General features: G+C 43.3%; 1 protein-coding gene across 1 annotated transcript; it reads left to right on the top strand.

The window, feature by feature from the left end:
- The first annotated feature begins 12,527 nt into the window (after nucleotides 1-12,527).
- On the top strand, nucleotides 12,528-45,070 carry Ercc4 (ERCC excision repair 4, endonuclease catalytic subunit). The gene is made up of 11 exons (XM_021654058.2): nucleotides 12,528-12,786; nucleotides 14,148-14,328; nucleotides 24,707-24,902; nucleotides 25,708-25,915; nucleotides 27,743-27,923; nucleotides 28,862-28,990; nucleotides 29,955-30,065; nucleotides 32,376-32,973; nucleotides 35,156-35,248; nucleotides 36,779-36,891; nucleotides 39,704-45,070. Exons 1-11 carry the CDS (start codon nucleotides 12,580-12,582, stop codon nucleotides 40,435-40,437), a joined length of 2,751 nt encoding a protein of 916 aa, XP_021509733.1. The 5' UTR covers nucleotides 12,528-12,579; the 3' UTR covers nucleotides 40,438-45,070.
- Nucleotides 45,071-62,886: the final 17,816 nt, after the last annotated feature.

Here is a 62,886-nt window from a genome sequence, read left to right on the forward strand (position 1 = left end):
ACTGCTCTAGTGAGTTCATCGATGCTAACGCTGGCAAGGAGTAGGGCCAGCTCTCCAACTCTCATGACCTCTGGGTCAGCTCACCTCTACTACCAGGGTCAGCTGTACTGTGTTGCCCAGGTGAAGCACAGGGCCCAATCTCCCGAGTGCTACAGCTGGTGAGAGGCAGGGATAGCTCTCCCACAATGCTTAGGTGAGGGGTGAGGCCAGCTCTGCACAGCCCTTAGACATCAACATTGCCTAGGCAGCAGCTCAGACCAGACATCCACCTAGCCAAACTTTAATGGTGACCTACCTGCTGCTGCAGGGCCAAGGACCCAGACACAGCCGTTGGCAGTACATGCCAGGACCTCACCATGGCCTTAGGTATCGTCACTGGCTACTCACAACAGGCTGTTCCTCACTACCCTCAAGTCTCCAGCTCTCCCTCTCTTCCTTGAGCACACTTCCTTCTGCTTCTCTTTCTCTTCCATCTTTCCACACCTAGTGGCACCTGGGACCACTGGATGTCTGGGGTCATCTCAGGAGTGTTATGCCCTGCCTGTGCCATGTGATCCCAGGCAGGGGTTGTCTCAGGGGTGCTCTGCCTGCCCAGGTAGATTAATTCCCAATTTTCTGAGAAATCACCATATTGATTTCCAAAGTTACAGTACAAGTTTACACTCCCACCAACAATAGGAGTGATTGATTCCCTTGGTCCACATTCTCGCCAGCATGTGCTGTCACTTGTGATTTTGATCTTAAGTCATTTTAACAGGTATATGATGGAATCTCAAAGGCCTTTTGATTTACAGTTGTTTCCCTGATGGCTAAGGATGTTGAACATTTCTTTAAGTGTTTCTTGATCATTGGAGATTCCTCTGCTAAGATGTATACTCCATGTTTAATTAGATTATTTGGTTTCTTTATTGAAGTGGAAGTTTCTGGACTCAGTTTGGTCATGTGATGTTTTGCTGCATGCTGCCTTACAAAAGCTTTTCAGTTTAATGAGATCCCATTTGCTAATTAAGTTCAGTGCTGAGGGGGGGACAAGATGGCTGTGCCAGGAGAACACTGCGTCTGAGGAGCAGGACAACATTTTCCATACAGCGACCAAGAGACTGAATTCTGGGCCCTAAAACAACAGCAATAGTGTTTCCTAGGTGAGAGGAAACCTCCACAGCGTGGGAACCAGTTGGGTCCACTCTTAGGTCACCTAGCCAGAACACCGGAGAGATCCCGGGTCCCTCAGGCACTAAGTCGCCAGACCAGAGCCACACGCCTGCGTGTCCTAATCACCTTCCCAAGCTGAACAGTGGGCACAAAAACACCAGAGACTGGGAGTCCCAGTCGAGAGAAAAACCCACAGGGAAGGAAGGAAATGCAACATGGGTGACCCAGTCTTTCCCTGGAAAAGGTTTTGCAGAATGGTGGGTGCGCACCTCCAGCACTGAACTGGGCTCCAGCTTCGAGCACAGAGACTTGCTGCAAGCCCACCCAACTCTCATCTGCGTTACAGAGCTGTGTGCCCCAGGGCATCAGAGACTGAGAGTCCCTGTTGGGAGAAATCCCCATGGGGAACAAAGCAAACGGGGATGGACTTAGGCCACCCAGTATATCCCTGGAAAAGGTCCCGCAGACTGGCCCAACCCAGGGACCTGCTGTGCACCAACTAGCCTGCTGCTCCCAGGAGAGCGGTACTCACCTGCCACAGATTACTGCTTGGGTACTGGGTCACAGAGCCCCAGCCTCAGACCTACAGAAGCCTGGGATCCCTGAAATCAACCCCCAGATACTGCTCCAATGGGCAACCAGTTATCCCAAACAAAACTGACCAAACCACGGGACACACAGGTTACAGCAGCAGCTCACTAAATTTACAGCAAGAAACCCAGAAGCAGGGCAGCAGTCTCCAGGACTTCTCCAGGTGAGAGGAGAGCCCTCTTGACTAACAAGGACCACAGTTACCACTCAGGTCTGTATGCTTGAGGTGAGCTGTGGCAACTCCTGAAAAACACTGACCATACAGTGACCATACCCAAAGAGCTGAGGAGTCGTCCTTTATAAAAAACCATCTTCCTGCCAAGGGGATTCTCTCCACCACAGGATTCCAGGAACCACCAGAAACTAACACCTAATACCTAAGATAGCCCAGTGGGTAAAGGCCAGCCTAAAAGCTCAACCAACAAAAGACAGAGCAATATGGCATCTCCAGAATCCTGTTATCCAGGGGCAAGTAGCCCTGGACACCCCAGCATAACTGAAATTCAAGAAGATGACCTATCATCTATGCTCATGAAGAGGATAACAGAGGAAACAAATTAAATGCGTAAAGACCTAGAGGAAGATAAACTCAAACAGATTATGGCCATCCATAAGGAAATAGAGGAAGATAAAAAAAAACAGATTATGGCTATCCATAAAGAAATACAGGAAGTTGAGGAAGTTGCAGCCAAACAGTTTGTGGCCTTTAGAGAGGAAATACTTAACTCACTGAAAGAAATAAAAGAAATGGAGGATTGTTCAAACAGCTGAAGGAACTGAAGGAAAACCTGAAAAATACAGTCAGACAGGTGAAGGAAACCAACAAAAAGGCTCAAAATCTGAAGATAGAATTGGAAAAATTAAAGAAAACACAAATGGAGGAAATTATGGAGAGAAATAACTTAGGGAAGAAAACAGGAACTACAGAGGTAAGCATAACCAATAGACTATAAGAGATGGAAGAAAGAATCTCAGGTGTGGAAGATAAAATGGAAGAAATTGATGTATCCATCAAAGAAAATGATAAATCTAAAAAAATTCCTGACACAGACCATCCAAGAAATTCAAGACAACATAAAAAGACAAAACCTAAGAATAATAGGAATAGAGGAAAAAGAAGATTCCTTCCTCCAAGGCCCAGAAAATATTTTCAACAAAATCATTGAAGAAAATTTCCCCAACTTAAAGGAGAGGCCAATAAGATTAAAAGGGGCCTACAGAACACCCAATAAATTAGACCAGAAAAGAAAATCCTCCCGCCACATAATAATCAAAACAGTAAATATGCAGAACAAAGAAAAAATACTAAAAGCTGCAAGGGGAAAAGGCCAAGTAACATATAATGGCAAATCCATCAGAATCACACCTGACTTCTCAACAGAGATTATGAAAGCCAGAAGGTCCTGGACAGATATCATGCAGGTCCTAAGAGAACACAGATTTCAGCCCAGGCTACTATACCCAGCAAAACTCTCAGTCATCATAGACAGAAAAAACAAGATATTCAATGACAAAAACAAATTTCAACAATACCTACACACAAATTCAGTGTTACAGAAGACACTAGAAGGAAAAATACAAGCCAAGAAAACTAGCTACTTTCAAGAAAACACGGGAAATAATTAACCTCACTACAGCAAAACAAAAAGCAACCAAGCACACAAACTTATGACCACAGCCAACATCAAAATCAAGGATCTAATAGCCACTGGTCATTAATCTCTCTCAACATCAATGGACTCAATTCTCCAATAAAAAGACACAGACTAACAGAATGGATGCGTAAACAAGACCCAGCAATCTGTTGCATACAAGAAACACACCTAAGTCACAAAGATAGACATTACCTGAGGGTAAAGGGCTGGAAAACAGCTTTCCAAGCAATTCTACCCAAGAAGCAAGCAGGAGTAGCCATTCTAATACCTGATAAAATAGCCTTTCAACCAAAATTAATCAAAAGAGATGGGGAAGGACACTTCATACTCATCAAGGGAAAATTCCACCAGGAAGACATCACAATCCTGAACATCTATGCCCCAAATACAAGGGCATCCACATTTGTTAAAGAAACATTGATAAAACTTAAACCACACATAGATCCCCACACATTAATAGTGGGAGACTTCAACATCCCACTCTTAACAAAACAGGTCAACAAAACAGAAATTAAACAAAGAAACAATGTCTCTGACAGAGGTCATGGATCAAATGGACCTAACAGACATTTACAGAACCTTACACCCAAACACAAAAGAATTTACCTTCTTCTCAGCACCTCATGAAACCTTCTCCAAAATAGACAATATAGTTGGTCACAAAGTGAGCCTCAACAGATACAAGAAGATTGAAATAATCCCTTGTATTCTATCTGATCACCATGGAATAAAGCTGGACCTCAACAACAACAGAAACAGCAAAAAGCCTACACACACATGGAAACTGGATAACTTGCTAATAAATGACAGCTGGGTCAGGGAAGAACTAAAGAAAGAAATTAAAGTCTTCCTAGAATTCAATGAAAATGAAGGCACAACATACCCAAACTTGTGGGACACAATGAAAGCAGTGCTAAGTAGGAAGTTCATAGCACTAAGTGCCTTCAAGAAGAAATTTGAGACAGCTCATTCAAGCAACTTAATGGCTCACCTAAAAACCCTAGAAAAAGAAGCAGACACACCAAAAAGGAGTAGATGGCTGGAAATAATCAAACTCAGGGCTGAAATCAATCAATTAGAAACAAATAAAACAACTCAAAGAATCAATGAAACCAAGAGCTGGTTCTTTGAGAAAATCAACAAGATAGACAAACCCTTAGCCAAGCTAACTAAAAGGCAGAGAGACACCATCCAAATCAGCAAAGCCAGAAATGAAAAGGGGGACAGAACTAAGTTCAGTGCCCACACTATTGTTCTGTTCAAAAAGTTGTCCCCTTCTGCCCAGGTTGGCTTGTGAGAAGGCATGTGATATTTTGCTCTCTCATGCAAGGGGTGTGACTTTGGCCAGCTGAGAACATCCATGGATAGACTTTGAAGAGAGGACTTATATAGAGGCCCAGGCAGAGTGAGATGTTGCTACATTGCTACGGTGACTTGGCTTTGCAGAGAGAAATGTTCCAGAGAGCTTCTCCGGGCAATCCAACTCAGTCTTTTGACTTTTGCTGCTTGGTGTTGGCCATTGGATTAGACTGCTGGTATGCTGATGACTCATTCTGGTAATCCCTTAACAATCCACCAACCCTAACTAGCAGGAAGTAGTAAAAGAAATCTACAGCCCTTTTTCCTATTAATCTCCTACCTAATATTTCGGGGGATGGGAAGGAAGATAAAGGTGTTTAAGAACCCTAAATAAAGTAAGTTTGGTGAAAAATCTAAGCCTACCGTTTATGCTTAGTTCCTTGAGTTCTTTTCATGTTTTGGCTATCAGATGTGGAATAGGCTGTCTCTGTTTGGCTGACGGTGTCCTCTGCCTCATATGAGCTTTCCAGTTTCGTGAGCTCCATTTTTAATTGTTGGTTTCATGCCTACACTATTGTTTTGTTCAGAAAGTTGTTTCCTTTGCTGATGCATTCCAGGCTGTCCCCACTTTTTTCTTCTTTCAGTTTCAGTGTGTCTAGTTTAATGTTGCAGTCTTTGATCCACTTGGACTTGAGTTTTGTGAAGGGTGATAGATGTGAATCTACTTACATTCTTCTACATGCAGACATCCAGTTAGACCAGCACCATTTGCTGAAGATGCTGTCTTTTTCCCATTGTATATTTGTGTCTTCTTTATTAGAAATCAGGTGTCCATAAGTGTGTGAATTTACGTATTGGCCTTCAGTTCAAGTCTACTGACCAACATGTCTGTTTTTGTGCCAATGCTGTATGTTTTTATTGCCACAGTACTGTAGAACTTGAAACAGCGATGGTGATACCTCCAGCAGGTCTTTCATTGTTTGGGGTTGTTTTAGCTATCCTGAGTTTTTTGTTTTTCCATATGAAGATGAGTATTGTTCTTTCAAGGTCTATAAAGAATTGTTGGAATTTTGGTCGGGACTGCATTGATTCTGTAAATTGCTTTTGGTACAATGGCCATTTTTACTATGTTAATCCTACTGATTCATGAGCATGCAAGATCTTCTATCTTGATATCTTCTCCTGTTTCCTTCTTTAAAAACTTGAAGTTTTTTAAACTTGCCTGGCCATCTGCCATTTGGGATATTGGTTCTTCAGCCTAGGGCCTCTTCTCTCAGATCTTGAAATTCATCAGCCAATTCTCTACAATGAATCTCCATACTTATGTACAACTTATTACCAGAGAGACACCATCCAAATCAACAAAACCAGAAATGAAAAGGGGGACAGAACTAAGTTCAGTGCCCACACTATTGTTCTGTTCAAAAAGTTGTCCCCTTCTGCCCAGGTTGGCTTGTGGATATATTCTCTGGATAATGGGTATCCAGAGAATAATACACAACCATTTCTTCCTGTTTTATTTAGTTTTACATGTACATTCCACACTTTTTTATATTAATTACAGTTTATTCACTTTGTATCACAGCTGTAGCCTCCTCCTTTATTCCCTCCCAATTCAACCCTCCCTCCCTCCCTCCTCTTCTCCTCCCATGCCCTTCTCCAAGTTCATTGATAGGAGAGGTCCTCCTCCCTTCCATCTGACCCTAGCCTATCAGGTCTCATCAGGACTGGCTGCATTGTCTTCCTCTGTGGCCTGGCAATGCTGCTCCCCACTCAGATGGAAGTGGTCAAAGAGCCCAGCCACTGAGTTCATGTCAGAGATAGTCCCTGTTCCCGTTACCAGGGAACTAACTCAGATACTACATTCCATATTTTAATCATAGCTACCTCCCACATCATACTACAGTTGTCTCCCCACTTCCTGGTTCTCCTCTCAAATAGTCTGCCTTCTACTTTCATTTATTTTTCCTTCTTAACCTAGATTTTGCGTATGATAGAAATGTAATATTTATCTTTCTAGGTGTTTTATTTTGCATAGCATGATGTTAAGTTTTATCAATTTCTCTATAAATATCTAAATTACATTCTTGTTTCTAGTGAATAAAACTCTATTGTGTATATTTACCACATGCATTTAAGACTTTTAAATAAATTTAATGGTTAAGTTAAAAAGATTTTATAATTAAATTCCCTCCCCCTTTTAGTTACCAAATACAGTGTCTCCTCTCAGTGTATTTTAGTGTGCAGGTAACTTTCTCTACAGAAAAGTAATATCATACACATCACTGGGTCCCCCCATTTTGGACACACAACCATTTCTCTAGTCTCTATCTATGTTAACCATGTCTGAAAACATAATTCTTTAAAAACCTTAATCTGTCTAACAACAGGAACTGAATTATTTTAAACATTTGCAAATGTTGTTGGATTAATAATACATAATCTAAATGTGAGTGTCACCACCTCATATAAAAGTCCTATGACATGGTACTACAAACATTTCTCCGCAATTAATAGTATTTATTTGTTGCTCTTGCAAACTACGTTCAGTTCCCAGCACCCACATCCTTGGGCATTGCACACACATGGTACAGATGAAATACACTTGTAAAATAACTCTTTTTTAAGAGCCTTATAAACATCAGTGGATATAAAATCTAACTCTAGTCATGACGTGTTAATACCATTTATGCTAAAGGTATGCTTAAGCTAGGAAAAGCTGGAAACAACCTGACTCTCAAGTTCAAGTCTAAAAGACAATTGATTTAAGTCAGACAGCAAGTTGGAAAGGTGAATAACAGGTATAGAAGGGGTCCTGGACTCTGTGCTCCATGCTTACTTGGCCAGATGTAAGAAGGCTGTTTAATATCTCTGAGTCTTATTATCCTCACTTGAGTAGAGTAATACTGCCCACCTTTGCAGAGAAACAGGAGGATGTGCCTGGTCTCCTGTTTGACACATAGTAAGTACCTCACAGTGCTTTCTATTTGTGTAAAATATATATAATCATAGAATATTATATTTGTCATCATTATTTCTACTCATGTCCAACAGAACAGCCTGATAAAAACTTGTCTACCAAGTAATAAATAATGTCCCAGCTTTATCATCCAACATTCACTGGTACTAACCCTACTCCATACCCCAGCTGGGCACCACAGTAAACGCTATGAAGTCCCATGGTGACCTGGATCTAGAATTAGCCAAGGCCAGTGATCAATTGCCCCTAGTTGGTCTCCTTTATGCCTTAAAGAATTTCTACTTCTGGTTCCTCTACCCAAGACATTTTTTCTCTCCTTACCTTGTTTAGCCAAGCCTCAAAGTTGTGCTCACACAGTAACCCCTTGGACAAGCCAATTAGACCAAAAGAACCCTTATTGTGTGCTCTTGAAGCCTCTGTTCTTTCTTTCATTACACTCAATTGACTTATTTTTGTGCTATGTTTAACTTTAGTTGTCAACTTGGCACAAACTCCAACATGTGACATTAACTGTTGCCCACCATGAATGTCCTAAATCTAGAATCACCCCGGAAGAGAGTCTCAAAGACAGTCTACACTGGACTGACCTGTGGATATCTATGGAATATTGACCTTAATTAAGTTAATTGATGTGGAAAAAACAAGCCCACTGTGAGTGATATCATTCCTTAGGCAGAATTCTATGAGTAAAAAAATGACTGAGTACAACAAGCAAGCAAGCAAGCAAATGAGCATACACATATTAATTACTCTCTGTTCCTACTATGTGATGTAACTGGGTTCTTTCCTTGTCTCCCCTACAGTGGTGGACTATAATCTGAAATTGTAAACTATAATAAACTCTTTCTCCCCTAAGTTGTTTTGATAGGATGTTTTATCATAGCAACAGAAACAAAGTTAAAGCATTAGGTTAGCACCCTCTTTTTGAGTGAGAACTCCAGGAACGAATATCCCTGAATCCTCAGCATGAAGTTGAGGGTCTAGATATAATGAATTTTTACTATAACACCCCTCTGTATCTGTAAGCTGCATCCATGCATCCAACCAATCACAGACTGGAATGGAAAGAATTACAATTGTACTGGATATGAACAGACTTTTTCTTGACAGAATATTCCCCAAACAATGCAACATAGAAAATGTTTACATGGCATGTGCACTGTGTTAGTTTTCACACGTCTCCTGTGAGAGTTTGGAACTGTGGCAGGACTGCTTAGGTTTCAAGTTAACACTTTTGCTCCACAGCAGGTAACAGATCCCAGGCCTTCACACATGTTTGGCAAGCACATGATCTATGTTTCCAGCCCACTGGGCCACCTTATCTAACATATTTGAGCATCTGCACATTACGGCAGGGTGGGGAGTTAGGGCTGGCGCCAATCCTTCATGCATACCAAAGGATTACTGCACATAGTTTGAAAGACTGCACATAGTTGAAAACTTTTATGAAAGAACAAAGGTGAACTGTAGAGCCAATTGGTTAAAACGTACAAAGGTCCACCTCCTCAGATGCCAACAGGAAACATTAGCTGTTGCCCATTGCGCACATATTAAATCTAGACATCACACAGTAAGATTTTTGGTGCTGAAGAAGTTTTTGCACAGTAGCTGGGAAGTTTCTCCTTTCATTTTCATTATAAATGCAATTTAAGTACAGGGAACGAAAGTCAAACAGAACAAAGGGGAATAAAGAGAAAATGTAAAGTTTCAAAGGTAATGCCAGCCTCCCGCCTTAACTCCCAAAGGTGGCTGCTTGTGTTAAGAGATTTGATTTCTTTCCAGCACTTTCCATGTAGTCCTGTAAAAATACTACTAATATTTTTAAACATGTGGGACCATGCTATCCATTTTCACTTTACAATTTATTCTTTCTTCATTATATATTAGATTGGTTCCTTTCCAGATTCAGATTTTAATAGCTCTCTGATAGTCCACTTACTAGGGATGCATGAAAATTTTTCAAATCCTTTTTGTGATTGGACAATTAGGAATGTTCAAGAAATAACTACAGTTCACATCATGAGAGGATCAATAATACACTTCTTTATACACAGCTCCCTAGAAGAACATAAGGCATGCATTTTGCCTGCCTTGTTCCCTAACAGATCTTAGTACATGGTATAGGACCTGACACACTGTATGCCCAACTAACTGTCACTGGAAGAGAAACTACTCCATTAGTACATATGGCTAGAGTATGTGTACATGTGTGCACCCACACAGGTGTTCATATATATGTTCTGTGTCTACACACATGTGGAGACCAGAGGTCAACCTTGTGTGTCAATTCTCAGTCACTGTCCACCTTGGTTTTTTCCTAATGACATGCATTTATTTATGAAAGGCATGAGCCATAGCACACATGTGGAGGTCAGAGAACAATTTTTAGGAGTCAGTTCTCTCCTTCCAGCATGTTGATTCCTGAGATCAAACCCAGGTTGGCAGGCTTACATGACAAACATCCTTACCCCTGAGTCCTCGTGACAACTGCCCTGTGCTGGACAGAGGCCCTCTCACTGGCTGGATGAGCAGCCCCAGGGGTCTACCTGTCACTAACCCAGCAATAGAATTACAGCGTCCAGTGCAGTTCTTTCACATGGATTCTGGAGACCACACACAGGTCCCCACACTTTCACAGTCAGAACTTTCTCTACTGAGAAAGCACAGTCACAGTCTATATGCATGCTTGAATTTTCAGTAAATCTTGACCTTCTAAAACAACTGCTTCCTTGTATAGTCCTATTGATAGTTTTGCTTGTTAGTTTGTTTGTTTGTTTTCCTAAGTCATGAACTTCATCTTCAAAGTTCAGTGTAGTCAAAATAGCAAATGCTTGTGTATTCATTTCCCATTATTGCTGTGACAAACTACCCGAGCCCAGGGGTTTTAAAATAGCTCAAATAAAATTTCTTCCAGCTCTAGGCACCAGAAATGAAAAATGTGTTTTAGGGGGTGGCTGTAATATTTCTTGAAGTTCCAAGCTTCTAACGGCTGTGTTCCTGGCCCCTTTTTACCTCACTCTGATCTCAGTTTCCCCTTCACAGTCTCGTTTGAAGCTTATCTCCTGTCTCCCCTTTGCCCTTAAGCAGCTTTATGATTATATTTGGCATACCTGGATAATTCAGTATCATTTCTCCATCTCGAGAGGTTACTCTAAACACATTTACAAAGTTCCCTTGCCATGAAAAATAATACGTTCTGGGAATTCAATGTGGGCACCTTTGGGTTGCATTATTCTGTCTGCCACAGCATGGGAGGAACTGAGTGTAAATATCAGCATTGTCACCCGCATACCTACTTCTGAAAGTGTTTTGAGTCCCTGCTGACTGTATCCTGAAGTGAAGCTAAGAAACACATCGCCCTGCCCCGTGGCCTGGCCTGATTGTATAGCCTGCTTGCAGGACTACAGGCATTATGTCGTGGCTCACAGGGCACAATGCATGTACCCTGCCCCGTGGCCTTGCCTGATTGTATAGCCTGCTTGCAGAACTACAGGCATTATGTCGTGGCTCACAGGGCACAATGCATGGAAAGCATCTGCTGTTCTCTCTTTCTACTTCAGGAGAATTCAGGAATTATTATATGCTTTCATTGTGACTAAATGTAAGGAAACATAGGATGAAGCAGAGGAGGAAGGGAAACAGGACCTCTTACAGGCTGCTGAGGTGAAGGGAAATAAGTCGACTTTCTGGAAGACAATGTAATGAAGGTAATGAAAACTCATATAAAGGTTTCCTTTTTATCTCACTAATCATCCATTTCCAGAAGTGTACCTCAAGGGCTTGGTTGAATTTCTGTACAAAAGCAGCTAGTGAAATGCTTTGTAGGATACACCGAGGAGGAGTGGGAGCACCCACATTACAGAGAACTCAGCCACATAAAGGGCTTTAAAGGATTATTACATCAGATATTTTTAAAATATTAGTGACACACTCAGGGCCTACCACTGAGGTATATCCCAGCACTGTTCAGACTTTATGTGAGAGGTCTCCGTCTGTAGCTCAGGCTGGCCCTGAATTTACCACAGCATCTGGGATAGCTGGGATTTCAGCCTGCCCCACGAGGATAAACCAAAACTCAGGGTTCAAGTCTGGATTATTTATTATTTCAAAGAGGTGTGTGTGTGTGTGTGTGTGTGTAGTAGGGGCCACTAAAAAGTACAGCTTTCATCATGTTGACCGCGGTTATTCCTGTGTAATGGCACAGTCATTTTGGATTTACTTGTATTTTTTATGGGCTAACAATAAAGGGGAAATGAGGGATTCTGAGAGAACAGTTCTAGATTGCTTCCCTGGCATTTCTAGGCAGTTACAAACACGACTCAAGATGTCCCTCTAGTGGAAGGCGGAACGTAACTGCAGCTGCACATGATTGTGACTTTGTAACACAGCTTATTGTATTCTAGACCTTTGCAAACAAGGAACAGAAATTCATAAAGTATTGTGCTTATTCAAAATTTTCGAGGCGGGGGAGGAAATAATTGCAAAAGAAGAGACTACACCGCACGCTGGAAAAGCGGTGCTGATTCTGGGTGCACTTGAAATATTGACAGCTAAGATTCTGAACTGTCGGTATTAGAGAATTACGCTGAGGAGGCTCCTCTGAATTTTGTTAGTTTATGTTCTAGGCCTAAAGAACCAAAGGACGGGGAAAGCCAAAGCCTCCCGGTTGCCGTCCCGCGCGTTAACGCCTCCGATTGCTTTCGGCGCCTCTCGGATGAGTTCGACTGGATCCGGCACTCGGGCTCGGGGACATTCGGGCCACTTTTGTCCCGCCTTTGCTCTTCTTCGGCTACAATCGGCAGTTGCGCTCCTCCCGCCTTGGCGTCCTCCCTGCGATAGGCCGGCGCTCGGCTCGACTCGGTTCTTTCCGTCCCCGTCTTCCGCTGACCCGGAAGAGCGCCCATGGAGACAGGCCTGCCCGGTGTACGCCAAGCCATGGCGCCGCTGCTGGAGTACGAGAGGCAGCAGGTGCTGGAACTGCTCGACAGCGACGGACTGGCGGTGTGCGCCCGCGGGCTCGGCGCCGACCGTCTCCTCTACCATTTCCTGCGGTTGCACTGCCACCCGGCCTGCCTGGTGCTGGTCCTCAACACGCAGCCGGCCGAAGAGGTGCGGCCGGGAGATGAGTGGATCTGAGGGTGTGGGGACGTCCCAGCCGGTGCAGGTCTCAAAGAGGGCACGAAAGGGAATGAGTTGAGGTTCCGGGAGAGATGCGGGCCACCTACTTAGTTCCTAGCACGCTGCGAAGGAGGGAAGAAAATCCCGGGGAAGTCCAAGTGGCTGACACGACTTGGGAGGGCATTAGGTGAGGGTTCTTGAAAGGAGATTCTGGACTCTGACACTGCAGGAGGCCCTTTGAAGGAAAAAACGCATCCCAAGGAAGTCTATGGTTCCTCGCTTGACATGGGAGGACATTGAATAGAGGTCCTTGAGAGAGATACAGGGCCCAGACACAGCTCGAGGACACTGAGAATAAAGGTCCCACACACTTCCTGACACTGGAAAAGAGGGGCGACAATGAGGTAGGAGAGTGAATTGGATTGTACTGCAAAGGACAGAAGCTGTCAGAAACAATCTGGGTAGGAATAATGTGTGAGTCTGGAAGTTGGAAGTGTGTTTCTGGAGACAGAGTGGGGTCTCTAAAAGGACAGTGATGGAGATGGCAGGGTTTTTGAGTGCTAGAAAATAGAAGAGGAGGCTTTGAGGCTCACAAAAGAAGAGGAAATGGGGAAATAAGGTGAGGAAAAAAGGTACTAGAAGCTAAAGCTAGGGGAGAGATTAATCTGGGTTAAAGAAAATAGGTAATCCTGAGGAAAATCGAATGGGACACACACACACACACACTGCTGGGGGATGCTTAGAGGTGGGGCTATAGCCTAGCATGAGAAATCTGATGATCCCGTAGGTATAGTGACCAGAAAGAAAATGTCAGCTGAGAAGAGTCACCACCAAGGCCAAGGCCCTGTTGGATTCACTTAGGTATCTCCAGTGCTTGGCATGGGCCTTCTTGCTATGTAAGATGCCCAGAAAAGTGGCTGTGGACATTCTGAAGTCTCTCTAGGAAGCATTAGTATAGAGCAGTCCAAGTCATTGTCTGCAGAGAGGAAACCCTTATCCCACAGAGGATGTTGGCAAAAAAAACCTGACTGTGGTGGGAAATAGTTTCTAGGTAGTAGAAGACTTCTAACCTGAGATTTTAAAAGGTTATGTTTTGGGGGTTTGTGATGAATTGCAAATAATGACTGAAGCACAATTATTTCATAGAGTAAATTCCAAAGCCACAACAAGCAATCACCTTAATTAGAGTAATTTGATTGGCTGATGGGTACAAAGCAATAACTTAGTTTGTATATCTGCTGTGATGTTCATGAGCTCTTGAAATAAAGACATCATTTTAAATCCCTGCGACCTGTGTTAAAAGTGCCCTGCCCTGTATTAAACAGCTGACTAATGAGTTTAATTTGATTTAGGAATATTTTATCAATCAGTTGAAGATAGAAGGAGTTGAACACCTCCCTCGTCGTGTGACAAATGAGATTGCAAGTAACAGTCGCTATGAAGTTTACACACAGGGTGGTATTATATTTGCAACAAGTCGAATACTTGTGGTTGATTTCTTGACTGATAGGATACCTTCAGACTTAATAACTGGTAAGAATTTGAAATCTTATATGTGATGTGAACATCTCCTGCTGTGTTCTCCTCTGCTAAATTCTAAACTGGCTTTTATTACTAACCATTGTAGTTAAGCTGTTGGCGTAATACCTGATGCATTATAGATGCTCAGCAAAGATTTATGACATAAATAAGTAGGGTTACATGTCATGTAAAGGTGACAGGTTCTGAGGATGTATGATTTAGCTATTACATGAAGGCCTTAGAGCTTACATACAAAAACCTGCATGGATGGGCCGGAGAGGTGGGTCAGAGGTTAGGGGTGTTCACTGCTCTTGCTGAATACCAAAGCTCAGTTCCCAGCACCCATGTAAAGTGGCTCACAACTGCCTGCAACTCCAAATCCAAGGGACTGATTCCCACTTTGGCCCTCTGAGAGCACTGGACTCACCATGCACAAACCACCACTGCTGCCACCCCACCACCGCAGCACAAACATAGATACATAAAATTTAAAGTAAAAATAAATTTTTGAAAAATCCTAGATATTATAGCTCAACTAGACATTGACCTCTTAATGTAACCAAGAGACATAGTAAAGATGAGCTGTTTGGGCCTGATGCTACCACTGACACTGCACATTGTTTTACAGTTGATTTGTTTTTATAAGTAGAAGAGAGGCCTCGAAAATAAGAGTACAGTATACTAGATTAACCAGACAGTAATTTAATATATTACTGGGGTTGCACATTAATTCTACATTGCACATAATTGCATGTGTTGTGTGCTGTGTGACTAGTGGCACAGTGCTATATTTGTTTTAGAGATTTTTAGTTTTAATCTTTGTGTTCAAGGATGTTTTGCCTGCATGTATGTCTATGCACCACATACATGGTTGGTACCTGCAGAGGTCAGTAGATTTCCTGGACCTGGAGTTACAGGTGGTTGTGAGCCACCACGTAGGTACGGGGAATTGAACGTGGGTCCTCTGAAAGAATAAGTGATTTTAACTGCTGAGCCCTCTCTCGAGTCATATTATTTGTACTGGCATACAAAGTGTCGTGTCTGACAGAGGCACACCTACTGGAATGTGGGTGTTTTTCAGCTCTCTTCTAACCTTGCCAGCTGAAGCATCATTAATGGATTGTGTGGCTGTATGTAAGATGTGGCCCCCTGTTTTCCCATGTTATTATTTTTGTAGTTGACAGCCATTTGCCTTTTGCATATAGTCAGACTTGATGCCTTTATTAGTACTCTTCATAAATCTCTAAATAAATTTGCTTTCCTTCCTTTTCCCATGGTTCAAATTAAACTAAATAGTTGCTTAATACTTTAGAGAGGAAAGGTGGGAGATAATGTCAGCTAGGAGTAGTATAGAAACAATTGATTTTCATTATCGTTTGTCCCATCAGAAACCTCTGATTTCCTGAAGCTAATTTAGGAGCCCTGCCACTCTGTCATTAAACTACCCTATGCCCCTACCCAGAGCACTTGAAACACTACATTACACTTGCCTATGTCTGGCTCATTTGTAAGATAAGCTTTGTACCAGGAAGCACTTGTTTGTCACAGGCTGAATCCATGCCACTAACATACTTGGTGGTTCCTGTGGAGTTGCATGTATGGTGCTCACCAGTGTGTGAGCACACTTCCCATTGTGTCCACCAATTTTGCTGAACCTAGACGTGTCACGAGAGGCAGTTAAGACGGAGTGAGTGAACAGATGCTGAGGTTCCTGGGGCTAAGCATGGAGGTCTTATCATTCTTTTCTAGAAGTTTCATTGTCTTAGAGATTGTCTTAAGCCTCGAAGCCAGATGCACCTGACTTTGAATGCTAACAGCCCTCTCACAAAGATCCTTAATTTTCCTGAGCTTCGTTTTTCTATCTTTTTTTTTTTAATTTTTGTTGAGAATAGATTCTTCTCTCGTACAATATATCCAACCACAGTTTCCCCTCCTTCCACCCCTTCTAATTCTCCTCAGAGCCACTGCCCCTCTGTTTCCTTTTCAGAAAAGAAAGGACCTCCAAACAGTACAAAACCAGATACCATAAGACAAGGTGAAAACCTTTCTATCGAGACTGGGCAAGGCACCCCAATAGGACGAAAAGAGTCAGAGACACCCCCAACTCCCACTGTTAGGAGTCCCACAAAAACACCAAGCTAAGTGCCATACGTGTATGCAAAGACCTGCATATATGTTCAGACTCATGTAGACCCCATGCTTGCCATTTCAGTCTCTGGGAGCCCTGCCTGGCCGGTTCAGTAGGGTATATTCTTTTTGTGTCCTCTATTCCGTCTGACTCCTACAGTCTTTCCTCCCCCTCTTCCACAGGGCTCCTCAATCTCCAAGCAGGGGATCCAATGGAGATAATTTATACTCTTTCCTTGTAATCTCTGGCTATGGATTTTTATAATCGTTTGCATCTGCTGTTGGAGGAAGCCTCTGATGAATATAGCAGAATATCATTAGGAATCATTTCCTTGCTTTTACTTTTCAGACCAGTTGTGTTTAGTTCTACTCTAGGTCTCTGGTTAATCCAGTCTCTGGTTTCTGGCCATCCAAGTGGTATAGGACATGGGCTCTCTCTTTGGGTTGGCCACTTCCCCCAAGTTCTTCACCATTGTCCCCAAACATCTTACAGGCAGGACAGATTGTAGGTAGAGGGTTTTGTGGCTGGGTTAGTGTCCAGGATTCTCTTTTGGTAGCCTGCAGAGTACCATCTTGTGCAAAGAGACTAGAATATAGAAGCGAAGACAGCTGGCTGTGTGGAGTTGTCTTCAGAATTGGGCCCCACTGTCAGTTTTCAGAGAGTGACCTTCTGTCCTACCATCAGCCTGGGTTGTTTAGGGATCTCCACAGGACCTCCTCAGCAATTATTTAACCAATTGCAACCAAGTTCCACCACTGGAAGCCTTGCCTGGCTGCAAATGATGGACAATTCAGACTCTATTCTCCATTACTAGGAGTCCTCATTAGGTTCACCCTCATGGATTCCAGGAAGTTTCCATTGCTCTAGGTTTCCACACCATCCCCCAAATGCTGTCCAGTTCCAGCTGTCTCTCCCTGCATTCTCTCCCTCCATCAACCATCTCTCCTACCCCATCCCCTTCTGCCCCTAGTCTATCCAAAGAATCTGTTTTATTTCCCCTATCCAAGTTTCCCCCGACCCTCTGTAGCCTTCTTCCTTACCTCTCTGGGTCTGTGGATTTTTTACTTAACAGCTAATATCCAATTGTAAATGAATATATACCATGTTTCTCTTTCTGAGTGTGGGTTACCTCAGTCAGGATGATTTTTTTCTAGTTGGATTCATTTGCCTACAAATTTCGTGATGTCATTTTTTAAACCATTAAGTAATACTCCATTGTGTAAATGTACTACATTTTCTTTATCTATCTTTTAGTTGAGGGACATCTAGGGCATTTCCAGTTTCTGGTTATGAGTAGAGCCACAATGAACATGGTTGAGGAGGTGCCCTTGGGGTATATCGCCAAGAGCGGTTGGTATAGCTGGGTCTTGAGGTAGATTGATTCCCAACTTCCTGATTTCCATAATGGCTGTGAAAGTTTTCACTCCCATCAGCAATGAAGGAGTTTTCCTCTTGTTCCATATCTTCACCAGCATGAGCTTTCATTTGTTTTTTTTATCTTAGTCATTCTGACAGGTTTAAGATGGAATCTCAAATTTGCTTTGATTTGCATTTCCCCAATGGCTAAAAATGTTGAACATTTCTTTAAGTGTTTCTTGACCATTTGAGATTCCTCTGTTAAGAATTCTCAGTTTAGATCTGTACCCTATTTTTTATGGATTTTTTAATAGTTAGTTTCTTGAGTTCTTTATGTATTTTGGATATTAGCCCTCTTATCAGAGTTTGTAAAAATCTTTTCCCATTCCATAGGCTGTCTCTTTGTCCTATTGTTGGTGTCTTTTACCTTACAGAAGTTTTTCAGTTTCAGGAGGTTCCATTTATTATTTGTGATCTTAGTGCCTGCACTATTGGTGTTCTGTTCAGGAAGTTGTCCCCTGTGCTAGTGTGTTCCAGGCCGTTCCTCACTTCCTCTTCTATCAGGTTCAGTGTGTTTGGTTTTATATTGAGGTCTTTTATCCATTTGGACTTGAGTTTTGTACAAGTTGTTAAATATGGATCTATTTGCATTCTTCTACATGCAGACATCCAGTTAGATCAGCACCATTGAGATGCTCTCTTTTTTTCTGAATGTTTCAGGATATTTGGTCTCACTGTGTACCTCGAGACTGTATTATTTACTGGAAAAATCTGTTTTTAGTTGTAGTGTGGCTCAGCCCATCCTTTAAGCCAAGAGCTTTCTGCTTGAATTTTGTAAACAGGATTAAGTGAAGCCAACCATAGGTCAAAAGGCAGAGCAAGCAACCAGTTGACAGGAAATGAAAATATCATAGAGAGGAAGAGGAAGTCAGGATGGATAGAGAGGTGCACAGGAAATAGAAGGGAGGGACATTCAGTTTAAAAGAGGTTGTTTGAGTAGAAATGTCAGCTGGGTGCTTTCTCTGAGCTAAGAGGCTTTCACCCCAGCAACTGACTAAAATCAAATGATTGAGATTTGTTAAAAGCAACACCACTGTGTATTTCTGGCTTCTTTGTCAAAAATCAGTTGTCCTTAGATGTGTGGCTTTATGTCTTGGTCTTTAGTTCAATTCCACTGATCAACATGTCTGTTTTTATGCCAACACCATTTGGTTTTTATTACTATAGCTCTGTAGTTCAACTTGAAATTAGGGATAGCGATACTTCAGCAGTTCTTTTATTGTTCCAGGTTGTTTTAGGTATCCTAGGTGTTTTGTTTTTCCATATGAAGTTGAGAATTGTTCTTTCAAGGTCTGTAAGGAATTATGTTGGTATATTGATGGGAATTGCGTTGAATCTGTAGATTGCTTTTACTAAGATGTCCATTTTTACATGTTAATCCTACCAATTCATGAGCATGGGACATCTTTCTATCTTCTGATATCTTCTTCAGTTTCTTTTTTCAGAGACTTGAAGTTCTTGGCATACAAGTCTTTTACTTGTTTGGGAGGAGTTATATCAAGGTACTTTATATTATTTGTGGCTATTGTGAAGAGTGTTGTTTCCCTGATTTCTCTCTCAGTCCATTTGTTATTTGTATATAGGAGGACTACTGATTTTTTTTCTTTTTTAATCTTATGTCTAGACACTTCACTGAGGTGTAGCTGTAGCAGTTCCCTAATATAATTTTTAGCTTCACTTTTGTATACTATTTTATCATCTGCAAATAATGATACTTTGACTTCTTCCTTTGTGATTTGTATCCCTTTATCTTCTTCAGTTGTCTTATTGCTCTGGCTAGAACTTCAAGTACTATATTGAACAAGTATGGAGGAAGTGGACAACCTTGTCTTGTTCCTGGTTTTAGTAGAATTACTTTGAGTTTCTCTCTAATTTGATGTTAGCTATAGGCTTGCTGTAAATATCCTTTATTTATGTTTAGGTTTGTCCCTTGAATACCTTATCTCTCCAATACGTTTACCATGAAGGAGTGTTGGATTTTGTCAAAGGCTTTTTCAGCATCTAATGAGTTGGTCATGGTTTGTTTATTTTTGGGGGAGAGAGGGTATTTGTTTGTTTCTTTGTTTGTTTAGTTTATTTATATGGTAGATTATATTGACTGATTTTCATTGTTGAACCATTTCTGCATCTCTGGGATGAAGTCTACTGGATCAAGCTGACTGGTCTTATGTGTTCTTGGACACAGTTCACAAGTATTTTATTGAGTATTTTTACATCTATGTTTATAAGGGAGATTGGTCTGTAATTCTCTTTATTGAGTCTTTATGTGGTTTGGATATCAAGGTAACTGTGGCCTCATAAAATGAATTGGGCAGTGTTCCTTCTGTTTCTATTTTGTGGGTAATATTGACATTAGTTCTTTGAAAGTCTGATCAAATTCTGGGCTAAAACTGAAGAGTTTAAGTTAGCCTGGGTATAGTTAGCCTGAATATAATTCCATTTTGAAATAAAGAGCCATCTTGACTGGGAGCTGAATTCAGGTACCAGGAAATATCACAGAATGTACACCTGGCAGAGAACAAAGTTAACTCTCCTAGCAACAGCCTCTAGGAAATAATACAGAATAAATGCTTCATAGAAAATAGAAACAATCTCCCTGGCAATAATCAATGGGAACCAGTTGAGAATCGGGTGGGAAAATTTTCCCCAATGTTTCAGATATGGTTTAGAAAAATAGCCATTGTGATTATATGCCTTAGCCATTGTGATTGTGTATCTCAGAAAAGGTCACCCTGCCCTGCTAAACTTCACCCAGTTCTGTAACGCCAAGGCTTGTGCCCCCCTGCTTGCTGCCATGGAAACTCCCTGCTCACAGACTTTTCCTTTAAAAATTCTGTTCACTCAGAGCTCAGGGTCCCACTTCTCTACTGCTACGTCAGTGATACTTGGGTCCCAAGTTCGATCGCTCTTATAATAAAGCTCTCTTGCAATTGCATCGAGTCGTCTCCTGGTGGTGGTCTCTGTGGGTCCCGTGAACCTGGCATTACAAAACCATCTGGCCCCAGACTGGAAATAGACTGCTTCTATTTCCTTAAGGTTTTGGGTCTATTTATATTGTTCACCTGATCATGATTTCACTTTGGTAAGTGGTACCTATCCAGAAAGAAAATTATCTTTTTTTTTTTTTTTTTAGATTTTCCAATTTGGTGGAGTACAGGCTTTTAAAGTTATGTCCTTATGAGTCTCTGTATTTCTTCAGTGTCTGTTCCTTTTTTCATTTCTGATCTTGTTAATATGGATTTCTCTCCTTTAGTTAGTTTTGGATAAGGGTTTGTCAAGCTTGCTGATTTTCTCAAAGATTCAACTCTTTGTTTCTATTTTATTGATTTCAGCCCTCAATTTGACAATTTTTTGCTGCTTGTTCTTCTTGGGTGTGCTTGCTTGTGCTTGCTTCTTTTTGTTCTAGAGCTTTCAGGTGTGCTGTTAAGTTGCTAGTATAAGATCACTCCTTTTTTTTTATGTAGTCACTCAGTGCTATGGACTTTCCTCTTAATCATTGTGTTCTAAAAGTTTGGATATATTGGGTATTCATTTTCATTGAATTTTAGAAAGTCTTTAATTTTTTTTTTTTTTATTTCTGTCTTGATGCATCTTTCATTGAGCAGTTTCCATGAGTTTGTAAGCTTTTTCTTGTTTCTGTTGGTGTCTAGCTTTAGTCCATTTTTCTCATTTCTTAACTCAAGAAAATAGTGCCTCAGGGGCTGGAGTGATGGCTCAGTCATTAAGAGCCCTGGATGCTCTTGCAGAGGATCTGAGTTCGGTTCCCAGCACCCACATGATGGCTCACACCACCTTTACTCTAGTTCCAGTAGATCTGATGCCTTCTCCTGTCCTGCAGGGACACCAAATGCATGTGGTACACAGACGTGCAAGCAGGCAAGACACCATAAAAGCAACAGTATCTTAGAATGATAGTATGCTTGCGCTGCTTGAACACAGTAAGGCCATAATAAACAGTACCAAATGTTCCCCCTTTGTAGCTGAAGCTGTTGTTACATCTAAAGGCCTTAGTATGCTGCTCTATGTTATGCAAGTGGATTTTAAGTTGTTAACATGAGATCATTGTCTAGAAATTACCACTAGATGTCAGTATTGCACCGTCACCCAGACTAGGGCTGCAGGGTCTGAATCAACCTCTCCAAGTTCAACTTACAGGTGGGTTCTTGACTGAAACTGCCAAAATCAAGTTCATCCTAGGACACATGCTGTCCACACATGCTGTCCTGTCTCACAAGGGGCTCCCATAGCACTAAAACCACCCTCTCCACACCCTGTACTGACAATGTAGTCTTACAAGGACCCCAAGGGAGTTTCACTCAGCAGGAAGCATGTGGTTTAAAACCTCTGTCCACCCTCTTTCTGGTGACCTCTGTCAGGTTTCCCTGCCCACCCCACCTTTCTAATCTTAATACCTACATGAAATGAAAAAAGTCCTCTAAGCATGACCGCATGAGCAAGCCTTGATTGTGCAATGAGCCTCAGGGACATTTCATATCCAAGTCATAACGTCAGATGGCCTAGGGTGACCCAGCCTCAGCCTTATGCATATGCATGTGTGCGGGGGGGGGGGGGGTGCACCTGTGCACATAGGTAGGCCAGAGGAAGATATTGTGTATCCTGCTCTATCACCCTCTGCCTTAAGCTCCTGGGACAGGGTCTGTCTCACTTAACTTGGAGGTGGGCTGGCAGCCAGCAAGCCCCAGTGATCCTCCTGTCTCTCTCTCCTACAACTCTGGAGTTACCAATGTGCACAAGGTGGCCATGCTTGGCTTCTTAATGTGGGTGCTGAGGATTTGAACTCAGGTCCCTGTGCTTGCACATCAAATCTCTTGGACTACCTCCCAGCTCTCTGTGTAATGTTTCAACACAAGCTAAGCAAGGGTGGAGCATGGAGTCCTTGGGAAAGCCACCTTCTAGCTTTCAGATGTTTTCTGAGGAGCAAGTGAGTATGTCATGTATAGTGTTATGATTGGAAGGTCTTCGTCCATAAACTTATAAATGAATTTTTATATACTTGATAAGCTAGTTGATTAGTGAATAAATTTTAGCCAGCCACCATGGTCCAGAATTTCAAAATAAAGTAATGGAGTCTGCAATTAGTTGCTGAAAGACAAAAAGGACATATGGATCGCTATGTCATTTTCAGGACCCCATGAGTGAAGAGACCAGGCCCAAAACCAAAAGTAGGTGTGTACATGTGTGCCCTGATGTATATTCATTGTTTTAGGTCTAAAAGCCTGAGAACCTTATGGAATGATGAGTTTGACCCAGAAATGACATCTGACCTCTGTTAGATCTCCTGCTTCCCCAGTGTCACGAACCACATTCTATTAAAATGGGCCACGAGATGCCTCTAAGCCTGACCTGAGTCCCCTCAACAGAATCCATGTGATGATACAGAGAACCAACTAAGCTCCACCCTTGGCATGCCATATATACACCCACATATGCGCACACATAATAAGTGAAATAAGAATGGTAGTGCATTAAAGGTCTCCTGCTTCAGTATCTGATATTTAAAATTAGGAAACATTTATAATTATTATCTTGTGTGTGTGTGTGTGTGTGTGTGTGTGTTCAAATGTGTAAAGGTGTGTACATGTACACGTGTGTGGAGACCCAAAAGTTGACCTCAGATGTCTTCCTCAGATTCTCTCTGCTTTGTTTATTTATTGCTAAAGGTGGAGCCCACCAGTCCTGGCTCATTTAGCTAATAAATGCTCAGGAGCTCTCATGCCTCTGTCTCCCCAGTGCTGGGTACAGGTGGCCCCACCCCCACCTCGCTGTTCTATAGGTTCTGGGGTCCAAGCTCTAGTCTTCACACCTACATGGCAAGTGCTTTATCCATCTCTTCAGCCTTTGTTCTTGTTTTCAGGATTCATGGGCATTGTACATACAGTCACAAAAGCCATGTATTGCCAGGCATGGTGGTGCATTCCTAAAATCCCATTCCTCAGTAGGCTGAGGTAAGAGGAGCATGAGTTTAATTAAGGCCAAGCTATGTTAAAACAAGTGCCTGCCTCTACAAACAAAACAAAAGGTATTAAGTTTGCTCACTAAAGGTTTTTGTTTTAAATAGTGTAATTTAGCCCTTTATTGACTGTATCTTCAAGCTGCCTTCATCTAATGGGATGCACATGCTACCCAGACTTGCTAAAATGAAGCTGTTTATATAATCCATCTGTCTACATAGTGTGCCTTTCAAGCCCTGTGCTCTTTATCCTCCCTCAGCCTGGACCCCTTGTGGTCCAGATAGTCATGTTCCAAATGGTTCAGGAGACTCACTCCCTCAACTTCACTTTTCGTTTGCACACTCATCGCTGGAGCTAAAACAGGACCAGCACCTGAGTTGGCTAGTTTTATGTCCACTTGACACAGACTGGAGTCACTGGGGAGGAAGAGCCTCAATCGAGGAAGTGGCTCAGTAAGAGCAGGCAGGCCTAGAAGTTATTTTCTTAATTATTGATTGATGAAGAAGGGCCCACCCATTGTGGGTGGGGCCACCCCTGGGCTGGTGGCTCTATAAAAAAGCAGGTTGAGCAAGGCAGTAAGCAGAACCCTGCATCAGCTCTTGCCTCCAGGTTCCTTTCCTGTTTGAGTGGCTGCCCTGACTTCCTTCATTGACAGACAGTGATGTGGAAGTGTAAGCAAAATAAATCCTTTCCTCTCCAACTTGCTTTTGATTGTGGTGTTTCATCACAGCAATAGTGACCCTAATTAAGACACGACCCCGTCTTGGTTAAGGTTACCATTGCACTCTGGTTAAGCTCCTCTTTTTCTACGTAGAGAGATTCATCTTATAAGTTCTCTTACCTAGAGAGACCTGACTTATACAACCCCCAACAGGCATCCTTGTGTACCGAGCACACAGGATCATTGAGTCCTGCCAAGAAGCCTTCATCCTGCGTCTCTTCCGCCAGAAAAACAAGCGTGGCTTCATCAAAGCTTTCACAGACAACGCTGTTGCCTTTGACACTGGTTTTTGTCATGTGGAAAGAGTGATGAGGAATCTTTTTGTGAGGAAGCTCTACCTGTGGCCGAGGTAAAGATATCATAAGACATGTTTTGTAAGCAGAAAAGCCTTAACTTAGTTGCATTTTAATGCAGTTGATGGAATACAGTGTGAAATTTGCCATCCTGTCTATAAGAACTTTAAGTACATTTTTGTATGTTTGTTTTTGTCACATTTTGTATGTTTGTTTTGTGACAAGTACTAGTACAATTATTCTTTTGTTTAATTGCTCCGTATTTCAGAAATAAAACCCACCTGTAAATGACCAGATAGAAAGCACAGTTAGAGACACAAAAGCAGAGCCAACAAGATTGCTCAGGGTTAAAGGTGCTTGCCTGACTTCAATCCCTGGGAACCACATGGAAGGAGAGAACTGACTATGGGTTATCCCCTGAGCTCTAAGTGCACACACACACATACCATAAGTAAACGAATAAATACATCTCTCAGAAAGATTAGGGGTAAGGGTGGCAAGATGGCTCACTGGGTAAAAGTGCTAGCTACCAACCTTGATGATTCAGTTCAAACCCCAGGACCCACAAGATTATCCTAAGTCCACCACACATACATTATGGCACATACACACAAAATAAGTGTAATAGGGTTTTTTTGGTTGATTGTTTTTTAAGAACACTAAGCAGTCATAGATAGTAGGAACCCAGTGGCAGGGCTGTGTTCCTCACCCTAAGAGCAGACCCCCGGTTAGGCTGACAGTTTTCTGAGCCCACCTTGCTTGAGTATTGCTTCTGCAATGGGTGAGGCCCATTGATATTTTGCTTATGTTTTGTTTGTAGATGTTGAAGTTAGAAATGATTTGGAAACTCTGTCTCCTTAGGTTCCATGTAGCAGTCAACTCGTTCTTAGAACAACACAAGCCTGAAGTCGTAGAGATTCATGTGTCCATGACTCCTGCCATGCTTGCCATCCAGACGGCCATACTAGACATCCTAAACGCCTGTCTAAAGGAACTGAAATGCCACAACCCATCACTAGAAGTGGAAGATTTGTCATTAGAAAACGCTCTTGGGAAGCCATTTGACAAGGTCCACTTCTTTGCTTTCTTTTGACACATGGCTGGTTAGATTGTCATTTTAATTTTCACCATGTCCGTGTAGGCATTAAACTGCAGGTGATAAAGTGGGGCTGCTTGCCTCCTGAGAAATAATAATTTGTGGTGACATCTGTGTTTGACATGTGAGTAGAAGGCTGGCTTTGCAGTTAGTTACACAGTGAGTGAATGTCTTGCTGTAAGTCTAATCAATGTCTTTGTTCCAAACTCACAGAATCTGGGTATCTGCAGACACAAAAATGAAGTGTACATCCTGGAATATACCATCTTTTTAAAATAGAAAGTTGGATGCATTTTTTGTTGTTTTTGGGGTTGGGGGTTTGTTTTGAGACTGGGTCTCACTGTGTATCCTTGGCTGGCCTAGAACTCACTCTGTAGATTAGGCTGGTCCAGAATTCAGAGATCCCCCTGCCTCCACCTCCCAAGTGCTGGGATTAAAGGCAATTTTCATTACTGAGACCTATGTTCTATCTCAAAATTATGTTCTGGACTGAGGAAATGCTAAATCTTCATGGACTTTTTCTTGATTTTTTTTTCCACCATAGCATAATATTAAGTATGTAGATGTTCAGTCCTGTGGTAAATTATAGAGCTACAAAATGCTGCCTTAAAAATTTCCATGTTTTAAAACATGCTGCTGTCTTTTAAACTCTCAATCAGTCTCTGTGTCACTAGGAACAGTGCATGGGGAGTGTATGGAAGAGGTCAGTCTACTGTGAAATGCTCAGGTGTAGAATGGATCCCGTGTGTCCTGTCCTCCCTTTCTTCATCTTAAAGTGTGTATAGCTTAATGTGTGGTGTTAACAACCCTGTCCCAAAAAGCAGAGTGCTTTACTAACACTGATTTCTGTCTGATGTCACTGACTGCTGAGAGTCAAGTATTGTTTTAGATATTATTACATCGACCGCATCTAAGTATAGATAGAGCTTGTATCAGAGAAAACAAAAACTTGAGGTTCTATACATCTTTTGGCGAAGGTGGTCTGCTCTTGTAGAAGTGCTTTGGCTCTCCTGTTACCCTGTAGCATGTAGTTTCTTGTTTACAGTATCCCAGTCTGGAGCATGAATTATAAGATCAGCCAGATGCAACTTCTGCTCAGTGTGTCGGATGAGATGCCCCCAAGATGCTGCTGTTTTTGTTCACAAGAACAAGTTACTGGTTCTGATGCATAGCAGGCCATGTCTGTCTATGGCATATATTTGTGTGTGTATTTACTATGTGCATGCATGCATGTGTGTTTGTGTGTGTTGTGTGTTGCACATGCTCCTGAACGTACAGAGGTCAGAGGAGACACGAAGTTATCTAACACTTCTTTGCCTCACTTCCTTGAGAAAAGGGTCTTTTACTGAATCCAGAGCTAAGCTGGCAGCCCAGAGGTCTTCCTTCTTTGCCCCCAATAGCTGCAGGCTTACAGACACATGCTCATCTTTTTATGTGGGCACCAGGGATGTGAACTCCGGTCCTCTTTCTTGCATAATGGACACTCTTACCCACTGAGCCATCTCCCCAGCCCCGTGACAGTAATGTTAGTAAGGGAGATTAGCTCTATCTGATTATTAAAATTGTAGTAATAAGACATTATGCTTGAAAAATTTAAACATTATTAGGATTTGGTGACCTGAAACTTCCTAGCCATCTTCCTTGGAAAGAAATATTTAGGAAACATTATTGTAGTAAAATGTGAATAATAAGACAGTCAGCATTTTAATGTTTTTACATATCTAGTAAATAACCTTTGGCTTTGTTAAGAAAAGCTGTACTAAACATATTTTAGCAATAGTAAATTGTATTCTCTTTCAGACAATCCGCCATTACTTGGACCCTTTGTGGCACCAGCTTGGAGCCAAGACTAAATCCTTGGTGCAGGATTTGAAGATACTAAGAACTCTACTGCAGTACCTCTCTCAGTATGATTGTGTTACATTTCTTAATCTTCTGGAATCTCTGAGAGCAACAGAGAAGGCGTTTGGTCAGAATTCAGGTGTGAGATAAAAATGCTAATATTATTCTGGGAGCTAGTTTGAATGAAGTGTTAATGGAGAGAATGCTATATTCAGCTGCATGTTATAAATTGAATTTCGTGTTCACTGCACAAGGATGTAGTGCTTTATTGGTAGCTAATGTTCCCACCTACTTAACTTCTGTTCTGTATAATAAATATTCATATCAATTCCTGGCAGTTTTATTTCCAGAGAAGACTTTGTAATATAGACAGTCTCCAACTTGGAAATAGGTGTGTTCTTGGAGTTTAGTTGATAGGGACTTAAAGTTATTTTTATTCAAATCCCCCAAGGGTTGGGTTTCATCCACAAGAGTATCAAAGACTTAACAGATTTGTTTAGAAATATATATATGTACAATGATTATTATACTAAATACCCAAGACCTAGGGTCAACATATATGCAACTAATGTTTACTGCTTCTTCAGGACATTCTCAAGTAACAAAGTACAGACCTAGGGAGATAGCACTATGGTAGAGCACATGCTTAGCACATGTAAGGCCCTGAATACAGTCCCCAGCATCATGTACAAATGTACATCATGTACAGAAGTAATGAACTACAAAGGTGCATAGAAAAAGGATTTATTAGTTGGTAGTACTTGGGACCTACCCTGATTTGTGTGGTTACCTGTGGAGTTCGTCACTACACCATGGAAATGTCACCATATCTTAGAATTGCTCTAAGGAAAGTGTTGATATCTCATTCCCATGAAAACCTCTTGGGGAGTCCTGAAGGAGGCCCTGGAACAGACTTTGGAAACCACTGGTCTAGCCAAGCAGACTACACAACATTAAGAGAAATTAAGGCACAGTTGCTGTGGAAGCAAGTTGGTAGCCAGTGGTCTATGTGGGTCATGTAACCATTAGAGTATTTAAAATTGCCACTAATTCAAGCCCTTTTTTCAAAACCATTAGGTTGGCTTTTCCTGGATGCTAGCACATCCATGTTCGTGAATGCTCGTGCACGAGTGTATCATGTTCCAGATGCCAAACTGAGCAAAAAGGCCAAAACGTCCGAAAAGGTGAAGAGTGCAGAAGGACAAGGTAAGGCCTTCACCACATCTTATTCACATTGGCGTGGAAGCAGGTATCCGCTTAAAACAAATTTAAAATCCTGTTGCCCATAGATGTGCACAGTCTGTGGGAAAAGTATGCATTAAAACCAGGTGAGATCCATTGCCAGAGAACAGCAATGCTGAAGGCCAGACATCAGTCAGAAGGGTTCTTACTGCACCATAAGAAACACCTCAGCTATTACTATCTTGGGCACTTAGAGTCTTAGTGAGACATTTTAGCATTCTTAATATATGGAGGAAACTATAGGTTTGATTCCAGTTTCTATCTAATAAGCATCAAGTACCACTTTTTCTAAGTCTGGGATGGGAAAGTTATATACTTATTTCTGCCTAATTTAAAGATCTATTCAAAATGGTGTGTTCATAATCTGTTTCAATACTATAGAATTAAAAAAAAATAGTTGTTTTCTGCTTTTATTCATGTTGAGGATTGTAGAAAGCATGGGTCTATTGGAAATAATAAATTTGCCCAACAGTGGTGGTACACACCTTTAATCCTAGTGCTCAGGAGTTAGGGACAGGTAGATCTCTGAGTTTAAGGCCAACCTGATCTACCAACTGAGTTCTAGGACAGCCAAGGCTACACAGAGAAACACTGTCTCAAATAGCCAAAAATAATAATAACAATAATAGTAAATATTGATGGGAACTCCTCCTTGCTTTGTGTAGCTGCTTATGTACAACAGCATCACCAGTGACAGCACAGAATCATCTCTATTGAATGTGGTCATGGCCAATCCATCCCATCACCTCTACACATTTCCAGCTAGCATTGTCAGCAGGCTTTTCTAGGGAAGCAGCCCCCATGTAGCATGGTGGAAGGCCAAAGACGTGTCCATTTGCAGTGACACTAGTTTTCTCTGTGGGAAACCCTTTGGCATGGTTTTAGCTAAACATCATACAGAATGAGGTTATATTTTATTTCTATACAGAAACCAAAAAGGAACTGGTCCTAGAAAGCAACCCAAAGTGGGAGGCGCTATCTGAAGTCCTGAAAGAAATCGAAGCAGAAAATAAGGAGAGTGAAGCCCTTGGTGGCCCAGGTAGGAACAAAGAGGGAGAAGGTGACATTGACCTGGTGGTTGTTTTTGTTTCTGAGACAGGATCTCGTTGGCCAGATTGCCTTTGTTCTGCATCTGAGGCTGGCTTGAGATTCTGAGTTTCCTAACTTCTGCTTCCTCGTACTGGATCCCAGGCAGGTACCACCAAACCCCACTCAGCACACAGACAGTAGATGCTAATCGCCTGGAGCTAGGGCTACTTCAGTTTGTTTATTTGTTGCACTTTTCTCCAGGTTGAGTCATTATGTATTCACAAAGCACATTCTTCACTGCTTGGCTTCTCAGGGCCTTTATTTAAAGATTCAGCAAATTTCCATGTATATATTCACAAGGTTTTAAATCCAGACTTTCCAAAGAATCAGCTAATGTTTTTTCTGTTTTATGTGCCCAGCCAAGTGTCTTTCCAAAGAAGCTTGACCACCTCTATTGATTTAACCCTAGAAAAACAATTGCAGTTGTAGGCCCTCTACCTTCAAACCGGAACATGCTAACAGATGCGCACAGGAGACTAAGCCAGAATTGTAAGTTAAAAATAAGACTAGATAAAGAGTAAATCTACATTTTTTTAAAAAATACTCACTGAATCTTTGAACTGCAAAGTAATAAAAGCAAGCAGGGTGATGTGGAGGGTGCCAGGGAAAATGAGAACAAAGCAAAATGATGCTATGTAAATACCAGAGTGAAACCAATTACTTTGTGCAGAACCTAAGAGGTTAGTATTTTTTAAGTCACCCAAGGGGCTGGAGAGATGGCTCAGCAGAGGAGGACTGTTCAGTCCCATGTTAAGACAGCTCAAGACCACGTGTAACTCCAGCTCCATGTAGCTCTAGTGTGCTCTTCCAGCTTCCACAGGCATCTGCATGTTCGTGCTCGCGTTCAGGTACATGCACAGATAAAGAAATAATAGCCCCTTTTTAAAGACATTCAATCCTTATTTTAGGTCCTGGTGATAATTACCCAGAGCTTACAGTGTTTTGATCTAAGACCCAACATCACAGATGCTTACTTAGATACAGTGAAAAGAATAATAAAAGGGGAGCGGGAGAACAAAGATTTTCCTCCACCCGATGATGTTGATGTTGACATTAGTGGGCTCCTTCTAGATTTCTCTCACATGTTTTCTATTTCACATTATTAAAGTTATTTGGCTCTGCCCATCCCTTGCCTGCAGTCAAGGAGAGCGATGCATATGATCCAACACAAAAGCTTATTTGGAAAGCATTATAAGGGGCTGGTGAGATGGCCCAGGAGCTAACAGCCTTAGCTGCCACACCAGACAATCTGAGCTCATTCCCTGGAAACCACATGGGGGAGGAAGAGAACAGGGTACTCTGACCTGTGCACACACAATAAATAAAATAAATGTAATTAAACTCTTAATTTAAAAATGGGTGTTCTGTGACTTTTTTTAATAACTTGACTGTACAGTTCTCAAGCAGCTAACTAGAAACTTTGTAAACCAGACTGGCCTTGAACTTGGAGCAGTCCTCCTGCCTCTGCCTCCTAAATGCTGGGATTAGAGGCATGTAAAACATTGGTTGTTATAATGTTCATTTTCATTTACTTAGCTAACTGTAACTGGCAGTTCTCTGTGTACGTTTTGCCCATATATATATATATATATATATATATATATATGTAAAGTTGATATATCTATCAACTTTATGAATTTGAGAAGACAGCCTACATTTTTATTTTAGGAACCTCCTTGCTTTCAGCTGTATCTTTAGTACATACTGTCTTATTTTCCCAGCCGACTTAGACTACACCAGTTTCTTTGCTCTTTATTAGTAACAACAGTGACATTTATCACAGTTGATCTCTGTCTTCAGAGTTTTTAATGCTGTTCTTATTGTTCTAAAATCAACCATTAGATGCAATCTTCTTTGAGAATTACTCTTCTGCTTTTAAGACTAGAAAATCACCTCCATCTTGGGGGAGTGAAGACAAGCCATCCTTTCTTATGATTTAAGATTTGGCACTTGACCCCATAATCCATTTGGAATGTATTTTGGTGTCTAGGAGTCTCTAGAAAGTTATTCATTTGAAGCTTCATTAAAGCCACCTTTATACCTTGGCCCTGCTTTCACTAGACTTTTAGTCCTGGCTTCAGAAAGCAGAGAGAGGGTGTGATTGCTGCCAAAGGCCCTTTTTAAACAATTTGCAAATTGGGTTCTTTAATGAGGGTCAGATGATGCCTTCCCATAGAAGAAGGTGACAGGGGACCCAGGGTGGTCCAAAGGAGCGATGGAGGGGAGTGAGCGAGCAAGCATGTGTTCTCTCTGATTGCAGGCCAGGTGCTGATCTGCGCAAGTGATGACCGCACATGCTGCCAGCTGAGAGACTACCTGACGGCAGGGGCAGAAGCCTTCCTGCTGCGGCTCTACAGGAAAACCTTTGAGAAGGACAGCAAAGCCGAAGAAGTGTGGCTGAATTTTAGAAAGGGGGACAACCCAAAGAGAACTATGAGATCTGACAAAAGACCCAAAGACGCCCAAAGCAAAGAGCGTGCTTCTACCAAAAAGGGGCCTTTGAAAAGGAAGAAGCGAGAGCTGACTCTGACGCAAGTGATGAGGACTGCTGAGGAGCCGCCAGAGGAAGAGGCTGCCGAGGAAGGCTGGCACAGACAAGCTGGCAGTAGCCCAGGAGGCTGCGGGGGAGAGATACAGCAGGAATCATTTGATTTAAATTTGTCATCTGATGCAGCCTATGGCATCCTCAAAGAGCCCCTGACCATCATCCATCCGCTTCTGGGGTGCAGCGACCCCTATGCCCTGACGCGGGTACTGCATGAGGTGGAACCCAGATATGTGGTTCTGTATGACGCAGAGCTCACCTTTGTCCGGCAGCTGGAGATCTACAGGGCCAGCAGGCCTGGGAAACCGCTGAGGCAAGTCTGTGCCTGACAGTTCTGCGGGCTTTAGTACAAAAACTGTCTGGCCTGCATGGTGGTTTTCTTACGTTTAACCCACGGTGAGGCTGGTTTGATGCTGCTTTCTGGTGAATGGGAGAAAGCACTCCAGATGGATGTCAGCCATCCCGGCTGAACTGCCTCCAGCACCCCTGGCGCTTTCCCTGCCCCTGCTCATATTCTTTCTTTATGTCTGAGTGTGTCTCTTACAGGTACAGTATCCGGAAAGTCTAGAAAATTTATAATGTTCTGTGTATTATTAAAGGTAATATACTAATGACTTAGCCAAGTGTTATATTAATCTTCAAAAACACCCTGTAAAATCTGAAAGATTTTTCATTACATTTGTGGATGTGTGCACACCGTGAAGCTCGCGGGAGTTGGTTGATGCCTTCCACCTTTTTGTGGGGTCCAGGGGCTGCACTGATTAGACAGAAAGCACCTCTACCTGTTGAGCCACGCTTCAGTCTCACAGCGTACACATTTAAGAACTGACTAAATTTCATTCTCATAAAACTAACATGTTTTAAGAATTATTGTACCAAGTTTTCTTGGGTTTCTAGAAAGATCTTAAAAATCTATCGATCTGGGCTGGAGAGATGGCTCAGAGGTTAAGACCACTGGCTCTTCTTCCAAAGGTCCTGAGTTCTGTTCCCAGCAACCACACGGTGGCTCACAACCGTCTGTAGTGAGATCTAGTGCCTTCCTTGGTGTGCTGTATAAATAATAAATAAATATTTTTTTTTAAGTCAACGGATCTATCAGATGAGAAAGTTATGCCTCCTTCCCAGAGAACACAGTGTTCTCACTCTCCAGCAGCTAAAGGGAAATAAACATCAAAATTAATATCCTGAACTCAGTCTAAACCAGAAACAGAGCCAAGAGAAGCCTTTGTAGCAAGGTAACTAAGGCAGCCTTTCAGAGCGGTCGCCATAGAGGCGGGTCAGCAGGGGCCTGGGGTAAAGACCTGGAGAGAGCATTGTCCACAGGTCAGCTACTCAGCCTGCAGCCATCGGCTCCCCGGTAGCTTACATGCACCAAGCTTCTTACCAAAGAACAGGACACTGTCCTGTTTGAAATCAAAATGTCAAGGGTAGAAGAGTCCTGGGAATTCAACAGCTCACTCTGTCAATGGAAAACTCAGGCCAAGAAATGGAAATTGATTGGCTTTAGCCACATGGCATATCCATGGGGTAGCTGAAATCTCCTAACTCACCCAGAGCCCTTCTCTCTACACTTGAGAGTAACATAGTCTGGGAAGATTTGTGCTAAAAGAAAAGCATGCTCAAAAAGAATAGGGAGTGAGGTGGCATTGGCATAGGCACTTACTCAGCCTCAGCCACAGAGCAGAGAAAAAGGAAGTTCTGTGGGGTTTTCTTTAGACATTTATTTTTAATGGTGAGTGTGTGTGTGTGTGTGTGTGTGTGTGTGTGTGTTCCATTTGCCAAAGATGCCAGAGGAGGGTTAAAAGCTAGAGTTACAGGCAGCTATGAGCCACACACATGGCTGCTTGGAGTGGAAATCTGTTCCCCTGGAGAGCAGTAGGCACTCTTAAGCAGCAAGCCCCAAAGCAAAGCTCTTTAGAGACTGTGTGTGTGTGTGTGTGTGTGTGTGTGTATAAATATTTTTAAATGAGGTTCCTGATACTATCCATGTGTGTCTGGAAGACATTCCTGGCTCCGTTCTACTATGACATGGATAAAAAAGAACTGAAAAAGTACAGAGGGTAAAGGTCTTAGATGTTTAATTTGTTTGCTTGTCACTAACATTGAATTTTCCTAAGCTAGTTCTAATGATGAGTTCCAACTTCTAAGCTATCATTTGGCAGAAGTATAAAGAAAAAAAGTTGAAAAAAGAAGCATCTAAGAGTTTTTGTTGGTTTTGTTTTTTATTTGTTATAAAGAAAGAATTCTTATCCTCTAGTCATATTTCAGGAACTGTGTTCCAGCTTTTGCTGAAGAGAAAAAGAACTTTCACTGGGGAACTGCCCGACGACCCTAAGCGGGTGGTGCTGGGGCCTTCGTCACAAGGTGGCTGGCGCCTTGTGTGCTGAGCACAAGCCCGGCTCTTCTTGAGCATCCAGGGCTACTGCTGGTGGTTCTACTCCCAGGGGTTGAGAATACATTTTTGCAACCTAAAGGAACTCTGTCTTAACCCGCAGGGTGTACTTTCTCATATATGGAGGCTCCACAGAAGAGCAGCGCTACCTGACTGCCCTGCGGAAAGAAAAGGAAGCTTTTGAAAAGCTCATAAGGTGAGGTGGGTGGCCCACGGTACCCTGGCCTCCCGAGGGGACTCAGCTGGGGAAGAAGAGGGTAGGGTCATGAACTGGGCATGGCTGGTGTCCAGGGCCTGCCTCTCACACACTCCCCTTTTTCCTTCCCTCTCTCTTACCCATGCAGTTGCTGAGGGTGGATTTAATGAGTAGAATCTGAGTTGTATTTCTTATCTGAAATCCTGTAACTATAATTCAGTGTAATTTCATATATGTGTTAGTTACAGATGTGTTAGTTACAGGATCTAATCCTGAACATGAAGTTCATGTGGCTTTGAGACCTGTGGTGTGAAGGCACAGGATGGAGGCCACAGTCGGGCACTTCTGTAGATGCCACCAGCACAGAACTGGACATGAGATGTCCTCCTGTGCTGCTGTGTTGGCCAAACACTTTCCATTTCATAGCATTTTGAATTTCAGATTTTTCGTATCAGCAATATATAAGGGAAGCCACCTTTTGTCTGTTGTGTGCAGCACCAGACAAGTCACAAGACACAGTATTAGCCCTGCACCCTCTGCCCAGGGTCCTTCTCTTTGAAGGTTGTAAAGGTATGGGACCCCCAGCTCACCGTGGTGATTCAGGGACTTACCTGGTATAATAATGTCTGGCAACTCTTGCAGGTGGCACAGTCCTCCTAACCCACATGGATGAGATACTGGGTTACTCCGAAGACTAGAAGGATTGTGTGATCATGTTTTTGTTACATTTGTTTACTTATTTTGTGTGTGTGTGTGTCTGTGTCTGTATTCATGCATGTATGCGTGTGCACTGTGTGGAGGTCAGAGGACAGCTTGCAGGAGTCAGTTCTTCTTCCACCACATGGGTTCTGGAGTTTGAACTTGGGTAGTCAGGCTTAGTGGCAAGCACCTATACCCACTTAGCCATCTTACCAGCCCAGAACAGGGAATACTCCATAATGCTTTCAAGCAAATGTACAAGAAGTGGCTGCTGTTCCCAGTTCATTCCCCAGATGAGCAACATTCTGTAATCCCTGACAAATTTTATTCCTGTAGTGACCTTGATTCTCCTTTGAAACTAAAGGCATTTGATGAGGCTCCCACCTGCAGGGTTTTCAATCAGTTCCATCATGTCTGAGTTTTCATTGACTGAACCCTCCCTACTTACGCTAAAAAATATCTGACTTTAAATGATTTAACTTGTTTTTCGATGTTGACAATGCTTTCACCTCACAGCAGGTTCAGACAATCTCAGTCACATAATAGAAACTAAAAGTGCTTCTTATTTGAACTCTGAGGATGAGAAAGGAAGGCACATCTGAGCAATTCTTCCTGCTCCAATTTTTCCCGCTTGCTTATTTATTTCTAACATATTCCTTGCCTTCACTTTTACTAGTCCAGTCATGTGTCATAGACAATCCTCCTGCCTCAGCCTCCTGAGTGCACCCATACTGCCAGCGTGTAGATCATCTTCTAGATTAGACTTCTCAAAAAGATTAATTTAGAGTGTTGCGATTACTCAAGTGATGCCTGTGATATGTGTTCCTCCAGGGAGAAAGCTAGCATGGTTGTCCCCGAAGAACGGGAAGGCAGAGATGAAGCCAACCTGGACTTAGCAAGAGGCATGGTGTCCCCAGATGCTCCCACTGACACTCGGAAAGCAGGTGAGTCCTGCCCTGAGCTCACCACCACTTTTGCCTTCACAGGAGACTGTGAAGCCCCAGAGCCACATAGCTGAGCTTTTTAGATAAACTCTTAAGAGCACCTACCAAGCTGGGGAGGGTACTTGCTGGGGAAAACCACTTGTCTATTTAAGAGCTTCTTGAGTTCAGTTCCCAGCACCTGTATCAGGCAACGCACAACTGCCTGTTATCGCCATCTTGTGGCCTCTCCAGGGACATGCACTCATGGGCAACATATAAATACACAGGCATACACATACACATAAATAAAAAATAATAATAATTTTTTTGAAGAAAAGGAAATTACTTGGGGAGATTCTAGATGAACTCTACCAGTGAAGCCTTGATACCCAGGGAAGCCAGTTGGCTCACACAATAGCTGAAGAAAGCTTTCCCTTAGTTCCTATACCTGGACCCTCAGGTCCACAGATTGCTGGGACTTCCTTAGGGGTCGTATGAGTCCTCGATGCCCTGAAGTATGTTCTGCTTCTTGATATCTCTCCAATCCCAGTTGTTTGGCATGCCACCAAGGCCTGCTGGATTCCAAATGCACACTTATTCACCAGGACTTCCATTGCCTATGGCAGCTGCCATCGGCTAAGCAGCATGAGAGAAACAATAGGGTTAAAGCTGCTGTAACGTCTGGTGAGAGCCCTGGGCTGTCAGTGGACCTAAGGTGAGGCTTTCATGCCCTGCTGTCCCTGTGGCACTGTCTGCCACGAGCTCAGAAACAACAGAGCCCATGCACTGAAACCCTGAGTCAAAGTAAATCCTTCCTCCCTGATATTGTTTCATCGGATATTTGTCAGGGGCTAGAGAAATGGCTCAGAAGTTATAGTCACTTGCATGAAGACCTGACAATCTGAGTCCCGTGTCCCCTCCCACTAAGTGGCAGGAGAGAAGCCACAACTAAGAATTGTCCTCTGACCTCCACACATGTTCTGTGACATGTGGCCTGAGATACTTGTTAAAGTGTGGGCTTGTTGGCTTCAAACAGAAATTCTGCTTCTGTGGGTGAAAACCTGGATTGGCATCTCCCAGGCACCTGGTGGAAACGGGCCCCAGGCTATGTACCTGGACAGCAGGCTTCAGAACATCCTTGCCCCTTTTGAAGTCTCCTAACTCTGCCTAGCTTGGGGACCTTTTAGGTGAAGGAGGGAGGGTCAAGACATAGTTTCCATGCAAAAGCCCCTCCCAGAGGCCTGCCCTTGGGAAGCCTCTGTCTGAGTTTCCTGTTGCTACTGCAAGCACTACATAAACTTGGTGCCCTCTTCTCAGGTCTGCAGGGTGGGCAGAGTTCTAGTCGGATGCCACCCAGCTAACAGGGCTGTTTTCCTCCTAGCAGCTCTACAGAAGAGCCATCTCCTTGTGTTTCCAATACCTTAAAGACGACCTGCATTCTTGGCTGGTGGCTCTTTCCTCTGCCTTCAAAGCCATACTGATGTCTTCTCTGACCCTGCTGCCTCCCTTTCCTCCTAAGGGCTCTGGCTTTACCCAGTCTCTTAGTCAGGTCTCTGTTGCTATGACGAATACCTGATGAAACAGCGTAAAGGAGGGAGTAATTGGGCCCCCACCTCAGAGGTTTAGTCTACACATAGCCAGCTTCATAGTTGCCAGGCCTGCGATGAGTCAGAATATATGGTGGAAGGGTGTGGGACTGAAAGCTATTCATCTCTGGCAGCAAACAAAGAAATCAAACGGTAAGTACAGGACACACTTCAAGGGTATGCCCCAGTGGTCGGCCTCTGACGACCCTATCTTCCGGCAGTCTATTCAGCTGTGACGTCGCCCATGTTCTTAATCCTCATTGAGGTTAGAGTCCTCTGAGCACGACCGCAGGAGCAAGCCTTGATTGCGCAGTGAGCCTCAGGGACATTTCATATCCAAGTCATAACATCAGGTGGCCCAGGGTGACCCAGCCTCAGAGAGCCTGCCTGAGTCCTGCTCACAAATCCACTTCTGCCGTGCTACCGAGCAGTAATTGGGTACAGGCATTTGGGGTGGCATAATTTTGCCTTTTACACTCAACAGTGCTCTTGGGGCTGAGGAGATGAATCAGTGGGTAGACATATCAGTGGATAAAGTACTGTACAAGTATGAAGACCTGAGTTCAGATCCCCAGCCTGATGTTAAAAGCCACATGTGCCTGTATCACCACTGCTATGATGTAGGAGGATCACCGGGATCCTAGCTGCTAGCCTAGCTCCAGGCTCAGTGACAGTGACAAAGGAAAATGACGGAATGGACCACGTTCCTCTGGCCTCCACACGTGGGCTCAACATAGCTACACACACACATTCATGAACATGTAACACACACTTAAAGCAGCAACATTGTCACCATAGGGTTTGTTGAAAATGCTGAGTTCAGAATCTGCTTGCTAGCGTGGCCCCATGTACTCACAGTAGAGTGTAAGAAGCCCACCTCTTTCCTTCCCATCTCCAGACCCAAAGGTAGGGACAGCAGCTCAGAGGGTAATCTTCTTAGGAATGCCTGTAGGACCTGGAAATACAAAGACCAGCACAAATGTGGTCAGTGTCCCAGAGAGGAACCAGGGCAGGTGTTTGTGTGCCATTGTAAGTCATGAACTACCAGCCCAGGCTAGTTCTCCCATTGGTTCCATTTACTTTGGGGAAAACTACCTCTGCTTTCTCTCTAAATGCTATTTTTTTGGTCTGATAGGAAATGTTAAAGCTATTAATCCAAATTTAACAACAGAAACAGATTTAAACCTCTCAGAGTTCATCTCTGAGCACTCTTCCCTGTTTCATGACCTAAATGTCCGTTTTCATAGGTGGCCAGGAGCAGAACAGCACACAGCCCAGCATCGTGGTAGACATGCGTGAGTTTCGGAGCGAGCTCCCATCTCTGCTCCATCGGCGGGGCATTGACATCGAGCCAGTGACTCTAGAGGTGGGTGATTACATCCTGACACCTGAGCTGTGCGTGGAGCGCAAAAGTGTGAGTGACCTCATTGGCTCGCTGAACAGTGGCCGCCTGTATAGCCAGTGCCTCGCCATGTCACGCTACTACCGGCGGCCCGTGCTGCTCATAGAGTTTGACCCAGCCAAGCCCTTCTCTCTGGCACCACGAGGTGCCTTCTTCCAGGAGATGAGCAGCAGTGATGTGAGCTCCAAGCTCACGCTCCTCACCCTGCATTTCCCACGCCTGCGACTGCTCTGGTGCCCCTCACCCCATGCCACAGCCGAGCTGTTCGAGGAGCTGAAGCAGAACAAGCCACAGCCCGATGCAGCCACCGCCCTGGCCATCACCGCAGACTCAGAAACACTGCCTGAGTCAGACAAGTATAACCCTGGCCCCCAAGACTTCATGCTAAAGATGCCTGGGGTCAACGCAAAGAACTGTCGCTCCCTGATGAATCAAGTGAAGAACATCGCAGAGCTGGCCACCCTGTCCCTGGAGCAGCTCACAGGCATCCTCGGGCACTCAGGAAATGCCAAGCAGCTGCACGATTTCCTCCACACTGCCTATGCAGACGTGGTGTCCAAAGGCAGAGTAAGAAAGTGACTTCACTCAGATCGCTGTTAATCATTTGCACAGCAGCTCATTTCCCGGGCTTTTAGGGGCTTCCATTCTGTCCCCTAGGTCATTGGTGCAGAAGCCAGGGGTTGCCCCTGGCTGTGCTGAGGTGTGTTCCTGCCTCCCCTTGCTGTCTCTTGCCTCTCAGTGGTCTGTGCTAGGCTTACAGTGATCCGTTTTAAATAAGGTGTGGTGGGATCATACCACTTGAAACAAACAGAGTCAGTGTTTGCATTCAGGCTGATAAGAACACTCCATCGTGTTCTTAACATTGTCTGCACAGACCTGAAACAGGCCGCTGTCCAACCGTGCCCCTCAGCATCTTCATCTCCCACTCACGACACCAAACCAGCCCACTAGTCTGATCATCATATATATGTAACATGTGCTGTGACTTGTTTTTAACAGAATTAATTGTTTGTTGACAAGATTTGATGAGGTAATGGACGACTCCTCTGAATTCTTGGTTTTCTCAGTATTTGATCTCCAAATTCCTAGTCTAAGCCCAAATAACAAATCAAAGAGTCCCCATCCCACACTTCACTGGTGTAAGAGGCCAGTGCCATACCAGCAGCACAGCATCTGCCCTGCCCAGCTCCTGTCCTGACTGCTTCTCCTTGCCTGGGTAAGGAGTAGATGTGAGCAAAGGAGGTCTAGGTGCTTTCTAGATATGGGTCCCTCCTTCATATTAAAGGACAATAGGTAAGATCTATTCAGAGAAACTGTAAGAATTCAAAAGAAATGCAGAGATGTCTAAAGACCCACAGGCCAATCTCATGATTGATTTAGACTGGCTTTTCTGTGTTAATGGGGTTCACAGCATCTTCATGCCATTTGCAAACTATGATGCTTATGTATTCATTGTTCGTGTGTTCAGCAACAAGCAGTAAATTTTCTACCTCAAAAGTTGACGCCGAGATGAATTCTAGCCTTGCCACGTGGTTGAGTGTTTGATCAGAGTCGGCCATCTTTTGGTTTGTCAAGCTGAGCTGATCAAAAAGTAGACACTAACAAAAATACCGACTTCGACTTTAACAAAAGCACTTTGAACTGAACCTTTCATGTTGGCATCTTGATTTATTGGTACTTAACAGTACAGTTGTCCCTCAGTGTCCTTGGGAGATTGCTTCCAGGACCCTCTGAAGCTGCAGTGTTTGCATGCTGCAATCCTTCGATGGTGCTGATGTATAGCCTTTGCCTAGCATCCTGTGAACGTGACACCATTTCTTGGTGGCTTACAGCAGCTGCTTCAGGACAAGTCTGTGGAAGGGCTGGTTTTCTTGTGCTTGTCAAAGGGTAAAGAGTGCATGTTTAGTAAAGATGGCATCTGTTTCCTGTCTTTACAATCGTTGGTTGGTTAAATCCAAGGATGCAGCTCACTCAGATCAAGCATCCTTTCCAGAGCCTGTCAGGAATGAACATCAAGGGATGTCAATACAGGCAGTTATCAGTGACTGATAACAGGAAAAAAGATTTTTAAAAGTAAGCTAAAGGTTAAAAAAAAAAAAAAGATCTGAACTACTTGTTTCAACCCAGGGTTAAAAATATATTTGCCTTCTGGCTTAGGACAGAACCGCCTGGTGCTCAGCTCATTAACATGGGCGTGCCGTGTTCACTTATAGTGCATGTTCTCTCTGCAGAGTCTCACCTCCCTTTTCTGTTGTTCTGTTCCATAACAAAAATCTTAAATAACACAGGCTGTGATGGGTGTTTCATTCAAATTTAACATGTCAAAGCTCTTCTCGATGCCATTTTAAACAGTCCTTTTTACCTAGTGCAGCAGTCTTCAGCCCATGGACTTCCAGTGTCCCTCAGCTCCTCAAAGTGACACCTGTAGGAAGAAGAAGCCACACAGTCTCGTCTCTGGGGCTTGAGCGTGACTGGTGGCTTCTGTTGAGCTGGAAATGGTCTTCTCAGGTGAAGACTCACCTCTCCCTCCGCTGGCTGTCTGAAGTATTTCTGGGTGTGGAACACTGCCAGTACATCCATCACTTATTTGGCTTTCTCAGATATTTTTACACATTTTTAGAATCTTTGCTGAAGGAACAGGAAGCTGCAAAGTGGAAGCCTGACTTTGTTTCCCAGCAGTATTTTGCTACATTTGGTTTTGTTGTTGTTGTTGTTCAAAATCATAAATACCCAGTTTATTGATGAGCTCCTGGGTAGCTTTTACAAGACCTCCAAAAGCTGGGTCAGCATTGTGGTTATGAGAAATCACCGTTGGGTTTACTTTCTTAAATCCTAGCACCTTTCGGTGTTTTTAAACTGTATGAGGAGTAACCTACCCAGTAGCCATCAAGCCAAGCATGGTGGCCCACAGCCCTAATCCCAGCTCTGGAGAGGCAGAGGCAGGTGGATCTCTGGTCTATGTAGTGAGTTCCAAGCTAGCTGAATTATAGAATAAGACCCATCTCAAAATCAAGCAAAACTGTGGTGGCCATCAACACTGTCTTCAGGTAGACATGACTCCCTTTGGTGGACGCCCACTGAACTGTAGGCTATAGCTGTCCGAGAGCTTTGTAGTGCAATCCCACCTCACAGGGAACTGGAAATGATCTCATCCAGCCCCCGTCAGGTTTGGGTTGTTGAGATGCAGGTACTTAGTGAATAAGGAGGCTCAATTTTGACCTTCACTTTTGCTTTTCCAGCAGATTTGATTTCATGCTGCTTTGGAGAACTTCTTGAGGGAAAATTTTTTTTAATTTAACTTAGAAATGTCCCCTCAAAAGAATGTTAAGGAAAAGATGAAAATGTAGACAGGCTTTGGAAAAAGTGTCATTTTCTTAGTTATTTTGCTCTCATTTTTATGTTAACTATTTCATGTCCAATCCTGAGCTATGATATGTAATTGTCCACTGTTTTCAGGGGCACTTGGTAGCCAGTACTGCTGTGCTGTTGAGTGCTGTTCCTTTTTGTCTGTTGTTTTAATTTATGGTTGCATAAGCCGAGATTTGGCAAGAGAGATCCAAAACTGAAACATATTTACTTGTAGTGTGTAGGTGTGTCTGTCTGTCTCGGTTTATTCAGCTCTTCTTTAGCTTTGGGGGCAAAGTAAAAATGACAATGTACAGTAAGAGGGCATATTTTACTAGCAATGCATGATTACACAGTGAAGCTGTCATGCGGAGTGGATGCTTAAAGCAGGCTTGCTCTCAGTCAGTGCTCTGCCTGCCTCTTGTTAGCGTAACCCACATTCTGTGTCAGCAGTGCACTTTCCTTGGTTGGTCCCTTAACATGCTGTGACGTCTCTTTATGAAAGGAGCTGGAGAAGAAAAGCTGATATCCTTTGGACATTGGGGCATCCAAACAAAGGGTCAACTCCTGTGTTTTTATTCCTTTTAACTCACAAGTTGGTAGAGGTAAATTGTCCTTTATATAGCAGTAAAATTGAGTATGGTTTCTTAAGCAAGTTTAATTAACAGGTTGAATTGGGTCACCACAGTGGTGTCCTCATTCCTGCCTCTGCTTTGAATGTCTATGCACAGTCTTTTCTAATGTGTAGGAGACTGATTATTTTATTTAATTTTTTCATGTTTTAAAACCCTCTGAATAAAGATTGACAAACTATTGAACCTTTTCTTCACAGTAGTGCTGTGACCTCTGTTGAATGACCACTTGGCCTTATCTCATTTAATCCCCAGCACAAAGCCAAGAAGGTGCCACTGCCCCTTCTTCATGGTAATGAAGCTGAGACCAGAGAGCTTAAGCAGTTTGCCCAGTGTCATCCAGTAGTCATTCACAATACCGTGATTTGAAACCCACATGGTCTGACTGCAGAACTTATGATAAAGCATGGGTAGGGGAGGGTTCCTGGGGAAGGGGCTGTTTGGGGAGATGAGTGTGTGTGTCTACTTTCAAGTCTGTAGCTCTAGTCAAGATGAAGCATGCAGTTCTGAGCAGAGAGCAGAAAATGTTCAGAGCCCCTCAGCACAGCTGCCTGTCGCCTGTTATAGGGCTAGTTACCTCCTGCTGGCTGATTAGGAAGGCTGTTTTGCAGCTTTATTTAAAAAAAAAAAATAGATGTTTTTTTGATATTGTTGGATTTTTGTTGCTGGTTTGATTTTGGTTTTGGTTTTGGTTTGGTTTGTTTTCTAGATGTGGTGGGGCTTGCCTGTAATTTTAGCACGAGCTTGGGACTGAGGCAGGAGGATGGTGGAATTTAAGGCAAGCCTAGGCTACGTAGCCCATGAAGGTTCACTTGTAGCAAGTGAAAACAATACTGTTGGTTCTTGCCCAGGAACAGAAAGGATTGCTGGGCACCTCTGAACCGGCTCTGTACATTGGTGAATGTTACTTCTGTATAAGTCTCCGGGTTTTTTTTATTTCTAACTCAGTCTGCACACCTTCCTGGTTGCCTTAGTAATTCAGTTACATAAAAATGAGGGCTCAGTGGAGGCCGGAGAGGTGGCTCAACAGTTGAAAGGACTGGCTGCCCTGGCAGAACACCCAGGTTTGGCTCCCAGCACCCACTTCGTGGCTCACAGACGTCTGAAACTTCAGTCCAGAGGAGCCAAATACCCTCTTCAGCCTCTTCAAGTGCTAGACACAGAGTACACATATGTTCATTTAAGCAAAACAATCATGCATATAAAAGTAAATAAAATTTTTTATTGAAAATGGATTCTTCTCTTATGCAATACATCCCAGTTTCCTCTTTCCTGCTCCACCTCCCTGCACTCTTCCCAGCTCTTCCTTCCTCCCCATTCTCCAGATCCACTCTCCTCCATTTACTTTTCAGAAAAGAACAGGCCTCTAAGAGATGACAGCCAGACACTACAGAACAGGATACAGTAAAATAAGGCAAAAGCCCTCATATCGAGACTAGACAAGACAACCCAACTGGAGGTAAAGAGTCCCAAAAGCCAGTAAAGAAGTCAGAGACACACCCTCTCCCACTGTTAGGAGTCCCACAAAACACCAAACTCATGGCCATAACCTTTACACAGAGGACCTGGTGCAAACGTATGCAGGCCCTGTGCTTGCCATTTCAGTCTGTGTGGGCACACTTCATAGATTCCATGGGTCATGTTCTGGTGTCCTTCATCCTCTCTTGACTCAGTCCTCCCCTTCTTCAAAGGGGTTCCCTAAGCTCCGAGGGGAGGGACTGGTTAGAGACCTCCAATTTATACTCTTTGAATGTTTGACTTTGAACTCTGCGCCCACTCCCATCTTCTGCCAGATGAAGTCTCTCTGATGACAGCTGGACAAAGCACCAAGCATAGCAGAATATCAGGAGGAACCATTGCATTGACTTTGTTTATTCACTTTCCCAGCTGTGTTTGGTTCTGCCCTAGATCTCTGAGCTATCCAGCTTCAGTGAGTGAGAGCATTTGCTACCCCAGTAAGAAGAGAACCTAAGTTCAAATCCCCAGCACTGCAGCAGCAGCTGGGCATCACTGCACATGCTTATAACCCTAGCATTGGTGAGTGGAGACGTGAGGGTCCCGGAGCTCACTGATCAGCTAGCCTGTCTGCAAGGCTGAGCTGCACGTTCAGTGAGAGACCCTGTCTTAAGATGGAAAGAGACAGGGGAAGACCCAGTGTGTCCTCCTCGGCTTCTACATGCATGTATATGGACCTGTGTACACAAATCAGAAAAATTAACTTTCTACTGGTTCTTTGTGAATTTCATGTAATGCAGTCCAACTCCCTACAGTCCTACATTCCCCTCCCCTTGTACCCACTTGCCAGCCTTGTAACCTCCCCCTTAACAGAAAAAAAAAAATTGTGGAAGCTGTAGTGTCACAGTGTGTCCCACAATATATACTTTTGTCCACACTTCTTTGCTTGAAAATGCTCATTGCAATGAGGCTTCTGCTACTCTATCACTACCGGAACCTCTGGGACTGCTCTGGGATAGCCTGTCGCTGCCCTGTGTCACAGAGATCCCTTAGTTTTGAATCTGTAGGACCAGTCCCTTCTTGCACTCATAGATGCATAGATGTTGGGGTGGGCCAATTCAGCCCCTGCATCTGGGCCTGAGAAGTATCTGAGATGGATAACCTACTGGCTTTCCCACTCTCGTGCCCTTGCGGCTAGCTCACAGGCAAGCCACACCCCAGCCCAGCCCCCATTACCAGGGCCAGTTCTAACCCTGCTGCCCAGGCAAGGTGAGGGTCCGCTCTCCCGCCAACAATAGGTAGCACACAAACTTGTTATGAAAATGTCTTTAGCTTATTTTTTATTTTCTATGAATTATGGTTTTAACTTTTGAAAACTTTTTTATACCATTGCAGCACAAGTTCCAATGACTCCCAGAAATAAAGCCTGTTTCCAGCATCATACATTGAGAAGTTGCACCTCATTAAAAACAAGTATATGGGCGGCAAAGGTGGCTCAGCAGTTAAGAGCACTGGCTGCTCTTCCAGAGGACACAGGCTCAATTCCTAACACACACTGGCTCACAGTCATCTGCAACTTCAGGGAATCTGGAACTCTCTTCTACACCAGACACACTAGTACACAGACATACATGCAGGTGAATCACCCATACATATAAAATTTAACAGAAAAATACATTTTTAAAACATTAATAAACACGTTATATATGTTAATAGCATATGAAATATATACATACCTAATCATAATAAGATAGATAATTTTGTATTTATATATGAGTAAAATTTATATAAATATTTTTTATTATGTAAGTAAGTATATGTATACCAGATGGTAGCACATGCCTTTAATTCGAGCACTTGGGATGCAAAGGCAGGTAAATCTCTTGAGTTTGAGGACAGCTTGGTCTACAGAGTGAGTTCCAGGACAGCCAAGTTTATCAGAGAAACCCCGTCTCGAAAAAACCTAAATAAATAAATGTTTATATAAATTTATATATATATAAAACAAATAATATAAATTAAATAAAATATATTAAAAGTAAATGATATAAATACCTAATAAAAATAAATATATATGAACTAAAAATAAGCATTCTAATGTTTTATTTAGCATACAGACTATTTCATTACAACGTTGTTATACATTTTTAAACAATGACACATTGTTTGTATTTGTGCCTCACCCACCTTTTCTCCCTCTGGGTCCTCTTCTCTCAAATAACCCTCCTGTTTTCAGAGTATGATCATCAGTAACATTATATTTAAAACTACAGGGTAATGCTTATCCTTAAAGATTTATTTTTATGTATGCATGTTTTTATGTGTTTGTGTGTTTACCTATGTATATATATATGTACATACGTGAGCGCAGTATCCAAGGAGGTCAGAAACTGGTATCGTATCCCCCTGCAGCTGGAGTATCCGGCGGTTGTCAGCTCCCTGACCTGGGTGCTGGGAACCAGGCTCAGGGTGGAAGAGCAGCGCCTGTTGTTGATTGCTGACCCATTTCTACAGCCCCAGAGAGCCCAATTTAACACTATAATTCATTTTAAACTGCTTTGAAGTGCTTACAGAGCACAGCTTTAACACAGTTCCTTCTCTGTGAAGCCACTGGATGATCCATGTTAAAGAGACAGATTTGTGGGTGACAGGCGAGGGTTATAACTGGTTCCAGGTATCTAGTTCTACTAAAGAACTCAGCTCCCTGAGGACTGTGGGCTGGACGAAATCCTTGCTATTAGGCAAAAGGGGTTTCCTAGGATTCCAGACAGCAGTAAATAAGAGCCAGAGAGATGGCTCAGCAGGCAAAGGTGCTTTCCGCCAAGCCTGATGACCTGAGTCCCCAGGACCCGTGTGGCAGAAGGAAATAACCAATTCTTGGAAGCTGTCTTCTGAGTTCCAAACACAAAACAAATAAACGTAATTTTAAAAACAGGTTAAAATGGTAAACAAACCAGGGCTACTGAAATGCTGGCCCGGTCTATCTGAAGTCACACTTGAAATCCTTTTCCTGTCGTTTTGAGCTCCAGAATCTATGTTATGGAAAGAGTGCCTGTTGTTTAGTCAGGGGTTTGTCTTCCTGTACAGCTACACAGCAGCAGCCTGGGGAGAGAGCCGTAGGAAGTGTGACTAGGCGAGTCTTATTTCTGCATCCGGCAAAGACCTTCTGTTTCTGACGTGTCACAGTCAAGGTCATCAAGGCTCACTTATTCCTGAGGCAGAGAGAATTCCAAGGGAAAAGGCCATAGGAGAGCTAGGATTCCAGGGATCAAAGGAAGAAGTCGAATCCACACAGGGCCAGTGACCGCATCAGAGCAGACAGCATCCATGAGGGGCAGCCACAGCATCAGAGCAGCTGAGTTGGGAAATGCCTAGGATTTTGGTAGACAGATGTAGGGGGGTACTTGGTCCATTCCACTAGCTTAGGAGAGGAACAGATGGGATTTGAGCTGTGCTACTCAACAGAGTTCTGGACTGGGAAGCAGGAGCAGCTTGGCTCCCCTGGGGAAGATGCTCAGGCTAGCAGAGGGGCGGCTTCCCCCTAGGAGGGAAGTGTGCCGCTGTCCCATTGTTTTTGCTGGGTTTGATGGCTCATTCAGGAGGCAGGAGGTTGAAGCAGGAACACCAAGCCAGTCTCCTTAACAGTGAGTGACTTTGAAACCAGCCTCAGCCTCATAGGGAGATCCTGACTTAAAAGGGTGCTGTCAGTGGCTGGAAAGGTGACTCAGTGGTTAAGAAAACCGGCTGTTCTTCTGGGGGACTTGCCTTCACTTCCCAGCATGGTGGGTCACGGTCATCTGTTACTCAGCTTCAAGGGGCCCCTCACCTTCTTCTGGCCTCTGTGACATCAGGCATGCTTGTGGGGTATGTAGAAACATACAATACCCCTATACTTTTTTTAATTGAAGTTGGGCATGGCAGCTCCTGCCTCTAACCTTAGCACCTAGGAGGTAGAAGCAAGAGGCTCAGGAGTTCAGGATCATCCTCAGCTGTATACTGAGTTCTAAACCACCCTGGGCCCTGTCTCAAAACAAAATCAAACCAAATGAAGATGAGTTTGAAACTAACACTGAGTACTTAGTGTGCTGACTCTCTGGTAATCATCTTAACTCTTGGATAGATTTCTTTAGTCAAAATTGTGGAAGTGCATGAAGAGGCAACCCCCTGAGGAGCTCATCTTTCTTCCATCACTTTCAGGCTGCAATGGAGGAATCGGGGGCTGAGACCACTTCCTGTCACTATCACAGTCTCAGCACAGTCACAACCATACAGTTGCTTTGGAAATGCAAAGAAGGACATAAACTAAAGAAGCATGGCCTGAGGAGGAGGATCAGTGGGTAAGAGAGCTTGCTCTACAAGAGCCATGTCCTGAGTTCAAATCCCCAGTGCCCATGTAAGAAGCTAGGCATGGCTGCACATGTCTGTAACCCCAACACAGGGCTGTAGCTTAGCCAGAGCCCCTGCCTCAAGGTGGTAAGGCTGAGGGTGGTAGGAGAAAAGACCTGATGTCCTGTGCTGTGGCCTCCACATGTACGTGCCTGTGTTTCCATGCTCCACGTATTCATGTAACAGGCACACAGGCCAGTCTGTACAGCAAAATGTCTAGGGAAAGGCTAAATCTAAATGATGTCCAGTTTTAAGCCTGGCCTTAAAATGATGAGAATAACAAAAATAGAAAGTCTGGAAAGGGTCTGGTTTTATCAGGGGAAGGACAGTCTTATACTGATTATTTGATTGTAAGTCAGAGACAGGAGACAGTGTCATATGGAGATGTAGTAAATGCTGGCATTAAAACAATTAAGACCCCTGATAAATGTAAAGACCGCATAAGAGGACCGATAGACACAGAAAATGGCTCCTTCTAGAGGAGCTGAATCAGCATGCACCAGCAGTGCTGGGAAATCTAGGAGGGAGTGCTGGTCACTTACATCCTGACCAGAGACAGGGGCCACTGTGGATGGAAGGTGTGAAAAACCTGGGGGCCGCCCCTGCCTGCCTTCGAGACTGACAAACCCGGGGAAGGGTGGTGGGAAGACAGTCAGCAAAGGCAGCCTTGCTGGCTGGTGGCCAAGATGAAGGAGAAGAGCTGACTAAAAGGAAGAAGACACTGGGCCACCGAGATGGCTGCTTTCAGGTAAGTCTGATGACTTGAGTTCAGTCACCATGACCCACAAAAGGGGAACCAACTCCTGCATGTTGGCCTCCAAACTCTACGTGTGCACAATGTCTTGAATGGTGCAAGCACACACAGGCACACACACACACACACACACACACACACACACACACAGTGAATAAATGTGTTGAAAATGGGCTGAGTAAACAAAGATCTGTTTTGCTTTTCTAACTTGTCACAGAAAACCTATCTGAGTTGCCTCTTCTAAAGATCAACATTTATGTTCTCATGTTTACCGCATAACCTGGAATGATGGAACTGCCAATAAATAACAGTGAAGCCTCTTTCTCATGCCCGCTGCTTTGTACAGCATTGCCACTGGCTGTACAGTCTGTGGGTGTTGGAAGATGACTGAGGGACAGTCTAGAACTTCTCTACATGTGTAACCCAGCTTTATAGATTGATGATTACTACTTAGAACCTCTTTCTGAAACTTAGGAAATTGAAATGTGTGCTAGGTAATGCCACCTGGAAACTGAAAGCTGACATTCAGCAGCTTGGTGAGGGTATGTATTTCGGCGGTGCTCAGAGTACTGTAACTGGGGCAGCTGGGTTGCTATGGTGACTGGTTCTCAAGACAGACGGAGCGTCCACGCTGCAGGTAAATCTCGGATTTACACGGTCATAACACTCGTCCTAGCTGAAACATAACCCGTGTTCCCATCAGGACTTGTGGAAGGGAAGTTTGGGATCAGAGCCCAAAAAAGCACTGGTAAAAAAAAGTGCAACTTGGGCTTTTTTGAGCTGGGTCTTCTCGGTGCTCACACTCTCCTCAAACCATTGGCTCACAGCCTGGAGCCCTGCCTGAGGGGTGGCTCGTAGCTCGGGGAAGGCTCATCCCCGAAGCAGCTGTGATTAATTGCTCCAGTGTGGACAGAGGCTGAAAGCTGAGACTCGGGCCACACTCTTCTCCCTAACCAATGGAATGGAGTGGGTGGGTGACGGTGCCGAGGCCCCAGGTGCTGCTTCTTGGGCCTATTGTAAATCTATGGCTTCCTGAGACCTGCCTGGAGGAGCAGCCGGTAGGTCCCTGCACACCCACGGCCATCACTGCACTGTTGGCAAGAGCCAGGGTCTGTCTTTGTTGTGTTGGCAGTACTTTCTCGGCGAGGGCGGAGAGGGCGTGCGAGGGTGTGCGGGAACAGACACTGCCTTTGAGGTGTGCTCACGCTGTCCTTCTGGGTCTCGACGGTAGGGGACCCCATTGAGTCGCGCGTCTTACAGAAGCTGGGGTTACTGGACTCTTAAGGATGGTGGCACTTTGAATAGGGCGTATCTGCCTCTGGTTCTTGCCTAAGCATGACATGGGAAAGGAAAAAAAAAAAAAAAAAAAAAAAAAAAACAGATTCCTGACTTGCAGCATGACTCATTATGAACAAACGAAGGGCAGACTCGCTGCCTCTTATCAGAGCCCTAGTGCGCCCCCGGGACAAGCCTGAGTCAGCCATGCCGTACTCCTGAGTCTGGCTGGTCAGAGAGCATTTCCCCCTTGAGAGAGAAAGGTATTTAGGGGAAGTGCTACGGATCTCTAAATATTGTCAGCAACCCCATGTTAAACCCTGGGCTTCTAGGTGAAGTCACATCCCCCAAACCAAGACGACTTCCTGATTGAAGATAAAAATTGGCCACCTCCGCAAAGAAACCAAGAATAGGTAGAAAGGTTTGTGACCTTTAAGACACACGTACCCAAAACCATTAGCTGCGCCTGACTCTGCATCTTGCTGCATATAAACCCGAGAGGTGATTTTTTTGTTGTTGTTGTTCTTTTGTATTTGTTTTGTTTTTAAAATATACAGAAGCTAGCCTCAAATGCAAAATCCTCCTATACCAGCCTCCTGAGTGCCTAAGATTATAGAAGTGGACCACCATACTAAAGTCAATGATTTTTTTTTTTTCTTTTTTCCAGCTCTCAGGGAAGCAGAGACAGGCAGATCACTATGAGTTAGAAGTTAGCCTAGTCTACAAAGTAAGTCCAGGACAGCCAAGGCTACACAGAGAAACTCTGTCTCAAAAACAAACAAAAAAAGGAAAAAAGTGCCAATCCTAACCTTCAAGAGTGTGTGCGGCTGGGTGCCTTAACTCATTTTTACTCAACGTCCTGTTCACTGGCCTGGAGGAAGTGGAAGCCAAGGGAGTCAGTGGAGCGAGGATTGGCCACAGCTCTGGAGGAGGCGTGGCTAGACATGTTAGGTAGCCCTGGAAAGCCTAGGCACGCTGAGCCCACCCCGCCCCTCTCCACCGCAGTCAGCCAAAGGACAAAGACGCTGATGCTTGCTCCACTGAAAGCAAGTTGAGTCAAGTCAGCAGCCTGAGCACATCTGAGGGCTGTGTCACCTGTGTTTGCAAAAAACACACGTGAAATTACTGAACGCCTGGTGGCCTGTACACCAGCAAGCCAATTACATTAGGGGGGAATGAACACACAAGCACTTAAAAATGGGGAAAAGTGCATCCTGCAGGTGGAGTTAGTCAAAAGCACACAGCCTCGGAGGTGGGATGACCCAGATTTTTATACGCAAATATCTTCAATTGGAAAAAGATGAACGTGTGTCTGCACATGGGCTTGCTTGTGAGCTTCTGACAAAGCACACAGGCTTTTCTCCCTTTTAGTAAAACCTGATGGGAAAGTGCTTTGTTGTGTTCAATTTGATGGCTAACCTTACTCCAAAAGCTTGATTTTCTTTTTTCTCCCCAGTTTCTGATTGGCCTTTGTCTGTTGCTGTGGCTGACTTTTAACACGCTAAGCATATACATGTGTGAACTTATAAACAAGATTTCTTTTTAATTATGTGTCTATGTGAGGATATATGTATGTGAGTGTAAGCACCTAGGTTAGAAGAGGGCATCAGATCCCTGAAGATGGAGCTACAGGAGGTTGTGAGCCCCAAGATGTGGGTGCTGAGAACCCACACTTGAGTCCTTTGCAGGGAGACATCTCTAGCTGCCTCCTCCACACCAGGGTTCTGTAAGTGGCTTGTCTTTGTCTTCAAATCTCTGTTGCTGTGTGCGTGTGTGTGTGTGTGTGTGTGTGTGTGTATGTGTGTGTGGGCATATGTGGGTGTCTGTCCAGATTTTATACAAAATTTAAAGGCATGCTCTTGAAACCACAGCTAACCTTATACACAGTTGTGTTTCTCATCTCCAAAAACAGCCCCAATTTCAACTACTTTTTGGTTGGTATGTGTCATACAGGCTTTTACAGTCTTTAGATCCGTTTTTGCGAATGTTTCATTCAGCAGGTGTTTAATTTATGTGTGCATGTGTGTGTGTGTGCATGTGTGTGTGTGCATGTGTGTGTGTGTGTGTGTGTGTGTGTGTGTGTGTGTGTGTGCATGTACTCATTTGTCAGTGGAGGCCAGAGGTCAACTTCAAGGGTCATTGCTTAGATGTTGCTCACTCATTAAGCCTGGCTTTCTGGCCAGCAAGCCTCAGTGATCTTCCTGGGTCCCCTAACTTTCCCCACCCAGTGGTGCCACTGTGCCAGGTTTTTCTTCACTGAGTTCTGGGCTCAAACTTTGATTTACAAAACAAGCAACTGAGCCATCTCCCCAGTACTCAACAAGGATTTTCTCTTTCAACCCAGGATCTTCAAAAGTATTACTTGGAAAACCGTGCCAAATAGTCCACAAACACCGATGTGTCTACCATGTGCCAGGACAGTGGAGCACAGTCCCACATGTTGGAGGTGAGAATTCACTGTCATTTTCCAGGCCTTGAAGAATCTAAGAAATCAGGTTATAAAGATGGGTTCACACTGGCATGCTCCTGGCAGTTCTAACAGATAAAGCCTCGTTGCCTTGGAATGACCCAAGCTGCACTTCACAGGCTTCTGGGGGGCTGTGAGAACAGCTTACAGACATCGTAAACAGCTTCTTCTGTGTGGCAACCCGCCAGACTAGGCATCATTTCACATTGAATGCCTGGTAGGGATAAAACAGCGCAAGCTGAGCCTTCTGACCAGTGGGAGGGTGAAGGAGCTGTCTGGGGTCTCCGAGACATCCCCTTGGGGGTAGCAGAGAAAGGTTTTAAGATGGAAGAAAATTGTCATAAAAGAAGATTCGTTTTAAAAGACACTTTGTCTTCTCAAGGAGTTAGGCTAAATAATCTCTAGAAGCTTCTGTATAATACTGTTATAACATATAATAGAGCATTTAGGATGCACTGTCTTTCAACTATATAACTTGATAACTTAGAAGACATTAAATCCTTAAAGAATACTCATAGGCTAGTCTTGCTCTAGGAAATTGCATGTTTGTCAATACATTTTAGGTGAATTACCTCTTTATCTGGTGTCACTGTCCTGTTCATCTAGAGTGTGTATAAAAACAGCATGATGAGTTCCATGTACATCTATAATTACTATAAGCATCAATTTAAAACAATAAAAATCATGAAAATACAAAAAAAAAGAAGAAGATTCGTAGGTAGGCCTTTGGAATTTATTCCTCAGAGCTGTTCTGGAGATCATTTTTGCATTTTTGTAATTTTGTTGGTAAGGGGCTCCAAACTTTTGATCTATCTCTTTGAACACTCCACGTGCTATCTAACTTTTACTTTATTTTTAATTTGGCCACCCATGCATAGAAATCCAGTAATAACACTCTTGGATTCAGTGAAGCACATCATTGATCCAAGCATGACCCACTTTAATTTAGTTGCTTTTTAATAATGCAAAAAAATACCCAAAAAGCTACCTCTCCCTGCTTGACAAGACTCTCACCTGCACCCAACCCTGTATTTATAGCCAAGGTCTGTCCTCCCTCCTCCTGCCCATCCATCATCAGCCTGCATCCTGATGAACTGTTTTAATCCTGCTTGATCTCTTTCCTATAGGTTTAGATTTTTCAAACACCTATTTAATGGAAGTTTTGGTTTCTTTAAAAACTATGTTATGTTACATAAATAGGTTTTTATTTTAATCCCATGTGTGGGATTTTAGTTTGGGCTTTAGGTTGTCCACAGCTGACAAGTGCCTCCAGTGGGACATGGCCTTTGCCAGCTGGTAACGGCCTGCCTTGTGCAGCACAGAGAGGGGCGTGGTCTAGGACTCTGAGGGATATAAATATAAGAAAGAGGGATATAAACACCAGAAAGAGAAGGTGTTGAAGTTTGGAGAGACCAGAGACTGACAGTGTGGCAGCTTGGAGGAGCAGATGGAGAGAAATGTTTCAGTGCAGTGGCTTGGAGGAGACTGCTGTTGATGGAGACTGATGTATCCCCTAAAGAACCCATGGACCCTAAACAGTCAGAAGTAAAGCAGTCTGTGGCCCATCTTCCTGCTAAACCTTCTCTCTCTTACCTAGAGTTAAAGCATTGGAGGAAGGGAGGCAGAACCTTAAATACTCCAAATAAAATAGGAGTTTAAATGCAAGCACAATACACCTACTTTAAGGTTCTTAAGCACCTCTAAGGTTCTTCCCACACCCTGACCTTAGGTAGGCCATTAGTAGGGAAAGAGGCTGGAGACCTCTTTTAGCTTGTTCCTGCTGATGAAGGTTGTTCAGTTCTTTGGGGATATAGCACTCTCAGTCATCTGGAGCTGGGTGTTTTGGGAGGAGGAAGTATATATAGATACAGCATTTATGAGTGTGCATTCTGCGGTCTCTTAATTTTTTGTACCTTGGCCAGCTGTGGGTCTGTATGTTAATCACCATCTCTGATGAGGATTGAGAATTGCATTGATCTGTGGGAGTCACTGCTCTCGAGGCACTGGGACCTGGGAGAATGAAGACAATAAATGAGGTTGGCCTAAAGTGTCATGTAATGTCCAACTTTATTCAGAGCATCAGACAATTTTGCTCTGAGGGGTAAGAGGAGTCACATGAGCTGGGCATGGTGGTGCACAGCTTTAATCCTGGCACTCAGAGACAGAGGCAGGCGGATTGCCGTGAGCTTGAGGCCAGCCTGGTCTACAAAGAGTCCAGGACAGCCAAGGCTACACAGAGAAACGCTGTCTCAGAAAAAAAAAAAAAAATCACACAAACAAACAAAAAAACAAAAAGAGGAGTCACATGAATAAAATGTACAATTACAAGAGCAAGCCACACTTGGTGGACAAGCTGCATGCAGCAGACACGTGTGTTTCCACAGAGGCATATAAATAAATAACGATAGCCAGTTGTGCAAATAATCTGAGGTAAACTCACTCCTATCCACTACACCTGGGAGAAATATGAAAACATAATCTAAGAACAATGCCATGTTTTGGAGAAACTGAGGTCACAAGACTCTTGTTTTCTTGGAGTTTTCTCAAAAATCTCAGAAATCTCATGACTTCACTCTTTGACCATGTTCCAACATCTCCCCCTTTTGTAATTTTTAATAGCAGCATATTAAAGTGGCTTTGATTTGAAATGTTGCAGATAAATCTAATTGTCATCCAAGGCATAAGTATCCTATAAGCGAGCAAATTATAAACATAATTCATAATATTAGAACAGTGAAAGCATTGTGTGTAATAATCTGCCATCAAGAACAGGGATTCAAACTATATCCAGTACTATTAATTATTATATGATAAAAAATATAGAAAATAACTTGAAAAGAGACCCATATGATTAGTAGTTTTGATATCTTAAAGAAAGTAAGTTCATATTTTACTTAAATAGGAATACAAATGCTATACAAATAGGATTTAAAGCCCAAGCAAAACGTAAAACACAGTCCCTTTTCCAGATGAACAGTTACAGTGCCACAGTCGCATCATAAACACGGAGTCATCAGCAGGAGAGCTTCTCCCTTGGTGCACAGGGCCTTAACTTAGCCCTGGGGGTGCAGGCTTGACTTGTGATGATATGGTCAGTACTCCCTTTTGCCTCTATCTGGAAGTTTGACTTCTGGTGACTCCCACTGTCTCCTTACCCCTCCACCACTGTCCTTGATGCCCTAGGGTTGGAGGAGCCAAAGAGGAATCTATAATGTTTCAGTAGATTTGTCTGCAATGACAGATACATACTCCTTCCCAATTTTCTCTTGGAGAAGTAAAAATAGGACAGATTAGCGCATCAGCTTGCTTATCTCCTTCTACAACAAACCAGGGAGGGTAGAGTATGTGTGAATATGAGTGATAAACAAAGGATGTGTCCAGGTTCTAACCAGATGTTGTAGTTTTCCTAATAATAGAAGCAAAACAGAATGTGAAGGCGAAAGTAAAGCAGTTTCTATTGCTAAATAGAATCTGAAACAATATTTAAGGGTTTATGAATTAACCATAATAGATGAATTAAAACAGCCAGCTCCACCTGTAGGGCTGAGGAAATAGAAGTATTAATAGATTGATGAATATCTGGACTATGAATCCTTCCTATACCGTTAGATGAGCCATCAATAAAATAAGTATCTGCCTATGGAATGGGAGAAGGTTGAACAGTTTTTTAAACCACAAATTAAGTTCACATGAGAAAATATTATAGCTTACCAGCTAGCCAGTTGTAATAAATAATCTGAAATAAACTCATTCCCATCCACTACACCTGGGAAAGCATAATCCAAGAACAGTTCTGTGTTTTGAAGAAAGTTAGGTCACAAGACTCTCGCCTTGTTTTCTTGGAATTTTCTCAAAAGCACTCAGAATTCTCATATGACTCCATCCTTGGACTGTGTTCCAACATATGGGGATAATTTAAGTCATTAGGAGTTGGTTTAATACTATGTCCGTTTAGCAAAAATAATAGTAGTAGTTTCTGCTCTAGGGCTTATGACCAGCCCAGCTTTAGGTTTTTGGACCAGTAATAGGCTGGGTATGGGTTTCATCTTCTGGAGTGAGTAGGCTTTAAATCCAATCAGCAAGTGGTTGGTTAGTCCCATGCTGTTTGTGCCCTATTGGACCGGTGAGCATACCTTGCCAGGCCAGATGATGTTGTAGCTCATAGGCTTCACAGCTGGGTAAGATGGATGGTTGCTTTTCTCCTCCATTAACATGTATAGCACCTTCAAGCACTATGAAATCTAGCCAGTACAGCTGATGCCTTCAGATGTGTTTTTAATTTTTATTTATTGTTATTGATTATTTATGGATAATAAGTGTGTAAATATGGGCATATTCATGTCATAGTGCTTGTGTCAAAGTTAGAGGACAACGCCTGGAAATTGATTCTCTCCTTCCAGTTTTACATGGGTTCCAGGGTCAAGGCCCGGTCTTCAGGCTTGAGTGGCAAGTTCTTTTACCCTCTTAACCAAATCTCACCTGCCCTTAAACTGACTTTTGAAGTGTCTGTCCCAGTTATCAACAGTAAACCAAAATATTATGAGCAGCGATGGGTCTGTGAGAGCCCTCTGCAACACAACACTTAGTGCTGTCACGCTTAGTCCGTGCTGAGCAAGTCTAAGTTCATGAGTATCACATGATTAGTGGGAGAATTTTCACAGTGATGCTGATCATCTTTTTATAGATAATTTTGAGGTTTGGACCCTAAGAGAGATGAGGAAGAAGAGGAGGAGAGGAAGAGGAGGAGAAAAGAAAGACAGAGGGAGGGAGGGAGAGAGGAAGGAAGGAAGGAAGGAAGGAAGGAAGGAAGGAAGGAAGGAAGGAAACAGAAAAGCTACACTCAGGAATTGCTTCTGTCCTACCAAGTCATTCCTGAGGATCAAACCCATGTGGCTGTGCTTGACAGTAGCCGTTCCCCAGTGAGGCATCTTTGCCACTCCCTTCTCTAACAGCCGTCTCACCACTAAGACTTTATTCATAGTCCTAATATGCAGTAGGGCCAGACTACTCTCTCTTGCTTTTCTTCAAAAGTTTTCTAGTGACTTCCAGCTCCAAAGAACATTTAGAATCATCTTATCAAGCTCTGTAAAATCTTTCTTGTAACTTGATTGCTGTGGCCTTGAATCTAAATTCAGTCTTCATATTACCCATGAGTACAGCATGTCTCTCTGCTTCTTAACAAAGTTTTATCATTTTCCAAGCAGGGATCACAGATACATCTTATTCAAATTATTTTAAGATATTTACATTATTTGATGCTGTTGAATTTCTTCCCTTTCGCTTCATCTTCTGTTTTAGCATGTTAAGTGAAACCAGGATTCTCACTTGAATGTGATATTTAGGGACATGGTTAAATCCCATTTCACACAACTTAACTGTGACTTCTATATTATCACCTTACAATTTTAAAATCATGACAGTTTTCCTTCTTTCTGATCCCTATGTTTTCAGCTGTTTTGTTGTTGTTGTTGTTGTTGTTGTTTTGTTTTTAACTAAAGTTATCCTGGAAGCCTTGGCATACATTGTTGGGTGTGGTGTTGGCATTGAATCCCCTTGTCATATTGTGTCATATAAGGGAATAGTTTTAATGTTTTGGTGTGTGTGTGTGTGTGTGTGTGTGTGTGTGTGTGTGTGTGTTATTGAGGATCAAGCCTGTGGTCTCACGTATGCTACCTGCGTGCTCCACTACTGAGCTACATCACAGCCATCTAATATTTGTGGACTTGCAGCTGGCTTCCTTCAGTCCCTCTAACCAACCACACATGTCCTCATTTCTGTATCTCTTTAGGGCACTTAAACTGATGCTTCTCCATTTAAATTCCAACAAATTAGATACTGTTGTCAGAATATTTATGAACTATAAACCAAAAGAAGGTGTGACCTTGATTCTGTCATCAGAAGCTGAGGGAGAAGGGCTGCACATTCAGGCCAGCCTAGACAACTGCTGCAAGCAAGAGTGTAAGGCACCTTTTAACAATTTAGTCAATCCAGTTTTGTTTTGCCTGCCTCGTGTTCTTTCTTTCTTTTATTTTTATTTATATATTTTTATTTAAGATTGCAATTGTTTATGCATTTGTGTTTGTGTGAGGCACAGCATGCCTCATGTATGAAAGTCAGTGACAGCTACCCTGTGGCCACGTGGCTCCCAGGGTTCAAACTCAAGTCATCAGACTTGGCGACAAGCACCTGCATCCAAAGACCATCTCACCAGCTTGTCTTTCTTTTATGTTTGCTTTATTTTCAGAGATAGCCCAGCATAGAACTCTCCGAAATCCTTTTGCCTCAGACTCCTGGAATTGGGATTACAGGCATGCACCACTAGGAAAGTTGTAAGATGCTTTGAGCCGCATCACCAGAGAAGTCCCAAGTCATACCACAGCAGGAACTTGGAGACGGTTGAGAAGCTGGTGCTGAAGCTGAAATCCAGGGTTTACACCCCCCAGGCGAATGCTCTGCCATTGCATCCCCAGCCCTTTAAGCTCCAAACGTGAGGCCAAGAGAATGGTAGCAGTGTTTGCCATGTCTGGTAACCTGCGCCAGATCACATGTGGAAGAAGAGAACCAACTCTGCAAAACTGTTCTCCAACCTCCACACAGGTGTTGTGGTACACAAACACCGTGTACATACACAATTAATAAATAATAAATTAATGCAGATTTTAAAGAATAATTTTTAAAAGGTAGCATTGAGAAGCCCTCAGATAAATCCTAAAAAAAAGTTTAAAAAATGGCAAAGAAGCATGTGCATGGTGGCACATGCCTTTAACCTCTGCACTCAGGGAGGCAGAGGCATATGAATTTGCTGTGAGTTCAAGGCCAACCTGGTCTACAAATTGAGTCCAGGACAGCCAAGGCTATTGTATAAACAAATCCTGTCTCAAAAAAAAATTAAAATTAAAATTAAAAATTAAAGTAGCTTTTACAATGAAGTGCTGTTAACCCACTAACATTTGTGGGAGTCAGTTCTCTCCTTCCACCACGTGGGCCCTGAGGTCACACTCAGGGCGCCAGGCTCGGTGGCCAGCACCTTTACCGCTCAGCCATCTTGCTGGCCCTTACCTATTAAAATTAAAGTGTCATATGTCATTAATTTCTATTTCTTCTGATATTTTTGAGTGTCTTCTCTATTTTTCAAAGTGTAAGCATTTACAATGTTCTCTTCTCTGTTCCATTCATAATATAGCACACTAAAATGAATATAACGTAAAATTGAATTTATTTCTAATTAAATTTCAAACATATCAAGTTTCAATACACATTATAGCAAGGAAATTTGAAATCTTAATGAAACATGAAAAGAGACTAAAGGAGGCTTGGCTCACTGGAACTATCCTTTCCTGGAAAATGTTGAAATTTTGGTTTTCTTAGGAATCATTTGGGATAAATGAGTGAACATCAGTTCAAGGCCGACATGAAACATATTAAGAAATTCAAAGGAAGGAAAGTTAATCTCCCCACAATGGATTGTTACAGTGGATCATATCATCAAGATATCAAGATTTGATACGTAGGAAATTGTAAAGAAGTGACCCATAAAGGCAGCGCCGTCAGTGGCTCTAGGCCACGGGGTGGCTGCTATGTAAAGTGCTTGCTGTGCATGCATGAGGACCTGAGTCTGGGTCCCCAGACCATAGACAGAGCCGGGTCATATGGCACATGCCTCTAACCCCAGCACTAGGGGGAGGCAGGAAGATGAGGGGTTCCCGGGAGCTTGCTCCCTGGCAACTCCAGCCAATCGGCGAGCTCCAGACTCGGGGCAGAGACTGGGAGAGGAACCTCGAAGACTGCGTTGACCTAAATGTTGAAGTCTGGGATTGAACAGGGATTGTGCTGAGTTGTTAACCCTGCTGGGATGCAGCTCAGAGCTGTGGTGCCTGCCAACTACGAGCAAGGCCCTAGATCCTATCTCTACCATTGAAAACAAACAACCGTTATCTTAAAAGTATCATCATAGATCCAGCAAGATGGCTGGGTGGGTAAGTGTACTTGATGCCAAACCTGACAACTCGGAGCTCAATCCCCTGGCCCCACGTGGGGGACAGAACTAACCCCCAAAAGCCATCCTCAGATCACCAAACAATGATGTGGTATGCACACACCAGCCCTAGCCCCACCATAAAATAATATACCAACGTTAAACCATTTCACAATCAAGTAAGGGCAGTATAATTACCTAGGATAATCAATGTGCCTGCTGGACACACATGTACTTGGACATCGCACCAAGGACCACACACACACTACACAGGCATTTATGACTGAGCGACATGAAGCTGGGTAGAGTCTTGCCACTAAGAGGTCTTAGTATGAACAATTCAGGTAAAGCAAAACGCTCTGTGAGAAACACTGGAAGAGGCTGAAGACATGGCTCAGTGGTTAAGATCACTGGCCACTTCTCTAGAAGACACAGGATTGAGTTCCAGCGCTCACAGGGCCACTCACAACTGACTATAAGTCCAGTGCCATGGCGACCTGGTGACCTTTTCTGGTCTCTGTGGGCACAGACACATGGTGCATAGACATGCAGGTATCATGGCCGGGAAGCTTTGTGGGCACAGACAGGAATCAGGGAACAACAGGATGGAAATTCTGCAGCTTGGGGAGGAAGAAGGAATATCCAGAGACCAGGTTCTGGTGGGACTCACAGAGTGCAGTTTTATAACATTTACTAGCTGTGTGTGTTTTCATTCTTGATTATAATAAACATAACTTGT

This window comes from Meriones unguiculatus, chromosome 11, assembly GCF_030254825.1.
Source record: "Meriones unguiculatus strain TT.TT164.6M chromosome 11, Bangor_MerUng_6.1, whole genome shotgun sequence".
Taxonomy (NCBI): Eukaryota; Metazoa; Chordata; class Mammalia; order Rodentia; family Muridae; genus Meriones; species Meriones unguiculatus.

Coding starts and splice junctions, on each gene's coding strand:
- Ercc4 (XM_021654058.2), top strand. CDS start 12,580: ATGGAGACAGGCCTGCCCGGTGTACGCCAAGCCATGGCGCCGCTGCTG. Junction 28,991..29,954: donor GAAGAGTGCAGAAGGACAAG/GTAAGGCCTTCA, acceptor ATTTCTATACAG/AAACCAAAAAGGAACTGGTC. Junction 36,892..39,703: donor CACTGACACTCGGAAAGCAG/GTGAGTCCTGCC, acceptor CCGTTTTCATAG/GTGGCCAGGAGCAGAACAGC.